Below are 60,948 nucleotides of genomic sequence, written 5' to 3'. Positions count from 1 at the left end.
TACTGAATTCGCACAGAATTCGATACGAAAGCGGTGGCATATCGGGATAACATGGTAAGATGAGCCATTGCGATTGGTGCCGGATTAAATTCTCTGAAAATCGACTACTACACCCTGTGTGCACTGTCCATATGTGTACATATGTATGTATGTACATACATACGTTTTGTTCAATTAATTCTTCGAACCGCATTCATATATGTAATTGGGCCCGTCGGAATCATCCAGTGCAATAAACCAATCACTCTTAGATAATGCCAATCAGAGCGAACGGTTGCATACGTAGGCATGTAAATAACGTATATGTTTATGCACATATATATTTAAGTCAGATTATACAACTACGCTTGTATAAATCATTAGTTAATTAATCCTAACCAAATTATTGATAAACACTCATCACTGATGCAACAAACCTGTATGTAAATCTTATGTTATTAGAAACATGGTGTAGTTAAGCAAATATTGATTTCTCGGTAATAAAATTGCTACCGATTGAGATAAAATTCTGTATCCCCGTCCATGAAAATTTAGGAACGATACGGTAATGATTTAATATCGGGCTATTACCACACGGTACTGCTTATGAGGTACTGCATTTCTAAGAGTGTGGTTAACAAATGACTTGAATATTGAATACATGCGTTTATTTAGTGATTCTGCTGGGAAAACACAATTTACGATTTATGCAACTTATCTATAATTGTGGATTATGCACATAGTTTAGCTGGACATAAAAGCGTGATTGATAACTTCGAATTTAGAAAAAATTACATAATCCGAATACTACGTAAAGGTTGGTTTAATTAATCATGACGTAATCGTTATCTATTTAATTCAACGTCTCAATTTCACTGAATTTGGTCCAATGGAAGGATTAATCTTGATTTCAGTTTAATTCTCAAATCCGCAGTTTGACATTAATTTATTCGACGGATTTGTATTTAAAGTGCATTCCGCACTCTGACCAGTGCTTATACGCCACAAGCTCTGACAACTTAACTACTTATAATAATAATAATAATAATAATAATTTATTCGGGAAATTTATTCGAAATAAACTTAACTACTTTACTACGCATTTATTTAAAATATGCATTTCCACCCAGTAAAAATTTTCCTGGTCGCCTTTTTCACCATAATTTCGATAAACGCCCAAAAAGAGACGGGTAAGCTCGTGCTGTCGAACAGGGCCGAGTTTTTGACCTATTTTGCCACCGATGTTCACTGGGATGTCGTCGACGCCGGGCCAGGCGGCGGAATGCCGGTCCAACCTGGCGCCGAGTATTTTTACCTGACCAGATTTGGCGGTCAAGAGGGCGACGAGGGGGGCGAAGTGGAAGAATTTTCATTCATTTTCCACATCAATGAACAGATCTGCGACTTGGTGTCGTTGAGGATGTCGATTCGGTATTGTAACTTCGATACAAAAACGATCATTTGGCCGACCCCGATTTACGGGAGGAGAAATAGCGATGATTTTCACATGTTGAAGTCACACAACTTTTTCGAATGGGATGAAGAAGAGTTTTTACTGGACCATACGGCTGGGATTGTAAGTCATAATTTTTTCGATTCACAAGGAAGATCATGAACATGCGTAAAGAATTCTTTCATTGAGTAGCGCTGTTCCAGCTGTTTTATGTCATCGTTTTGTCCGTCCGTCTGTCCGTCTCAACGCAATCAAACGTTTTTTTCACTATTTTGTTTCAAATTTTTGACCCTCGGTCGACCTTGAAAATGAGCCAGTGTCAGAACCAAGGTTAACCTCATATGAGGTCAAGGGTCAAATTGGACGGTAATTTTTCTAAGTGGTGTATTTTGAATGGAATCTTCACTAGTATGAAAACAATTTTTTTTACCTTTGGCCTCCCAAATCACAAAATTGTACTCTTGTGTAATTTTACATACTGCTGAATGATGTTACTTTTTATGGTAATTTTGACACATTTAATTTCGACAGATTCGCATCAATGGATCGCTTTATATAGATAGTTCATTGTATATTGATGAGATCGTGCTGTGGCATGATGGTCATTATGACTGCATAACGACGACAACTACTGAACCAACTACACCGACAGAAACAACAACAGATGAAGATACGCCAGTAACTGAGCCAACGATCCCAGCAACTTCCATGGAACCTACAACTACCAAACCAACTATAACAACTGAGGAAACGCCAATAGTTGAGGATACCATTGCAACTGGAGAAATTTCGACGACTGAAGCAACTATCACTACACGACCAACTACAACTACTGAACCAAATACACCTACTGAACCAACTACGACTACTGAAGCAACTATCACTACAGGACCAACTACGACGACTGAGCCAACTACAACTACTGAACCTACCACAACCCCTGAACCAACCACAACTACTGAATCAACTTCAACTACTGAGTCAACTACAAGTACTGAACTAACCGCAACAACTGAACCACCTACAACTACTGAACCTACCGCAACCCCTGAACCAACCATAACTAATGAACCAACTACAACAACAGGACCAACTACAACAACAGGCCCAACTACAACAACAGGACCAACTACAACTACTGAACCAACTACACCTACTGAACCAACTACGACTACTGAAGCAACTATCACTACAGGACCAACTACAACTACTGAACCTACCACAACCCCTGAACCAACCACAACTACTGAACCAACTTCAACTACTGAGTCAACTACAAGTACTGAACTAACCGCAACAACTGAACCACCTACAACTACTGAACCTACCGCAACCCCTGAACCAACCATAACTAATGAACCAACTACAACAACAGGACCAACTACAACAACAGGCCCAACTACAACAACAGGACCAACTACAACTACTGAACCAACTACACCTACTGAACCAACTACGACTACTGAAGCAACTATCACTACAGGACCAACTACAACTACTGAACCTACCACAACCCCTAAACCAACCACAACCACCCGTACAACCACAACTACAATAACAACAACTCGTCCAACCACAACTTTACCAACTACAACCACTCGTCCAGCTACAACAACTACAACTACCCGTCCAACAACAACTACACCAACAACAACTACAACTACCCGTCCAACAACAACTACACCAACAACAACTACCCGTCCAACAACAACTACACCGACTACAACCACTCCTCCAACTACAACAACTACAACTACCCGTGCAACAACAACTACAACTACCCGTCCAACCACCACCACCCGTCCCACTACAACCACCCGTCCAACCACCACCACCCGTCCAACCACCACCACCCGTCCAACTACAACTACCCGTCCAACCACCACCACCCGTCCAACTACAACTACCCGTCCAACCAGCACTCTTCTAACGACAACTACCCGTCCAACCACAACTACCACTACCCGTCCAACTACAACAACACCAGCCTACAGTAAAACTCTTTCATCCATACAAATCTATTTAAAACCTAACATAATTAATTTCTCTCTCACAGACAACAACTGCAATCATTACTCCTACTCAATGACGACCTGTCTTGAAAAGGCCTGCTCATTCTGCACACTCCCAACCTACACCCGCTTCCGCTGCGACACCTACCAAAACCTAGAACTCTACGGATGTTCCGGTGGCGTCTGTGGGTCACCCGCTATCAAAGTCTCCATTGACCCCAATCGACCGCCATCCCCCACCCAAACCATGACCCTTTGTCCCAACGAGAACAAAACATTCGAGGTCACCTTCAAACTAGAATCCCATCCCCTCGACGTCTACGTCCTTCTCGATCTGTCCGGTTCCATGGGTGACGACAGGGAAAACCTGATTCGTCTTAGCAACCACCTCGCCTCAGAGATTGCAAAGATATCGACAGATTTCCACCTCGGGTATGGGGCGCACGTGGACAAACCACGTTACCCATTTGGTACTGCGGGATATGAGTAAGTCAAACTCTGCGACTTATAAATAAGTTATAAAAACCGCCTTAACTGAACATTTTTGTGCATTTTGTCGTTCACAGTTACAGTTTCAGGAACCATTTACCTCTCACTCGGGATTCAAGTCGATTCAGCTCAGCCGTTACAGCAAGTACTTTAAAACATGGCGATGACTTCCCAGAAAGTCAATTAGATGGGATGTATCAAATAGCGGCTTGCACAAGTCAGATTGGTTGGAGGGACAACTCCCGCCACCTACTGCTTCTCTTGACGGATGCCAGTTACCACAAGGCGGGAGATGCAAGGGTTAGTCAGGCTGCTATTTTGATGCATTAGCACAGATGTATTATTCCACGAGATACCGAACCATTGAAAAATATCTCAGCATGGAGTGAATTGTGTATAATTAGGGTATTACTCACATTAGAGGTGAGCCGGGTCAAACATTTGAAAAACCGACTTCTGAGCTCGATCCGCCAGTCACGGGTGGGTCGAGTTTCAACCGGCCCGTGACCCGATTCACCTCTAACGCGTGTGGACTTTGCGTCACTCCACCCCAGGTTTCCAGTTAGTATGAGCAGGAGCAGAATTTAGTTTCACACAATAATTTCGAAAATTGGGGAGATTTGCGAGGATCATCTATGTTAACTATTTATATATCTATGTTATTACCCGTGTCTCATCCTACCTCTTGAAACTATGATTATTTTCACAGCCCGCTCTTCAACCTTTCAACCGTGCCTGCTCCCTCGCAGCCAACGGGCTTTACACCGGCGAAAACACATACGACTACCCGTCAGAACAGGATGTCATCGACATTTTCAAAGCCAAGAAAATTACTCCCATCTTCGCAATTACGCGAGACGAAACTCCTCACTATGAAACTCTTAAGCGGAATATTCCAAACTCTGCGATGGGCATATTAAACACAGATTCTTCCAATGTGGTCAACCTTCTCGTGGATCAATACAATAAAATCGAGCAGACCACGAAGCTCGAGCGGGTCGGCGGGGACGACGGAACTTTGAACATTCGCTACTTTTCTTCCTGCAATGGCGGCACGTTACAGGAAACTAATGTCTGCAACGAGCTACGACCCGATGGTACAGTCACGTTTACGATATCCATCAATTTGAAGGACTGTCGTACCAGTGGGACCAACAATTTGGTTCGGATTGAACCGGAAGGATTGCCAACAGCTTTTCAAGTAGCGTTCAACACGATTTGTGCGGAGAACTGGGGATAAAAATGAATAAAGTTAAACCAAATTATATCGAAAACAAAATATTACAAAAATTCGTTCAAAATAAAATCATAAAACTTCGCATGTTTTTCTGCATCTCAATTTTGTAAAATTTTGATTACCATTTCTGAAAGATGATTGATGTTAAAGTTGTTCATCGTACTGACACCAAATTTCACATATCTCGTAAAATTTAGCACATCAACGGCGAAAGCTACAAAATTTTTTCCAAGAAAACCATAACATTTTAGTTAACAAGCCGATGCTCCGTTTTGTGGAAGGGGAAATTTTTTGACACATTCCTTTGAACTCTAAATGGTTCTGCACTCTAAATAAATTTTATTAAAATTTACTCAATTTTGAGTAAAATTGCCACCAAAGCAACTATTGAGTAAAATTTACCTTGAGAAAGGTAAAATTTACCCAAGGGTGAAAGATCTTTGCTCAACCTTGGGTAAATTTTACCTTTGTCAGGGTAAATTTTACTCAATTTTGGTGGCAATTTTACCCAACTTTATTTACAGTGTGCCAAAAATTTGCATATCGTCTGTGACTAAATTCGCATTTTAATACAACCACGCACAAATTGGAAGAGGAATGAATATAACGACAAAACAAAAATAAATGAGACCCATGCATGCAAATTCGTAAGTGACCTGCCAATGCTCAGGCTTGTATCCGAAGAGGAAAATTGTAAATTTGGGAAGTAAATTTTTCACTCTATAATTTTGATTAAAATAATGAATTTGATAAACATTTCCTTAGATTTTTGCTGCTTAATTTTTTTTAAATAAATCAATTGAAAAAACTGGAAAAGGTTTATTTTTAAGTGTTTATAAAATATGTTTTTGTTTTAAGCATACAAGTTTCAAGGGTAGCAATATTTTTAAGAGTGTACAAAATTTTTACGTAGTACTGTTGACCACTTTGTGCATGAATTCCTCATGGATTTGCAATTGTTCTTTGCTGGCATACGCAGAAGAGCAAATCGAACAAGCAAACGGTTTGTTGATATGCATCACTTGAACGTGGGATTTGAGTCTGTATTTATCAGGAAAGTGCCAATGACATCCTAAACGGACAAAATGAATATATTAGTTCTGATTTCTAAAGTACCAACTTCACAAATTTCTCACCTGGCCATTCACACGTAAACTTGGGGCTTGGAATGTGCTTTTCCAAGTGAAGAACATACTTCCTGCTTTTGTCAAATCCTTTTTGGCACGTTGGACAGGTGAACTTTGACTCCTTGTGAATCGGTGGACGTCCACGTCCAATATTTTTCTGAGATCTTTCTCGCTTGAAAAACGAAAAACAAATACAATTTTACAAATTTTGTAATATGAACAATAATTTCCTGCTTTAACGTGCTGGTCATGCCAATTTTCAACATTTAGCAGTCTTAAGGATACCGCGGTACAATTTATGAGTAGACACTTGGTTTGTAAAATATTTCTCAGTTCAGTTCTGTATTTTAAAATATCGGATACAAAATAAGGAAGTAAACTGGAATAAATTTTCGAACAGATACCGATTTCAATAATCCCTCACTTAATTCCGTAGTAAGTAATTTCACTTTAATCTCACTTTTTGGTTAAATTTGGAAGCTTGGATTATGGAGTCTAAAAGTTCTAAAAGTTGAGATTAAAGAATTAATTTCTAATCCGTTCTAATCTTAATCCATAATCTGGGTCGGTTACCTGAACCCTGTTTGCAAATTGGGCAAATGGAGTAAAACTTATTTGTCCCGGGGTCGATTTTGTAGAGCACGTGGTGGTAGCAGGTGTGGCGCAGTATGGATCCACTCCTTCCAGAGGATCGGGACCAATTTTGTCATCCTCCTCGTCATGCAGATCCTCGTCACAGGTGCTCGTCATGATTTCCAGATTGTCAGGGAGGTCATGCATCAAAGTTGTGGGTTTGGAATCTGAGATTTATTTAAGGAACTATTATATTCGAATCCGTCGTGTTAAATAAGTTAACCTAATTTGTAAATTAAATTTTCTAATTGAATTACATTTCTGTATCAACGGCTTAAAATTTGAATTGATTTTATAATTTTAAACCCCAAAATTCAGCAGGAATTTTTTGGAACAAGGGTTGGTAAAAGTCTTGGTAATGCAATTTTTAATGTCAAAATCTTGATAAATGACGTTTGTTGACTACACAAAATCTCGTGATACGAAGGAGTCATGAATACCCTCAATATCTATGTATTAAGCTAATTTTTGAAAACCTTATACCTGGCCATAAATTAAGAGTGGGAATCGCCGTCCGAATTAACAGTCTCCGCACGTCTCCGTACAATTCGGACGGTTGGAAATGTCTCGAGCAGATTGTGTCCCTCAATTCGACGGGTTCCCAATTTGGATCATTTCTCAGCTCCCGAATAATACTAATCCATTTTTCCCGAATGTTTGCATACAATCTAATTCTGGAAAATCTGAATTGAATAAATATTTTAAATTATTACAATTATATTATTACAATAGATGACTATAAAGATAACGTAGTTTATGGTTAAGTAGATACCAATACGTACAAATGGTAGGTTGTGCCTTTTCCACGTTGACTCGAATCACAGCTGGGGACGCAGCAGGCTTTCACACTATGCAAATTTAGAAATCGATGTTATGCATACACGCTTTCATTGCCATTGCTTAGCAATGATTGTTTTACTACATCGTAAATTTTTAATGCAAACCAGTTAAAACTTGATGACTAATTGGAGGTTGAAAATTACGTGCGAATTTGACCCCCAAACTGCTAATTTTCCGGGATTTTTGACAAATTTTTAGCGAAATTCGCCAATTTGCCGCCAATGCCAATGCCAATTTTCGCCAATTTGTAGTTGAAAAACTAATCTCTATAATTCCTAAAGATTCTTTCACAGATTTCCCGACCTGTGTAGGAAATTGTTTTTACCTGGATCACGGAGAATTTTGAAAAATTAGTTTGTCCCTACAAATTGGCGACTTCCGGAAAAATTCATCAAATATGTCAAAATTCAAGAAGAATTTGTATTTTACGGCCAAATTCGGGAAAATTCGCGAAGAATTTACGACCTCCAATTTTTCATCTGGATTTATGTGTAGATTATTGGAAAGTCTGGCTATCAGGTTATCCACGTTCGACGAATAATATTTAATAAATCTTGATTTTATTAAATACTGTTCCAACCTTGTCATGTTTCTAATTTTGGTCGACACGGTCCATGTAGAAGTTCAGATCAGTATCCAAGGAAAAACTGCGGAATTTATTTAAAAATCTTGTTAGAAAGAATAAAATTTAAGCTTGACACATTAAATTTATTGACAATTTTTCATTGAGGGAGTCTAATCTTCTAAAAATTTGGAATTCAAATATTTAGAAAATTTGGTAATGAATTTGTAGTTTTAATTATACGTAATTCCAACTAAGGAAAGTCTAATTTAAATCATTCATAAATTAATAAATACTCGTTATTTACGATTCGTAGGACAAAGATTAATTTAATTTTTATTAACATGAAATACTTTGTACTTAATGACTTGAGTGGACTCTAAATACTTACGGAAGATAAGTTATTGTTCCCAATATTTATGATAGTTCTTTTGCCATTCTTGCTAAATTTGCATTTTCTTATAATACGTTCCTAATTGTTCCATAATTTGTAATTATTCTTATGTAAATCCTATTGAAATAATATTTAATCTTGACCAAACAAATCTGAACTATATTAAATTCCCTTAAACACTGATAATTCGTGTTTTATGTAACCAAAATTTTTATTTTAAACTTGTAATTGTTTGCATTACAATCGGAATACGCAAAATATTAAGGATGAAGAAGGGTTTTCAGCTTTACATGCTTTTCTTTTCACTTTTGTCTTTTGAGAAGATGTTGAGTAAAATCGTGAATTTATTTCGCTCGCCACTTTGTCTCACATGAGGCATTCAAGTTTCATGTACATACATATTTATGTAATTTTAAGTTTTCTAACAATTCGTATCCATTGTATCCTAAAATAGTTTACGCAGATAAAATAAAGGGTCCGGTTTCGTAAAAATTGTTAGCGTATTTAGTAACGTCATATGCGATGAGAAAATCATACCTGCATACAAAATCTCGTTACTGTCGTAAATTATTTTACGATACGAAGAATACTAAGGATACGAAGAAATAATGAATACCCTCATTATATTGCTAAGATTTGCACACTCTGGGTCATAATTGGCATAATTGGCATATGTACATTAAAGCACCGTATCGTAATGAACACTTATACATATATAGGTATATATATGTACCTAGCAGAAACAAAGTACATAGTCTTACCATAAGAAGTGATAGTAGAGCGTAGTTTTTTAACCGGTCAACATAAAATTAAAAGGTCAATTGCGGTTTGTACATACATTCAGTGCCTATCATTGGTGTTGACCGCTTTTACTTGACATCACTAGGTCAAAAGTAGGAGAAGCTTAGCTACACGCGCGCGCCAATAATTTTTCACTTTTTGCACGAGAAAAATATGCACAATGTTTGATGAAGTGTAGCAACCCAAGTACAACTACGATCTGGTTGTCCAAACTATTAAAGTAATCCCAGAGACAGTGTCTATCTATGACATAAAAGTTCCGGTTGTCTAAGGTCATGGAGGACTTCAGTGATGTCCGAAGTTTTAAACACCAGAATAGCATATAATCTCTGTCCGACGCCGGAGACTTTGTCCACATAAATGACCTTTCAACTTTAGAGACCAGATTAGCACTGAAAAGTGACCTTAAGATGATGGTCTTTTGGATTAGAAAGCGTCACATGCTACAAATTTCCCAGGCCAAAGCAAGGGTACAAAAATCGACCTCCCTCCCCAAACGGTACGGTAAAAAAAAACCAAAAAAACTAACCCGTTTACCGATGATAATTTCTTTACGACCGAAACATATTTCAGCAAAAAAACTAATACGTTTTATGCCAAATATTCTAAGGTTTAGCTTATGACAAAATAGAGGTCAAAATGTCATCTTATCAAACTCCATTCATGGTTTTGGCGGGAATCGGCGGAATTGAGCAAAAACAGCCCAATTTCCTTGATTAAGGAGAGGAGATACACTCTTAGCAACTTGGTAAAGAATTTCTAATAAGCATCTTTACCGAGCTCTTGGTAATTACGCGTTCTACAAAAATTACACGGGGTTATTACCGTATCAATACCAGACGGGTAACTAGCCTTCCACCGCAATATTTTAAGCCATCATTATAATTTTGGTAATAAATCCCTACGAGCCGGTAATTATATCCTTCAAATTTAGAAAACACTCTTTACCATAATTTTAATCACGTGCGCTACAAGTTGTGGTGCTGATGAGATCTACATTTTGGTGTAGTTTATTACCATAGAGGTAAGAATTTTAATACATTTGGTATGAATTGTGAGACGCTACACAGTGGCGCGTTTTTCGGTTTTAGTTTCCGCTCAACTCAAGTCAACATGCCGAAACCAATTCTGCCCAACGGAAAAAACTGACAAAAACTTCTGGAAATTATATAGAATTTTTGGAAACAGGTAAGTATCAAATTATCAAATGTAGGTGCCCAATCAAGATGGTGATCTTGATTGGGCACCTACATTTTGCACTGCACCATCTTAATAGGAACTAGTATGTAAATAACAATCTTAAGTTTATTTTTTCAGTGAAGCGAAAATTTGAGTTGGAAATCGGAACGGAGATTTTTCTGCAAGACGACTAGGGGGAGGAGATCGACGACGAAGGTTTCATCAATAATTTACGGTGAGTAATTTATTAAACTTAAATTATTCTTAGTCTGCAACATATCGTATATTTTTAGTTACACATCCTGATGAGTCGCCGATGTCCAATAATGATTTCAGAAGAACCCAAATTTCCAATGATTTTGATATTTTCACTCAGGTTACAATCAGTTAACGGTATTTTTAGCTATCCGAAAATAAATACATAAAATCAATTTTAAATTTTGAAGATTGTAAACGCTGCAGTGACTGAGAGCGTCAAAAGTTTCCGTTTGGTTGCAGAGTGCAATGAGAAAAACTGCGTCGATAAAACGTCGTCGATAACTTTAGTTATGAATTTGTAGCAAAGTTAATAGAGGTGAAAGGGTGAGTCATTAAAGCATTCTTAATATTTAAATATATATTTAATTTGATCAATTAAATTTCAAACTTTCTCTTACAACCTCCGATCAGAAACACTTAAACATTCAGAAACACGCAGCCGCAATAATTAAACTACTACCTTCATCAAGATATTCAGTGGAGGGTCTGGTGAGTGAAAATTCGCGAATTATTTAAATGTGCTCGTGATTGAGAATTTCTAAAATTGTGAATTTTTAATCTGCAGAACATTTTATTTGGTGACGTCCACCGATGTGGACTCATCCAAAATCGATGATTTATCGGAATTTGAAGGGGGAACAGAAGAATAAATATGTAAATATGTATGTATTTATGTAACTCAATAGTTTTCATTATACTCAAATTTTATAATTATGTATGTTTCAAAATGATTTTATAACAAATATAATTGATTAAAAGATTATTGTAAAGAAAAGCAAAAAATCTATTATTTTCGGTGGAAATCTGCACAACATTTGGTAATAATGGGGTATACATAATAAAAAGCATTAATACCGGTATGAATAGCACACCGTGTACAAAGTGGTATGGTTTATTACCAAGTGGTAGACATTGTACTACATTTTGTAGTACATCTGTCATACATCATGGTATTAATTTTATCCCAAAAAGTGTTCTTTATTACCACTTCGGGTTCAATCAATTTCTTTACCAGCTGGTGGTTATTATTACCGTTTCTGCAGAGTCATATACGTGTGCATTTTGGTAATGATTTGGTAATGATTTTATTTAGAGTGTAGTTAAAAAAAATATTTGATAAACGTCCTGGTGAAGATGGAACACCCCCTCAACTAGTCCATATTGGGTGAAAAGCCACCGACCAGTGTGAAGGGGTCCACAGTAACATTTACATCGAAATTCGTGAAAAACTGGATTAAAATCCATATTTCTGCACTCTTAGCAACTTGGTAACAAAACCCAAAAGTTCGTTAACACCAACCGTCGGTGTCAACGTCAATTCCATTAAATGGTGACAAAATGTTGTGTAAAATTGACACTGACGAAGAATAATGCGTTGACACCCTACCGGAATCAGCGATATCTTGAAATGATGTCGAATTGACACCGTGCGATGTTACCGCAGTAAGCAAAACTTGGACTTTACACCAAATTGTGTCAGTCTCTTCGCAATGGACGGGTCTGCTTGGCGGCCATTTTCCTTCCTCGTGTGTTCAATTGATTTCGAGGGAAAAATTGTTTTTTAATAAGTTTAAGGACTACTAAAGTACTTCCAATTTCTTGACTTAGGTGAGTCAATATATGTAACACATTAATTTGCCCTCATTTAATTAAAATTATTTTACTGTGTGTATTTTTATTTTTCAAAACTTATTGTTTCCAGTACAGCTAAAATTCGACGATGGACCCAACGAGGAAGCCAAAAGTGACGAATAAGGATTTGTCCAACCGGCAACCTATTTAATTATTATTAAATATCTTGTTGCTAAGTTAATTTAACTGAAAGATTTACTCATATTTTAGACCATCACCGTGTTAAAAACATATAAGCTTTTTCTTTAAAAGTGCATTAAGGTATGAAGCACAAAGTAGTATTTAATTTGTGCGAGTGTAATAATTTGTTGCTTGTGAATATGTTTGAAATACTTGATTAATTTTGTAAGTGATTAATATTATTGAATGTAAAATAAAACATGTTACTAAAAGTTGTACTTCAGTTGTCACAATCCGGGAACAATTTGTCATCAGGTGGTGACATTCATATATTAAAATACACATATAATGTTACCTAGCAGTGTCGAATCAACATAACTGAGCACAACCTCTTTTCCATTCGCGGTGTTGGTATTGTCACAACGGCATGTTGGGTTGACACCGCAGCGGTGTGCAACATAATTGACACCGCACCGTGTCAATTTGACACCAAACCGGTAGAGTCATATATAGACACCGGCATGGTGTCAATTCGGTATCAATTTTTCTGTGAGTGTGACTTCATTTGCACTTTAGGTTTGACCCTGGCATTTTCGAACCGCAGACAACTTTACCACCAAATATTGATTAAAGTTGAGGAAAAGGTCTGTTTTGAGCCCAATATAAGTGTCAGGGTCAGAAAAAAATGTATGACCCGGGAATGATACACTTTGTCCATTAATTCCGTGCGTTTTTTTGATGGAGCTTTCTCTTTCGTGACCAATTCCTCATTGTCACAGGAGGAATATATTTTTAAGTTTAATACATGTTTTCTACGTGAAATTTAACTGGCTTTTCAATGGAATAGAAATAATTTTGAAATTCCTTAAAACTAACCTAATACGGTCGTCTACTCTACTATCACTTTTTAAGTTGAGACTATGTATTTTCAATGCGGAAGCAACTTACATTTGCAACGGTGCAGGTTATATGCATTTAGACTGAAACCATTTAGACAACTAAAATAACTGGGTTCATTGATCCCTTCATGGAAGAAAAGGGACAGCATTTAAGAAATTTGACCCTTCTTGGGAAAGAATAAGAAAGGTTTAATCCCATTTCCATGTAATTCTTCCAAACTTGGAAATCCACTGCGTGCATACATATCTACTTAAGTTAATATTTGGTCAGTTAGAAGACCTCGAATTTAGGGTAAGGGGCCGTCCAGAAATTAAGTAACGCAAAAATCGCGATTTTCCAGCCGTCCCCTCCCCCTTTAATATGTGTCACATAGGCACGAGATCATTTGAGCCTTAGGGGTGATCCATAAATTATGTCACGCAAAAAAGCCCTTTTTTGGACCCCCCCACCCCTGTTGTCACGCCTTTGTCACGCTCGTCGTGACCCCTCCCCCCCTCTTGTCACGTCACGCCTGAAAATCTGAATTTTTCCAATTGCAAGAATAACATGCATATGTTATATAAAAGAGGAGCGAGTAGTAAATAGGGTGTAATATCAACAGTAACATGGGAATGGTGTATTGTTGTTGTAGTGTTGTTTGTTGAATGGTTATACTGTGTCACCAGGATTTTGCACAAATTAACTTCATTTGGCCGATAATTCATGAAGCCACGCCTTTGTAATAGAAGATGTAGTACAAATTGAGGTTGAAACGAAATATTTCGAGATAACTGAGTGAAACCCGTGTAATTTTACAGGATAGGGACAATTGTTAGCAATTGTTGATACTAACAATGAGGAGGTGCGAGGTGGTTATCGCCGATATCCACGGGACTAATTTTAAATTGTTCACGCTCAAAAATAAGTGGACCCGTATTTTTTCGTTTTTCTGAATGGGCATGTTTACACCCGTGGAGGAATTTTAAAAAAAAAATTCAGCCAAAATTCGGATTTTTAAAAAAGCTGTAACTTTTCGAATTTTAATCCGATTTCAAAAATTAAACCCAATTTGTGTTCAGAATTACGTCCCTGAAAATATAAAAATTCGTTTTTAAAAATTTCAAAAATTTGATATTTTCATGCTATTTCTGAATTTTTAGAAACCAAAAAAACGATAATTTTTTGAAAATTAAAAGTTTTTTAGAAATGAATTTTTATATTTTTAGGGATGTAATTCTGAACGCAAATTGGGTTTAATTTTTGAAATCAGATTAAAATTCGAAAAATTACAGCGTTTTTAAAAATCCGAATTTTGGCTGAATTTGTATTTGAAAATTCCTCCACGGGTGTAAACATGCCCATTCAGAAAAACGAAAAAATACGGGTCGACTTATTTTTGAGCGTGAACAATTTAAAATTAGGCCGGTGGATATCGGCGATAACCACCTCCCACCATCGCATTGTAAGAGGAGGAGGTACGCCTTCCTCTTTGACCGTTTTATTTTTGTTCCCGTCGCAATGGAAACGACGGGGGTGTGGGGCCAGGAGGGGCTCCTCCTCATCAACCAAATTGGCGAGCGGATAGCCGCAAGAACCGGACAGCCCAATGCTGTCACATTCCTCCGCCAAAGAATCTCGCTGGCTGTTCAGCGGGGAAACGTTGCCTCCATTTTAGGGACACTCCCGGAAGGCAAAGAATTGGAAGAGGTGTATTACTTTTAATTTATTTTTTAACTTATTTTGACTTTTTTTAAATGATTTCTTCGTTTTTTATTCAGGTTAGGGATTTTTAATGTACGACTCCTTTGTAGTCAGCTTTTCTGATGTGTAATTTTTGTAATGCGTATGAAATGATAATAAGTGAAATAAAGAAACTAACATATTACTGTTTTTAAACGATTTATGGAAAAATTGTTAGCTCTATTTATACTCATATCACACGCTTGATGGAGTGAAAAGTCATAGCGTGATAGATTTGTGGATAACAACCTTTTTCAAAATTCCTGCTCCTTTTTAAGTATTTTTAGTTTTTAAAAGTTTCAAATCAGGTAAAAAAAATCCGCTAAATTTTTCATGTTTCTTATCTTATTGCGATACATTTTTTTAATTGTTAACATTTTTGAATCATGCAGTTGTCTTTAATTAGTACACATTTTTGAAACTATAAAAAATAGGGTTCTTTCGGAAGAATTTTTTAAATTATGCAAAGTTCTAGAGATTTAGTAATGTTTTTTAATTGTTGAATGAATTTTTGCAAAATTGTAACGATTTTTTGAAATTATGCAGACTTTATGGCATCATGAATTTTTTTTAATTTAATTTTTTTTAATTTGCAAATAGTTGTATATTGTGCAAATTATTTTAAGGTTTGAACAAAACCTAAATCTTGGTTGCAATTTTGGATGCTTTGGACCAAAGATTTGATATCGGTTGGACATATATTTCGAAATAATTGCGAAACTGTAGTTTGGTCATAGTCGGAGAATTAAAATGTGAGGTAAAGTTTGCACTAAGTTAGGCCTGCAAAACGTGATGTCACGGATCGGCCGAACCCCCCCCCCTCCCCATATGTCACACTTTGTCACGGATCCTTGGGACCCCTCCCCCCCATCCTCACCGTGACATAATTTATGGACCACCTCTTAGATCCCCCCCCTCCCCCCTCTCGCGTGACATAATTTATGGACCGTCCCTTATCCTGGCCAATTTTGTTTTTACCAGGCGAAGCCCTCCACGCGAGGACATGTATTTGTGTATACCCTTCGTTCACTCAAGTCCTCCAAGCCCTTTCCTTCAGTCTGCATCCACTCACCAGTCACACTAAAACCTAGGCAAATTTCTCCACCCTGACACCAATATTATTCATCTAAATAATACATACATATACATATAATTAAAGAAATCTGCTGTGCCAAAAAATGATACCTAATATCAACGAAAAAGCGAAACAATTAAACGATTTGGAACCATGGGTGAGTTTAAGACACTTAAAGTTTTTTTTTTAATTTTCTGCTCGCCGGAACATTACACTCCTAGAAATCGAGTATTAATCTAATACCAAGTAGACCACTTGGCGTACCTATGTACGAATACCACTTGAAGTGTAATTCGTACTTATATAATACTCTAGGAAGTCATACGGTGAATGTAGTAACAACCCGGTACTAATTTTTTGCCATATCGGCCACAAAACCGGTATAATTTTAATACCCCGTGGTAACAACGTTAATACAGAGAAGGAATGCCTGATTTCTAAGAGTGTATTTCTTCTACCATTCATACTACATAAATGCATACATATGTAAATCACCAGTACATTTTCAATTATGCGAACTTCGGTAAAATGTAATTATGTTAATTATGATTGCGGCCCCCTTCAGCAACCCATGGTACAGACGTATCATCCCAACGATGCAAAATTGGCCTTTGATACGACCGGGGTTCAAACTGACAAAATTTTTATTCTACGGAAAAGGACCCCATTTCAAGACTACTGCTTCACCCAAGTGTTCTTTCACAAGGATCGCGTCTACGGAAACTCGCCCGTTCTGGATCGCTTCATTGATTTGGAAAAGGGACATTTGTTCGAACTCGCCAATTTGGACGAGTTGAATGAGCTTCATTTCCGTAGGATGTTGGGGGTAAGACACGGTTTCTAGATTTTTTGCATTGCTTGCGGTGCAAATATGAACAATATTACCGTAAGGTAGAGCAGGCCAGGGAACAAAATTACGGTCCATGGTTTTTATTTCTTGTAAAATGAGACATGCTGGGGTCACTTTACCATGTCTCATCTTACGATAAATAAATAAAATTTTGTTCCCTGGTCTGCCCTGTCTTAGGTGGATACGGTAATACCCACTGATAGGTACATAAGAAATATTTGTATAAAATAATATAAAAAATATATAGGAAAACCATTTCTTGCAAATATTTTTTTTTCAGGACAAAAACTGAATGCGATGCTGTTAAATTAAATTTCTTAAATTCCTTATTGAATTTCTTGGTTTCAGTTCTTTTACGGCTATGACATGAACTATGTTGAGGACACGTGTGAGCTCACTGCGCTGTACAAGATGGCGATTCTCTTCATGGTGAAACCCTTGGAGGATTTTTGCTTGGCAAAATTACTCCGTACAACGACTGGAATACCTGCTTCGTCACATTTTGTTGGTGACAAGGTTAACACAGAAAATGAGCAATTTGATAAGGAAACTTCGAAAACTGCTGTGAACCCTGACGGAATCGAGAAGCAAGTTTCAGACGACCAGGAGACACTCGAATCTCAAAATCCAGGGAAACCTGCATCTCAGGTATTGGAAATTACTTACATATACCGTTTACTGAGGGTATTCATTACGGAAAAGTTCGCACGTTCGCAATGAAACATAACTTTTTCGAAATTACGAATTTGCAACGAACCACTTTGCAAATGACAATGTTCGGAAAATTAGGTTCAAATGTTTAGAATTTTGCATTGGGAATAATTCACAAATTTGAAAGACCGTATTTTGTGTCCGAAAATCACCAAGCCATTAAATTTAAAAGGCGTAAAACTTCAGTAACTAATTGAGATTTATAGACTTTTTATAAGTGTCCATCTTTGTGTAAAACATTTTGTGAATTAAATACTATGTTGCCATGGAGATGTGCAAATACGCAAATCAATTCCAAACCAATTTTTTTGCGAACTTTTTTTTGTAACGTTGATGCGAGTCGGAGTACCCACACTGCACCTTAAGCGTGAGTTTATTAGGGGACGCATTTATTTTACTCAATTCAAAACCTTGTAACGAATGGAGATTTAGAGGGTTTTCCAATTGAAAAATTTTCCACTGTAGCGTGACATTTTTACCACCCTGTATATATTACACGACGCGTTTATCTCTATGGTCAGATTTTTGCGTCGATTTTTGTGTCGAGATTTTTTACAAAATTCATCGTTTGTGTCAGTCTGATAATGCACAGGTTGTTTGTTTTTTTTTATCGAGGATATTGCCATGTTGTTAACAAATTTTGCAATAGAATTTTAAAGATTTCGAAAAATTCCTGCATTTACATACATAATTAATTAAATTTTTAATTTTAGAACGAGAAAATCTCTACCCTCAAGGACGACATTATTTCTGAAATGGTCACCACGCTTAAATCCGAGATTCAGCAGGAACTCGCCGCCAGCGTGAAGGACGACCTCAAAAAACTCATTTTGGATGACTTGCGCCCCAATATTGAGCAACGTTTCCTTACCGATGAGGACTTTAAGGATCACATCACCCAAGGAATTATAGCCGTTGCGCGGGAAGAACTAAAAAATGGGGCAAGGAATGACCCCTTTTGCAAGATTGGAGTACAAGCCTTCCTCCAAAATGAGTTTCTGGCAGATATTGATTTCAAACACAAGTTATGCGTCGAATTAAGACCAAAATTTATTTCGGACTTAAAGGACGAGATTTTACCCGAATTAGGGAAAGATATTAAAGACAGGATTTTGGCGGATGAGCAAACCAAGACCGAGCTTGTGGGTCAAATGCGGTCCAAATTTTTGGTAAATGACGACTTCCAAGAGGAGTTGGTTCAACTTTTGACGGATTCTATTCGGTCGGAATTTTCATAAAAATTACGCAAAAAACATAATATTTGTGTGAATTCGAAAATAAGGGTTTTGCATTGAAATTTATTTTCCGTATCAATTGTTTTCTAAATATGTTTCCCAAGTTCACTTTTTGAATGTTGTCCAACTTCAATAAATTCTTGACTGGTTTCCAATTATGTTGGGAATATATGTATGTACATACATTTTAAAATTTTATAGAGAATGCTACACACAATTTCCATACGAGAAAACAAACTTATGAAGTATGTATATAAATTAATTGGGGAAATTTAATAAAACATAATAATTCATCGCACACAAATTTGCATACACACATTTATTTATTTTCCTAGCAAATACCTGTATAAATACATATTTTCATCTACTACATATTCACTTTTTCTTAGATTTCATGCTTTTCTGCTTAAAAGTTCCGCGATAAATGACAGAGTGCAGTGTCCCTTTTCCAAGGCGTATTTAAATTCTGAAATTTAAAAATTGAATATCTAAATTTTTAGTGAAATAATTATCGTTGTTGAACAAGGAAAAGGAGACCATTGATTTTTAATCTGATAGGAATTATCTCGGAGCATGGCGTACGTTACACGTTTGTATCTTTACTCATTACAGCATCTTTAGCAAGAATGCCATTTTCGCAAATATACAAATATGTATTTAGTTTTTAGAGTTGATTTGCTTGCACGTGTCTCCAAGATAACACATGATGATTACCGAAATTACGTCTTCTATGTTAAAAACCACTTGTTTCAATTTAGCGGGTCAACGAGGACATTTATGCACATACATACTCGTAGAAATCAGTATAAAAATAATACCAAGCAACATTCATATTTTTACACCTCTACCAAAATGAAGTGCATATGTACATACATGACTTCGTCATGTTGTTAACATCACATTTTAACCTCACATTTTTAACACTGCAGGGCAGGGTTATGCAGAATGAATGGATTTGAGTCGACCAAAATAACTGGGTTCATTGTTCCCTGAATGGAAGAAAAGGGCAGAATTTAAGAAATGTGACTCTTCAGAACTATGTATGAAGGTGAGCATTATGTATTGGATTATGCAGATAGGTTTAGTCTCAGTTTAAATAATTCTTTCAACTGGGAAATCAACCGCATACCTAAATACAGTATTTGGCCGGGTTAAAGACCTCAGATTCGGAAAAAGGTTTAAATATATTTTAATTGTACACGTTTTTAACCTCTCCTCAAAATATGTACATACAAAATATGTTTTTATATATGTACATGGGGAGCCATGCAGAAGCTATATCCTCTCATCAACCCAACAATGGAAGTTCAATTTGATGCTAATGTGGTCAATAAATACTTTGCTGATGTGTGCACCCGCGACATGTCAATTCCCCAGCCAATTTTACCCTGCAAGCCAGCCCTCCTTGGTGAAAATGTAACGAAGTTCAAGTTTCAAACCATCACATGTGAAACACTAAAAAACGCATGGAAGCAAATTAAGAACAAGAAATCATCATCAACTGACTACTTGGGTATATGTAATAGTATGATTAACTTTTGTATGAAATCACCCTTTTTTGTATCTGAAATGGCAAAGTTGTTTAATGTTTATGTCGAAAGTGGGTCATTACCAGATAGGTTAAAGTTATCAAAAGTGATTCCAATTCCTAAAAAATCGAATCCTACTACATGTAACGATTTACGTCCCATTTCCATTCAACCTGTTTTATCAAAATTATTCGCAAAATGTATTTATGAGCAGCTCTATAATTATTTTGAATCTAACAATATGTTTTTAATCTATCAGTTTGGAGGAAGAAAATGTCATTCAACCACGCATGCGCTAATTGCTTTGACTGATTATGTGTACAAATCATTAGATAATAATATGTTTTGTATCCTAATTGCCTTGGACATTAAGAAGGCCTATGACCGCTGTGACAAAGAGGTCCTACTGCATAAGTTAAGATGGTATGGTATTGACGAAAACATTATTAACTCATTTTTAAGTGATAGAAAGCAATTTGTTTGTTTACGGTGTAAAAATGGTTGTCATACGTCTGATACTTTACCCACTAATGTAGGAGTCGCCCAAGGGTTATGCTTGAGCTGTTTTCTGTTCTTAGTCATGATGAATGACCTACCATTATGTATAAAAAATTCTCTATGTATTAAATTTGTTGATGACACGGGAATTATAATATCAGGTGAATTATGTAACATTGCACGAATAGTTGATATGATTGAGAATGATTTGGTGAATATATGTACATGGATGAAAAGCAAAAGATTGGAATTAAATAATGATAAATGTGAAATGATGATGATATGTAATAAGAAATCTGTAAAGTATGTCGAAGATGTTGTTGTAAATTTGGAGGGTAAGCTCATGAAAAAGGTTAAACATATAAAAATGCTGGGTGTGTGCATTGATTATGAGTTAAAATTTAAGCTACATTGTGAGAAAGTAACTGAAAAATGTAATTATGCTTTATGGTCCCTAAATCCATTGAAATGTATCCTTGATATTAAACACAAGATTATTGTTGTACAAGCGTTAGTTATGTCAATTATAAAATACGCGTGTCCTGTTTGGTTGGTGGGGAGTAATAATTTGAAATGTGTTGACAATATTATTAGAAAATGTGCCAGATTTATTTATAATAAGAGTAAGTTTGACAATATTTCTGATGAAATCAATGTCGATTTGGAATGGTTGAATGCCACAAATTGTTGTAAATTTGAAATAATTAAACTTGCGGTTAATATGAATAATAATGTATGCCCGAAATATTTCTACCAGTACTTGTGTCATGATGAGAGAGAGATTCGGTCAACACGAAGGTCGGATTACGTAGAGCCAAATATATTGTATCATAATGGTATCATGAAAAAGTCGTTCTTATTTAGGGCATCAAAATTATGGTTAAATCTACCTGTGGTTATATCTGAGAAATCCAATAATATGAGCATGATTGAATTTAAAAAACAAGTGAAAGATATGCTTTTAAATGTACAGCGAACTGATAGAATAATTGAACTATTTGAAATTATTGATAACCATGAAATGACTTAAAGTATAACTGAATGCTTGTTGGTATATATCGTATGTATTATTTGTTATATGTGTATGTATGGTATGACATTGTTTGCCTTGAGGTGTAAGGTCCCAGTAATGGGGTGCCTCATTGAAATATAATAAATAAATAAATAAAAATACATATGTATACGTACATACATGAATGTAACTAACTATCCAGTCCTCAAATCCCTTCAGTCTTCATTCACTTACCACTCATATCACAACCTTGAAGAATTTCGAAATATTATTTCTCTACATAACTAACTCAATAAATTTGCTGATTAAAATGGTAACAAATGTGAACATGGGAGCGGAAAAATTAGACGATTCGTCTGAAACCTGGGTGAGTTCTATTAATATTAAAAACAACAATAATTTAATTTTCCATCCACTCTTATAAAAATTATGTTACAATTTTGAAAAGTAAAGGGTGTGGTACCATTTGATTTCATAGCGTCATTGCAATTGCAAAAAAATGGAATTAAGTCATTTTTTGTATTTTTTTTATTTTTTTGCACTTCACGATAATAAACTTCTTTAACACAAGTTATGTATGCCCCCTTTTCAGCCCCCTATCCCACAAATGTTGCATCCCCACGATGCAAAATTGGCCTTTGACACGACTGTTGATAAAAGTGACGCGTGCTACTTCACTCTGCGCGGCACGACGCCCTTCGGCGCGGACTGCTTCACGAATCTGTACTTTCATAAGAGTTGCGTCTATGGAAAATCCCCCATTTTAGACCCCTTCATCGACGCGCAGAATGGAAATTTGTTTGAGGATGTCCATTTGAAAGATTTGAACGAGCTCCATTTCCGCAGAATGCTGGGGGTAAGGCGAGACCTATGTTTGACTTTTTGACTTTCCATATTGAATTTGATCATGAGAAATTCGCACTCTTTGGAAACTTTTTAAAATCCTTAAATTTTGTAAAATAATTTTACGAATATTAAACAAAAACACGCCTTTCATCTGAGTAAACAATTTGTAAGGTAATTTGCCTGAGAAATATGTAGATATTTGTTAACGCTGATACATAAATTTACGGATTTTACAAAGTTACCAAAGAATACATTTGTGAATTGCTCGAATTTACATAAATTTCTTTAATTCCTTATTAAATTTCTTGGTTCTAGTTCTTTTACGACTATGATATGAACTACATTGAGGACAAATATGAACTTGCGGCCCTGTACAAGATGGCGATCCTCTTTATGGTCAAATCCGTGGAGGATTTCTGCTTAACAAAATTACTCCGTCCAACGACTTCCTTGCAATCGTCATCTGATCAGGTCAACCAAGAGGATGAGGAAATTGACAAGGAAATTTCAAATGTGATTTCTCCAAAAAACTTCTGTGGCGAAATCGAGAAGCAAATTTCAAATCACGTGGAGACCCAAGAATCCCCAAATTGTGAAAAACCTGCATCGTTGGTACGATTATTTGTATTTTTATATATATTCGGTTAGATTTTTGTACCAATTCTTGTACCGAAATCTTTTCAAAATCAGTTGTTAGTGTCAATCAGATAATGCGCAGGTTCTTATCGTGGATATTTCCATCTTCGAAATATGTAATTTTGTAGAAAATACATGTTTGCGCTAGAATGCAACACATCGCAAAATATTTCTCTGCACTTAATTAATTCAATTTTTAATTTTAGAAGGAGAAAACCATCGTGATCTCGAACCTAAAGGATGACATTATTTCTGAAATGGTTACCACCCTTAAATTCGAGATCCAACAGGAACTCGCTGCAAGCGTGAAGGACGACCTCAAAAAACTCATTTCGGATGACTTACTCCCCAATATTGAACAACGTTTCCGTGCTGATGCAGACTTTAAGGATCACATCACCCAAGGAATTATCGCCGTTGTGCGGGAAGAATTAAATAATGAAATGAGGAATGACACCTTTAGCAAGGTTCGGCTGCAAGCAATCCTTCAAACTGAGCTTTATGACGATGATGATTTCCAACACAAGTTATGCGTCGAATTAAGGAAACAATTAGTTTCGGACATGAAGGATGAGATTTTGCCGGAAATGGGGAAAAATATCAAAGCCAGGATTTTGACGGACGAGCGAACCAAGACCCAGCTCTTGGGGCTAATGCGGTCCAAATTTTTGGTAAATGAGGATTTTCAAGAGGAGTTGATGCAACATTTGAAGGTTTCTATTAGGAAAGAATTTTCATAAAAATTATGCAAAAAATATATAAAATTTTTGAAGGGAGTCGAAACAAAGGGTTTTTTAACTAACTTTTATATCGAAATTTATGTGCTACCCGTATCATTTTTTTTCATAAATACGCATCCCAACTTTACTTTTTTGAATGCTGTCTCACTTCAGCAAATTGTTCTTTGGTTTCCAATTATGTTGCGAATATGTTTGTATCTAAACATATTTTATACAGAATGATACACACAATTTTCATACGGGAACGCAAATTTATTGTGAAAATTAATTGGAAAAATTAAATAAAAATTAATTACTTGTATAATTATGTACATACATTCATGCATTTATTTATTTATTTTCCTACCAAATACCAATGTATGTATGCATAAACACATATTTGCATCTACTATTTAGAGACTCACTTCTTCTTAGATTTCTTATTTTTCTTCTTCATCTTCCTGATCTGGATTAAACTAAAGATTAGAAGTTCTACGATAAAGGCCAAGAAGCTGACGAGCAGTCCAGCCCCTAAGAAATAAAAGATCCCTAGCAAAGATTCAAATTCCAGGGATTTTATCGCATTCGGATCTCTCGCCTTGGCCAAATATTTCTTATTTTGTTTCAACGCTATGACATCGGGCGAGTAGAGCCTCGCAGCTTTAAAGATGAAGCCATTGGATCGAAAAATCATGAAAAGATGGTCCACATAGTCCTTCAGGACTTTATCGACGTCCTTCCTTATCACCCAGCCAGACGGACCGATAAGAAATGACGCCTTTGAAAACCGCAACAAGGGTTTTAACTTCCCACCGGAAAAAATTGTAAAGTTGCTGTTAATCACGAATTTTGCGCGAGAAAACTCGGACAGAGTGCAGTGACCGGTATCCAAGGCGTATTTAAATTCTGGAAGAGGAAAATACAAAATTATTTAGAAATATGTATTTATCATTTATCAGTATTGCATAATTGTAAGGACAATTGATTTTTAATCGGAAATAAGTTAAAACAATCTGGATTTCAGCCATTTCGCTACAAAGCTGCTAATTAATTAAATTTTCGGGAACAATAGCCATTCTCACAGGGCAATTGTCTGGATTTACATAAGGTACAAAATGAGCCAAAAGTACAATCTCTTTTCGCGTCGATTTCACCGAATTTCCCAGAAAAAATCCAAAATTTATTTTTGGGTAGAAACATCAATATACCATAGGTATTTTCGAATTATATGCAACCACCCCCCCTTCAAAAATTGTTAAAGAAAATTGTTAAAAATGAGAAAGTCAATGTACACTCGGCACAAAAAGAATAAGACCCCAACTTGCATTTGCAATTTGACTTCCCCCTGGAATACGAACATTTTGATGCATCAAGAGTTTCAAAATTCGAAAATTGGCGGTTTTGTTACCTACACATAAAGCCTTAAAAAAGTCATGGTCCCAGCCATTTTCCGACTGACAACCTGATGCCAGAATTTTCTCCTTCGGATGGGGTGCATTTTCAGCTTTTGTTGTCCGAAGAGAAATGCCTTGGACCATGAGATTTTTGGGGTCAAAGTTTCTGTGGGAGTGACTTATACGGCAAGTGCCGTAACAAACGAGGGCTAACGATATACCAACATTTAAGTTTTTTGTATTTTAATAAGACAACATTTAAGTAACCCAGTATAGTTAAGTAAATTAGACGCATGATTGAGTGAGCGCGACAAAGCGAGACGGATACGGCACTGACGCGCGATAGTGGCGGATACCCACCAGAATCTCACTCTGTCTCACGCAAAATATGGAAAAGAGCTTTGTAGTACACTTGGTCTGGTTTGTATCATAACACTCAATCTGACCTTTTTGATCCTGGACTCCCGCCAGCCCACCGGAAGTTCCAAGAATGTCAAAGTTTCCGCTCAGTAACTTCTGCTCCGTTAGGTACGTAGAGCTTTCCAGTGTCTAAAATATCAGGAGTATAATTAACCCGAAATCCAATCAGGTTGGCATTATGCCTCATTTGCATAATCTCACTATGCCCATTTTCGGTGAGACCGGCTTCCCACCCATGTTTAACACATAAACTTATTCGACTTGGCTAGCTTACATACTCTCCATTCGCACTGAATTGAACTTTTACAGAAATTGATAATTCTGAGAAACTACGCCACTGCCAGTCTCAAGGTACCCCATCATCATAATTCGAGGGAATTTGAGACTGAGAGTGCCGTACATAGTTTCTCATAATTCTAAATTTCTATAAAAGCTTAACTCTGTGCGAATGGAGAGTATGTCTCTTACCAATCGTCAAAATATGCAAATGTGGAGACTAGCACAAATAATTTGACTATACCTGCTTCACTAGGCCCGACATTGTCCAATCCTTTTCCCGCTTGAGGAGATCCTTAAAACTGTCGATGGGGCGTTCCTTCGCAGGATAGGACAACTTCCCGATAAGAAGTGAGCTGTAAAACGAACTCAAGAGAAAGCCGAACATAAGCCAAAATCCGATGAAACATTGATACCCGATTCTCGGTGAGGATAGTCTTATCGGGATAGACTTTTGGAAAATGGGGCCCAAACAATCGATCCATGTGAGCCAAATTTTTCTAATTTTTACAACCTTCCTCGGAAACCATCCTTCACCCCAGCGTTTCCGCGGTTTGAAGAAAAAGCGGACAATCAGCAGTAAAACGTGGTTCAGTATTAGCCCGGAGGATAAAGCGATTATTGAGCTAATCCACACATAGATTTTGAAAGGGGCCAATAACACCATCCATTTAGGGAGAAGGGCGGGAACTGGGCAGACAATTTTGCCGGAAAAGAGTGCCATAGCTGGGCTAAATTGCAGGCCCTAAATGGACAAAAATGTAGTTACATATGTAGATCTGCAGTGGGTCGTCTGTACATACATATTTAGGTGTTCATCTTCATTCAGAAAATAAAATATTCATAAAATCAGGGCACTGCCTAATTGAAGAAATTCACCATCACTGGGAAAGGATCAGGACTTCTTGTATTAGAAAAAACCCGAATAAAAATAGTGTATGTACATAAACCGTCTTACACGTTTAATGACACCAACAAAAAAATGGGAAAGTGCACGAAAATGTATAAAAATCAGTCAAGTGGAAATATTGCTATTTGTCTGAATAGGTATTTGATCAATCAACAAATCGCTGTGTCGTATTTCCCTCATCATAAATATGAAAAATGAATACAAATTTTAAAAGATTCGTAAAATCGACTCACCGACTCGTGTCTCGCATGAGTAAATATCATCTTTCCCATGCCAAGATCCGCGCCTCTTTTAAGAACTTCTCCCACCACTCCGGACCAATGACCACTCTTGAGTTTTTTACCAAACTCGGAGTCTTCTACTTCAAAGTAGGAAGCGTCGACTTGGAATTTATCCAGCAGCATCTAAATAAATATAAATATTTGCATATTCAAATAGACAAGCTAATTATAAATACATAACAGGGCTTTCTAATTAATTAGTGAATCTAATGAAATACCATGTTTAAACTAATTATTAATTACTAATGAACCTTAACTAGCACTACCGAAGCTAATTTTAATTACTAATTAATTAGAAAATCACCAATTAATTGGTCAATATTCTAATTAATTAGCTAATTAATTGGCTTAATTAGCAATCTAAGTTTAATTACTAATTACCAATTAATTAGACAAAATATTTTCCTTCTAATTATCAATTACTAATTAAATAGAAACGTGGCTAATCAATAAGCTCTGTGTACATATGCGCTCGACTTATTTCTAAAATTGTGTCTAATTAGGTTTTGACTACATACATCAAGGAGGAAAGCATCAATCCCGGTGGCCGTATCGTTCTCGATTCGGATCATCGGTAACAAATTAGAACTTGCAAGTGCGACTCGAATTATTCCACCGGGACGAATATGTCCTAATTTTATCTCCAGCTGGCTATTTCTCCAAAAACCGAAATTCTGCGACCAAACCTCGTGTAAAATCGGAGTTCCGCCAGGTAACCAATTTGGCGTAAATGTCAGGAGCTATAAATATATCAAACCTTAGCTTTGTCAGTAACAAGTTCTACATTAAAGGGTAGCATTATTTTTAAGAGTGTATGTATGTACCTGATACGTTGGTGACCCGTCCCTCAGTGTAGACCCGTTAAACATCCGAATTATCGTGATATGACTTTTCATCCCTTTCATAATCAATTTTGCCTCATTCATCACGGGAATTGTAAAGTTTTCTCCGTTGTCACCCTCATAAAAAGAGTCCGGTTTCAAGGTGTTCGTCATTTCTGCATGTTCAAAAAATTGTAATTGAAATTTTTGAAATTGAAGCAAAAATTGATGTGGGGTACAAAATCTACCACACATAAATTCACATGTCCACAAATTTATATTTTTCCATGTACCGTCTTCTATATACACGAAACTTCTCCGGTTAAACCGAATAATTCCATGGGTCAGTAAATTCTTAAATAACGGTCTCGAATTTCCCGTCCTGCACGTCGACTTTGTCTGACAACAGACAATTATTGTCGTGCAGGTGGCAAACGAAGATGAATCCGCGTCCCCAAACACGCCACGTGTCATGTTATACGCTGGTGACTCTAAATTAATCGTGTGATAAGGTTGCAACACCATATTTTGCATCCAAACACTCATCGAATCCTGGAAATAGTTGTCACTCACGAAGACAACGCCACAATTGGGAACGTATTTTGTAGTAATTTGCGCGAGAAGTTCGCCCATTTCGGGATGTGCTAGAATAAAAATATTTATGAAAGAAGTAATGAACAGAAATGTTATGATGAAGGTGTATTATGTGCTATTCTATTTTTTCAGTGTTTTCTGAAAAAAAAACACATTCATTTTTGAAAAAAAAACTTATTGAATTCGTACTTTCAAAGCCATCCTGCCACCCAGCAACACTAGTAATTCTGCAAGTAGTAATTATAATTTCCCAGAAAATTGGAACCCGTAGGAGAAAATACTTTTGGTTCATTTTTAGTTTTGGTTTGATATAATTTTTTGAACAGAAATATGTAGGTTATCAATGAGTAATTTAAACGTGTCGATGTGAAGTTTTCAAAATAGAATTTAAATAAATTTAAATATGTCCCGAGGAGTTTCTCTTTTTCGATTTTTAAGAATATGTACATATATGAACATGAATACATTTAAATATGACTAATCCTAAGCGCGGCAATGTATGTATGTAACGCAATAAATCGATTACTGAGGCAATTCACGCAGTCATTGGCGACTTTGTAAAATCCGTCAAGATTTTACCATCATATAACAAACTTAACATGACGCCCTTGATCTGAGTATAGTCAGTACATAAACTTATAAAACTTTGTTTTCTAATTTTGTTTGAAAAATATTTGTATAGTTATGTAGGTTTGGAAGTTTACAGATTGTACCAAGTTAGGGGCCGTTCATAAACTACGTAACGCTTGGAGGTGGGTGGGTGGGTGCGGGGTAGCGTCACGCATAGTCACGTAGGAGGGAGGGTGGTATGAGACCATCGTCACGTCACACTCGCAAAAATTATAAAAATGGTCATGAAACCACGCGATTTGATTTACTGCAATTTTTTGGCTATATTACTCTCCAAGATAACTTTCTGATTTAAATTTGCTGAGTTTCATTTCGAAATATCAACTAAACGATATTCACTCTACGACGATGACTCTAGTTAAATGACGATCAATGCTTCTATTTTACACTATTTAGTCTGAAATTTCATGGAAAAATTAAAAATATAACTCGATTAAGTTAATTTTAATTCAATTCAAGGTACTTGAACTAGTGGGAAATTTGAGATTTTCGGTGGCGTTATGAGGGAGGGGGGGTGGGTGGCTTAAAGCGTCACGCAAGCGTCACAAGGGAGGGAGGGAGGGGTAAAAATATTCGATTTTAGCGTTACATAGTTTATGAACGGCCCCTTACAAAGGACTGCGTGAATTGTATCCCTAACAATGTATTTAAATATATATGAGTAAATATATACATGAGTAAGTATACATAGTCAGACAACCGTCGCACCAGAACGAACTAAGTGAATTTGTAAACCATGCATACGCCTTTGTAGTTCTCGGTTTCAACACGGAGTGACAAGAATTGGGAAATGTGACGTGTGAATGAATTAAGCAATGCAAATTCGGTCCTGATGTAGTTTATTAAGGGGTGAAAGCCCTTTATAAGATCGTTATGTCCGTCCGTCTGTCTGTCTGTCTGTCTGTCTGTCCGTCCGTAGCTCCGATAACTTTTGAACGGAAAGACATAGAGACTTGAAATTTTGAACGTTAACTCCTAACGTCAAGGGACAGGACAAGTTCGAAGATGGGCACTTTGACATCGTCACCTGTGACGATGACATCGTCACAGTGACGAAAAGTGACGAAAAAGTGTCACTTGTCAGTTTTGACATGTGACACATCATTTTTAACTATTTTTCAATGAGGAATTCGAAAATTCATGTCATTTTGTGTTTGGACGTCACCTGTGACGATGACATCGTCACGGTGACGAAAAGTGACGAAAAAGTGTCACTTGTCAGTTTTGACATGTGACACGTCATTTTTAACTATTTTTCAATATCAAATTCAATGGTGACCTCCATTCTGACCTCAGAGGTCATGTAAAGGTCATAGGACATATCTATTTCAATTTCAACTGAAATTTAACCCCGAATTCAATGGTGACCTCCATTTTGACCTCAGAGGTCATATAAAGGTCACATAAGGGTTATCAACTGTTAAATTTGACACAAATAAGACACAAAAGTCAAAAACACGTCAGAAGTGTCAATCTTAACAAATTTTCGAACAATTTGATATTCACATTGACGTATGACACTCCTTTCACCCCTTGGTTACATGCGTTGTAACGGTTTATTTGGTGGTCAGACTACTCATAAATACAGACGGCCACATCATTGACGGTACCACATTAATTACATGTATGTATGAACCTCCAAATAACTTTCATACCCATGCATACATACATGCATACATACATTCTTTCATGTGTTCACTCTTAAAAACCCGATGTGAATATCGTCACCGAACGGTGTGCATACGTATATGTGATTTCATTGCATGGTGATGATTTCTCGGTAATAAATTTGGTAATTATATTTTACCAGGTAGTAAAAATTCGTCACAATGCCTTGGTGGTAAAACTTTATTACCAAGCCATTACCACACAGCACAACTTATCATTACCACTTTTGTAGAGTCATATACATACTTTTGCTTTTCCGTAATGTTTATTACCAGATTATTTACAGTCGACATTGTACATACACACATTTAAATTGTGAATTGTTCAATTAAATTGTTCATTTAAATTAATTGCAGTTTATGCGTGTCATTCAATTACTTACATATTTATATCAATAATAGCGCAAGAAGGACAATCATGCTACTGATGCATAATCTCCTTATTTTAGTGTACACGCATGCATACATATGTGCGTGCATACGTCAGTCGTTTCAATTCAACACAAAGTGAAGATAAAATGCTGATCGATTTCAGCAGAATTTATCATGAGTTGAATGAATATATAAAGAGTATGGCGATACAATTCTTTGAAAAGTGATCAATTCAGGGACCCAACATACATATTTTATTTTGTAGCCTACGCACATACGTATGTATGTACGTACGTATGTATGTATGTACAGGGTGGTTTAAACGTCAGGTTACAATGGAAAATTTTTCAACTGGAAAAATTCGCAAATCTCCATTAGTTACCGAAATTTTGCCTCTGAAATTCAATATTTTAATAATTTTGTCAGTTTTCCATAAGTTTTGATAAAAATTAATAAAAATCACAATCCCAAATCCGTAGCTAATGGAAATTTACGAATTTTTCCCATCGAAAAATTTTCCATTGTAACCTGACATTTAAACCACCCTGTATAATATGTACGTATATATGAAAGTCTTCGGCTCTGAATTAATGAAACTTTTCCAACTCTCAGAACTAAATATGTACATACATATTCCACGGATGTGGTTTTAGCTGCTTGTATAACTCATATATGCGTATTACACCCATGACTTTTTTGTGGTTCTCAAAACGCGGGGAAACTATGCAGATAAGATAATGGAATTCGTAAAATAAATTAACTCGGTTTTGAATTTTAGCCCTGTCTAGAAAGAGAGGTTTTACGGCATGTCTTTCATTGTCTTTCAAGTAAATAGGTATATACCAACTCGTGCTGGGATAGTTGGATGTAAACAAATCCATAAAAACTGGTGAAATGTGGGAATCCAATCCTACTTACGAATTCCACGTGGAGAGAAATTTACTTTCGATTTACTCACCTGTATACTAATTTAAATTCATGCCACATCTACACGTGTAATGACATCCGGTCACTTGTTTCATGGCTATCAGTAATTAAATAAATCAGATCAGGGGCATTTAATTTTGTAGCAGAGATGAATAATTATCTTACAAAATAGGTATATGTATGTACATACCTTGAAATCTAAATATTCGCTTTTCAGTTTGCCGTGAACCTCACAAATTTAAGCATTTTTTTGTGTTAACTTTGTGCCCTCTTTTCTCAATGTTGTCCAAAGGTGAAGCCTACTTTAAATGGTGGTTGGCTGGCTTGTACCTCTCAAATTTGTCCTTTTCAATCCCATATAAATGGGACGCACGTTCCGAATCCGTCGTCCTCATCGGTTCAAGATCTCGACGCATTTACAACGTCACCGTATTCCTCCATGCGACCTATTTCGTCGTAATGTCGACCAATTTGGCCATTAATTACGGGTCAATGGAATTACCCGAGTTGCTCAAGGGGCTCGTCACCCTGTTCGCGTGGGCTTTCATGGGTACTTGTCGGACAACTCTTTTTTTCTGGGAGAAGGAATTTCGACTCTTGTTTAATGGGTTTCTGGGTTTCGAAAAGTCCTTTTTGAAACGTATGTATGTATTTTTTTAGTTTAATCATGCACTCTACTTTTCTAGAAATGTTTTCCTTTTGTTAAATCCAACTATTTACATTGATTTATCTTAAATGACGGAATTCTTCGGTCGTTTTCATTCAAATGAGAAGAATTTCACTTTCATTCGCCATCATAATCAGTCAAATGAATTAAAGTGAACAGGTGTGAACAGGTGGTGAACACAAATCGTCGTACTATCTAAAGACCTAAGTGTATATACAGAAAAAAAATAACGAAGACCTATGCATGTGCAAGTATCATAATTGAAGTATGTATTTAATTATGGCTATATCTTCCAAAAACGAGTCTTCATATATCGCGCGATTTAGCTATTAGTAAATACATACTTGCACATAGGTATTTTTTACTTTTTTTTCTGTACACTTAGGTCTTTTATGAATCAGATAGTACGACGATATGTGTTTACCACCTGTTCACACCTGTGCACTTAGGTGTTTAATGAATTAGTAAGACGATATGGGAATTTACTATTAATTATAGGAAGCTTATAGAAATCCATGATTCACTTCAAATATTCAATTCAATTTATTAGCATTTGATATGGCCATGAGCCCTCATCAATACAATATTGTTTCATAAGACAAAACGAGAACAAATATCCCGTGGGCACAGGGAAACCCGTGGGATAAAACCTGGCCTGCCTCGAGAAGCGTGGCACCATTTGGCACGGGTAGAATTGGAAGATTTACTTCTTAATAAAATATTATCGTCAGATTGCATAGTCATACATTAATAATTACATATTGCGAATTTTTATATGCTTTGTGGTAGTTGAGGACTTTGTTTTGGGAGTTTGCTGATTCACTTCAAATATTGTCCTGTATATTTTTACCAGGTTTCACTAACATCGATCCCTCCATCCGGAAGCGTTCCCTTTTCAGATGTGCCGTTTTCTTCTTCGGGACATTCACATGCCAGATATTTGGGCTGGTTGTGGCCTTCCTGCTGTGGGTGCGACCCTGCACCCCACCCTATTTGGGGTCCATGACATCGATGTGCCTTTCTGGAAAGGAGCCAGTGCCAAGAACTTGGCCGGAATATGGGATAAAAATCGCGACGGTGTCATTCGAGGGAATGATGTGGCTTCACATGGGCCCCCCGTGCTGCTTCGTGATAGGAAACACCTTTCAATCCCTTTCTCTTTGAAAAAATACTTGATAATCCTCTCAAAGTAAGGACGAAATTATGTCCATTCCTAGAAATTTATTTACAATGCGATGATGCAAGCGTCTCGCTACGATTTCGACGAAACCGCGAGAATTATGTAGCCTAGTTAAATAATTAAACACGTGTTGTAGGATTTTCAAAAATGATCTGTGTATGTATTTACACAAAGCATTTCGTTGAACGAAATTATGTCGCGATCTATGAGCGAGGATGTACACTTTCACCATGAAATTTTCCTCGTGAGGGAGAAAAATACAAATTCTCGCACATAGATTCCATCACAATTTCGCTTAAATTTAACAATATTCGTGAAACACGTTTAATTATTTATCTTAGGCTACACAATTCTTTTAATTTCGTCAAAATTGGAGCGAGACGGCTGATATCTTCGCATTCTTAGTACACAAATAATACCACGAAGTATTCAACGGATCTCTATCACGGTAGAAAACCAACAAGTTAAGGCAGTATCCCACATCCAGGTTTATTACAATCAATGCGTTATGGTCGGAAGGCATGATTAATCTAGGTTACATGTTAGAAAGTTTATTAGCTTGTGAAACAACGACCCGTTAACTATTCCATGAGCTCAGCGCTTACTCAGCAATTCTCCGGGCCGTTTTCACACTTCTGAAGGATCTGACACTGGTCAGTTAAAAGCCTGTAAAACCTTCCGTTATGTCACCGCCTTGTGTTCAATCGGAATTAGGTTAAGAATATGTTTAATGCATATTATTAGAATTATATTCTGTATGATGTATGTGCATCATACACCTTGTTCGGATCAATAAATTATCAGTATTCTGCACTTTCGTCAGCTTCCTACTCAAGTTTATTCTCAACTTGCACTGAGTCTCGTTATCTAACAGTTATGAATGTATTATGAATGCGTTGTAAATGCGTTATGCGTTATCAACGTAATTATAATCAATGCCTAAGACTCTCGCCGTTCGGTTGTCAACAACCAATCAGAAATAAACCTGGATTGTGGGTTATAGCCAAATCTTGTTGGTTTTCTACCGTGACCTCGTTGCCCTTGGATATGTTATAGTGTCCCATGAATAAACAGGAACCCCTTAGGTGTTTGGTGCTATGGCCACATTTGCGCCCGCGACACCCACTAAAAGGTGCCTTAATAATTTCAAATTGATTGTCTAGTGAAGTGAAAAAGATTCCCAACAAAGCCACCAACCTAGAAGACCAAGTGCTCTCCATTTTCGCACATTATTCACAAATTCAGCTCTTAGTGAAGCAAATGAATGTCACGTTTCAAGACATTTTCACCCCGGTGGGAATATCCGTGGCCTCGAACGCCCTCATCTTCGCCCTCTACGTCTGCATCAAGCTGCACGATGTCATTCCGATGCCAGGATTGGCATTCTTTCCAATGGTACTGGTCGACGCTGCGTTAATAATTGGAGTCGATTTTGCTACGGGTGGACAGGTCTATCTGGCTTCAAAGGTTGTACACTCTAAATCAACTTGATTGTAATTTTCTTAAGGTTGCGCAAAATTAGCGATGGCACGTCTCGTTGAATAAAATTAGTGATGATACAACTCTTTGTGCAAAATTTCGATGGCACAACTCGTTGTGCAAAATTTATTCTATATAATCAAGTCACAATTTTTTCAACGATGTAAACATAATTTCTGCTCAACCTGAATTTAAATTTTAAATTTTATATAATACGTACCTTGGTCGGCTAAATTTTACTCAACTTTATTTAGGTTGTCATGTCAGGATGGAAGATGTAGGCGGGGAAATCGCAAGCGAAACGGAAAGCCAGATCTTTCACCCCACTTAAATTCAGATTTGGAATGAATTTCATTGATGAACTGACCTCTTTAACGATCCTGGATTTCTCCGTGGGTCAAACTGTGTCTCTGCTGGTGATGAGCAAAAAGTCGCGACATTGAGATATTTACAGAAATACCATATTTCAGAGCTTCACGCCGCGGATTTTACGCCGGCGCGCCGCCGCCGCCGAGGAAATCCATCGGCGCGCCGCGGCGCCGCCGCCGCAAGAGTGCCGGCGCGCCGCCGAGAAAAAAGAAATTTCAAGCAATTAAAAAAAGTTTAAACGATCAAAAATGTCGTGATTTTGGTTTTTCTAAGTATGCATTTACCCCACCCCAAAAAAGTGACCATCTGCGATATCTCAGCCATTTCTCAACCGATTTTGATGAAATTTTGCACAGATCATTGTTACGGTATTTAGAAACGACCTGCGAACCGGTTTAGCAAATTTTGAATTTTTACGCAAGTTATAAGCAAAAATGTGCTCTTGGAAACACCTTTTGATTGTCAGTTAATTTTCGGAGCATAATATGTCAGATATTAGTTGCAAACATTTTAGAGCTGCTTATTGTGCAAATTTTGATATAAATATGATAAAAATCGGTTAATAAATGACATAGATAATCAAGTTTGAAAACTGATAAATGGATAAAAATTATGCAGTTGTAAAAACTTAAATGTCAGTGGCAACAACATCTAAAGATAACTCAATTACAAGTATTAAATAAACAAGCCCCCAAAAATGGAGATCTTAGTGAGGCTTGATGCAGTTATCAATATTAAATACATTTTCCGGAACAGCATTTGCATCGCCGCTCTCAACATTATCTTCAGTTTTATAAAATAATATTGAGAGCGGTAGTTGCAAATTCTGTTCCGGAAAATTTATTTAATATTGATAACTGCATCGCCTCACTAAGATTTCCCTTTTTGGGGGCTTGTTTATAACGGTTTCATTTGTTATTGAAAATGAATAATTTTTTCCCGATACGCATTCTTAAGCCTGCGTGATATTTTATCTCCTCGCTCTATTGAGCGAGAAGAGCTCTCGCTCTGCATTTCCTCTCTATACTACGCATGAGTCCAGAGATCTGACCGTATTTTTCACTTCATTTTAACTACAATCCTTTATTTTATTAATATACAATATTATTTTCAGTCTAAGGCTCCTTGGTTCCATTCATGTAGAAGTCCCATTAAAAGAATTAAGATGAAGAATGTTAATAGAGTTAGAGTGTGGGCTCAATTTATTGATGTAAGAATAACTGGCAGGGGGATAACTAGAGTAATTTCTACATCAAAAATTAAAAATACCACTGCGATTAAATAGAACCGAAGAGAAAAAGGAAGTCGTGAGGATCTTTTGGGGTCGAATCCGCATTCGAATGCTGAAGGTTTTTCTCGTTCTTGTATATTTTTTTTTGCAATAAAAGAGTTTAGTAAAATTAAAATTGAGGGTAGCCCGAATGAGATAATAAATATTATTAAAATTATATTTATCTAACAAATTGAACCTTCTAATTGGAAGTTAGGTGTACTTTTTATACTATAAATATACTTTAACCTCCTCATCAGTAGATACTTATGTAAAGAAAAAGTCACACCACATCAACAAAATGTCAGTATCAAGCAGCTGCTTCAAAACCAAAATGGTGATTTCTTGAGAAGTGACTTTTTATATGTCGTGAGAGACACACAATAAGAAATGTTGTGCCAATAATTACGTTTCCTGAGTTTCAAAGTGCACGCAAAAATCTGAAATTTTCACAATATAATTATTAATAGTTTTGCAACAAATTACCATTCATCGATAAGCAATTGTGATTGTAGATTTATTTATATTAATCAATACCGATAATCTCAATATTATCGAAATTTGCACAAATATTGATTAATATAAATAAAACTACAATCACAATTGCTTATCGATGAATGGTAATTTGTTGCAAAACTATTGACAGCTATATTCTGAAAATTTAAAACTTAAGCGTGTACATTGAAACCTGCAAAGTGAAAAATGATGTCAAAATTGTACTACTTTTTGAGATTAGTCTCAACTCGTCATAGAGTATGTGTGGTGGGAAGCTGCCACCACACACTGGAAACCACTAAAAACATAAACAACTCCAGATGAGTTTTGCAGTTTTTTGCAAATTTCCCACCGAAACTCGTGAACTTTTTACCCCACCGAGTTCATCAGTTTCGCCACTATGTGATGGATAAGGATTTGTTTAACATGAAATATAGCCAACTCTTAACTAGAGATCTTTTCGAACAGTTTAAATTTTGACTCCATTTAAAGGATCGATAACGGACATTTTAAAATACATTTTGGGTACATACAAATCGAGTACATAAATACTTGACTTTTCGAAATTAGTGTTGCTGTTTTTTGAGAATTTTATAATTTGCTAAGTCCTGCGGTTTTTTTAAACTATCGATTAGAAAATTTTTTAAAACTTAGGTTACTATCATTTTATGAAAAATTAGCCAATGGCTTTAGTCGAGAAATATTTTTGAAATTCTAGAAAACTTGAATTAACATTGCGAATTAACATGAAATCAAAAAATATGGGTCGGCTAATTTGTTCGCTCAACCGATTAAAATTAGTACGCGAAATACATGACTCTGTCAGAGAAAGCTGAATAAAGAGGTCAGATACGATCATTGACTGATAAACAGAGGCAGAAATATCGGCGCGCCACCGCCGCCGCCGATTTTGCAACAGCGTGGAGCTCTACCATATTTCTGGCCTGGTTACCATCGATATTTGTTAAGTATTTGCTTATTTCCCCACTTTAATAAAAAAAATTCCATGACCGTGGTTGCAATATTCTTGTTCATTTTCATGATTTTTATGAAATATTAATACCTTGTTCATCTACACAATCCTAGGTTTACGTCATCGTGGATATTTGAGTTATACCGTTATTCACTTACATATGTACGCATTTCCCATTTAGCATTATGTTTGGCTACATGGTTGCAATCTTCTAAATTTTAATAAAGGGATTTGAGAAAAAGGTGCAAATACACAACCTTCTGCATGAAATACTATATTTACGAACTGCATATATAGAAGTAGAACAACCAAATCTTGCAATAGTTGTTTCATCATTTAAAACATTTGCCTGTTCAGAAATGCCAAAGGTATGCATGCATGTGCAGACAAATGTTTTGCATTAAACATCAAATCCCGCGGGGAAAGACGAATGCCAATAAATAAAAACCGGCAGAATGTCCTGGTGAACAGAAATTAACCGTCATATCACATTCTGTATGTATGGCTAGTAGCCATTGGCTACTAGGCAATTATAAGTTAATGTAAGTTCATGCGAGATAATCGCCATAATCTGACGGAACATGTATGTACCTGTGCACAAACTTTCTAATACCTGTATAACGAATAGCTTGTGCTAAATTTGAACATAATTTATATTTTTTTTGTTATCACTGAAGGACGGTTATGATTTAAGACCGCTTTTTTTCTAAGAGTGCAGATAAGTACATATGTAAAGGCCTTCACTGTACTGAATAATTTACTGTTCTAATATGTAGCTTCGGATCCATCCTCGGTTGCCTCGAGCACTTATGAAATATGTACATATGTACGTATGAGGTATTGCTATCTGATAGAACAATCCATTAACCTTACCTCTTAAATATATATATTGGATATAAGCAAGAATATAAACAAACGTATGTATCCACACACATAAAAAATTATACCCATTCTATCTCTTCTCGATCTTCCGTCCACTTCACAACTTAAAAAAATATTAATTCAAATACATATTTCGATATACCTAGTCAGGTACGAAGTTCTTTGATAAACGTTTTTTCCTGCAGAAAAATAACGGGAAAGAATTTTTAATTAAAATTTCCCATATGGATGCATAATACACCTGTGTATAATATAAAAATACTAAGTTTCCAAATTTCCTCTCTTGGAGTACACACGCTTGAGAAATCTGATGGACGGCCGGTCGCTTGGAGCACGCGCGGTTTCTACCTGAAAATGGTCACAATCGTTGAGAATGAAAAATTTGAGAACTTCTGCACCAGTGGAAGTTTAAGAGCAGGCCATGGTCTCAATTTTAAGCCGCAAGTCATAATTTGGATGATTAAGGTCTGCTATTACCAATGGAATTTTTGTGACCTAATTAAATCGATGAAATGAGCTCATAGTCAATTTTGGGCAATATTTACACCATATGGCTGAGCCGTGACCTTTTAAGAAATTCAGTTTCTAATTTTCAATAGGCCGGACTTCAAAGGTTTTACACTAAGTTTGGCAACTTTGGTAATGCAATTCTTGGCTTGCACTGTAATCCTTTCTAGAGAAAAACAGGGTTTCGCTTTCTCCAGCAGATTAATTCAAATCCAAACCATCACCAACTTAGGGGGATGAGATCTTCGACGTTTTCTATTTGCCAGGGGTATGTACATATGATTTTTTCTTAGTGCAAATTCTTTAATTTTCCTTGTTAAATTTACGCAAGGCTTGAGATAAGTTTCCACAGAGAAGTGTGCGTAATCCGAGCGATCAGTTTACCATCAGATTTTGTAAGTGCGTGTACTCTAGGAGAGGAAATTTGGAAACTTAGTATTTTTAAATTATACACAGGTGTATTATGCATACATATGGAAAATTTTAATTACAAATTCTTACCCGTTATCTTTCTGCAGTAAAAAACGTTTATCAAAGAACTCCGTACCTGACTAGATATGCAAGTATACAATAGAATAAAGGGACATTAGTGATCAACTTTGAAGCTCCTGCACTTTATAGTAACGTCCTGTATTAGAAACGAGCTTAAAATATGTATGTTTGTAGGTGGATGGATTGATGGATGGATGGATGGATGGATGGATGGATGGATGGATGGTCTGAATAATTCCGATAAAATTGCTGACCTTTCACTTGTATGGAGAAATTTATCTATTTATTAAGTTCTTTATGGCTACCCGATTGTACATATGCTAATTTAAATTCATGCCAGGCGAATTCAAATGTATGTCACGTATAATCTGGAGGAACCGTCCATTCTAATAAATTTTCTAGTGACATCGGGCCCATATTAACTATAGTGACTAATTAAATAAATCATCTCTGGCTCTCAATTTTTAGGCAGTGGTGAATAAATACCGTACAAAATATGGACATATTTTCAAATCTGTTCTCATTTTTAATAAAGCCCTCGGTTTGCCGTTAACTTACAACTTAAAAGCTAAATCTAAAAATTATTCGTTTTTATGGGGGGCTAGACAAATTCTTCTGTACCTTTTTTTTGCAATGTTGTCCAAAGGTGAAGCCTACTTTAATTGGTGGTTAGCTTGCTTGTACCTTTCGAATTTTTCGTTTTCCATCCCATACAAGTGGGACGCACGTTCCGAATCGGTCGTCCTCATCGGTCCAAGATCTCGACGGATTTACAACGTTACGCTGTTCCTCCATTCGACCTACTTCGTCATAATGGCGACCCATCTGGCCATGAATTACGGATCCATGGAATTACCAGAGCTGCTCAAAGGGCTCGTCACCCTGCTCGCGTCGGGCTTCATGGGAATTTCTCGGACAACATTTTTCTTCTGGGAGAAAGATTTTCTGCTCTTGTTTAATGGATTTCTCAATTTTGAAAAGGTCTTTCTGAAACGTATGAATTTCTTTTATCTTAGAATGGATGTCTCTGAAAGTATGATTTTGGCCAAGCTGGTGTCAATCGATGACAAACTTAATTAGTATAGTAGGAAATTTGCAAATGGCACTATCGGCTAATATACGTATGTCTGATGTTTGCATAAAAAGGGGAGAAAATGCGCAGTAAATTTGAAAAAATTCCAACTTTTACCCCTTACGCCACATAACTTTTAACAAAAAAATGACGGGGTCTAAATAGACGAACTATAATTATTTTCATCGGTACAAAATCGGTGACATATACGTTATTTCATATTAAAACTGGTACACGGCTGATTAGAATCTCGTCCTATATCTTTATTTACCAGGTTTCACTAACATCGATCCCTCCGTCCGTAAACGGTCCCTTTTCAGATGCGTCGTCTTCTTCTTTGGGACCTTCACCTGTGCCACTTTTGGTCTGGTTGTGGCCTTCCTGTTGTGGGTGCGACCCTGCACACCGCCCTATTTGGGGTCAATGACGTCGATTTGTCTGTCTGGAAAGGAGCCCGTGGCAAAAACTTGGTTTGAATACGGAATAAAAATCGCGACTGTGTCGTTCGAGGGAATGATGTGGTTCCACATGGGCCCCCCGTGCTGTTTCGCGATAGGAAATGCATTTCAATCCTTTTCGCTCTGTTTGAAGAAATATTTGATGATCCTGTCAAAGTAAGGATTAAAGATAATTTTACACTTTTAATCTTTTCCTGATTAGTCGATACCATAGAATTGGATACTTTAATAGACGGAGTTACTGCGAGAAAACAAGGCCAGATTTGCAAGAATAAATATGTATGAACAATTATGGATAATCGATAAAGCATTAAAAAATTGCTGATGGTTAAAATGGTTAAAATTTCGAGCTTTACAGTTAATAAAAATTAGTAAATTGCTTTTAAGAAATACAGAAAATAAAAAAAAATAAAATAGAAAGAATTCACCACGTGGTGTGAACGCTCATGACTTTCCAATTCTTCTTTTTGAAGGCTTGGATAATCGCAGTTAAATTATGCCTCAATGTACCTAAAATGTGCGAGGCTTTACTTTAACCTAATGTGTACTGTACACAGTGTACAAGTAAATTCCTCTTCTTAAATATTCAACTCTGTGTTGACGAATACCTATACATCTCAGGGATGACTATCTCATTGGAGTGACTTGGAAAATATTTTTTTTCGATGTAAATTAAAATTTCATAATACTTAATTTTTATTTAGTGAAGTAAGAAAAACTCCCAGCAACAAGGACGACCAACTGCTCTCCATTTTCGCACAATATTCGCAACTCCAACTCCTAGTAAAGCAAATGAATATCACGTTTCAAGATTTTTTCACCCCGGTGGGACTCTCCGTCTGCTCGAACGCCCTCATCTTTGCTCTCTACGTGTGCATCAGGCTGCATGATGTCATTCCGATGCCGGGATTCGTATTTTTTCCAATGATCCTGGGCGACGCGATGTTAATAATTGGAGTCGATTTCGCTTCTGCTGGCCCCGTCTACCTGACTTCAAAGGAAGTTTCGTCACAATGGAAGATGTTGGCGGGGAAATCGCAAGCGAAACGGAAAGCCAGATCTTTCTGCCCACTTAAAGTCAGGTTTGGAATGAATTTCATTGATGAATTGACTTCTTTAACGATCCTGGATTTCTCCGTGGGTCAAACTGTCTCGCTGCTGGTGATGAGTTAAATAAAGTTGTTTCGCAATTTTTGTGGAGAGGATGATTCAGGGGGATCGGTGAATTCCAGAGGGTTTTGAACTCCAGCGGGGTAAAATATTTACATATACACTCTAAGAAACCTGGTGATAACGCTACCGCGTGGTGACATGACTCTACCGGAATAGTGATAGCGGTGGTGGCTACCTCACCACATAGTGGTAGCCTACCACTATGTGGTGAGGTAGCCACCACCAACCTGTGGCATCCTGCGCGATCACCATTCCGGTAGAGTCATGGCACCACGCGGTGAGCGTTATCACCAGGTTTCTTAGAGTGTAGGTAAATTTCCTTACCAACATAAATTTCTAAAGTTAGTTAATTTAACATGCCAAACACTATAATCCGAATATCAATTTGGAATTGCAGGACAGATTTATGACTTGTTTGGCAAATAACATTTACATAATTTCATCAACCAAGCACAAAATCTTGCACGTCGACTCCTTTTTAAAATTGCTGCGAACGGTTTGCGCTGCGATGAAATTTCGTATTCGTCTTCAATGTAAAACAGGATTATGGGACCCATGCAAACCTTTTTCATTGAGGAAGACATGGGTAACAAAATCTGGAAGAATATACCTCTAACAGAAGAAATTAGTGGTTGTGCACAGTGTGCACGACACACAATATTATTGAAGATAAAATCTTCAAACCAATATCCAAACCTTACCGCTTTGCGCTAAGATTGCGAAGAAAGCAGCCCCATTACGTGATTTTGGGTGATGCGAGCGTAGCGAGAGATTGGAAGGAGAAAACTGAACAAAGAGAATTGTTTACGTATATGCTTGGGCAAACTGTAGTAGATGTAAATTCATTCAGTCCTGTGAAGTATAAATATATATCGATCTAATAAAGTATGAAAGCTCACTGATCTTCACAACAGAGTGTATTACTTAATTAATTCATTGTAGTATATGTAAGTTGTAGCCTCAGAGTATGCACAACATATTATAATTTATATAACAACGTATGCATATACATACATATGTATGTATGCATATATGTACATGTACATAAATTAAGTAATTTTATTGATATGTAAGCATGTTCTTCTATTTTATGTATGGGTGTATGACATGTAAATAAATACTACATACTTCAATAGCAATTGGACGTGGAAAATAGGGGTCATTCGTTATTTAACCATATTACATGAATCGTATTTTATATGGTTATGATTATCAGAGGATAAAATACGGGCGTGTTTACATGAGTTCGAATTTCATGTATTGCAAATTCGAGGAAAAAGATTTTCATGGAATCGTCAATTTCTAATTTCATGAGATTTAACTGAACAATATGTTCAGTTACCTAACTGAAATCATATTACATATGGATATGTATACATAATGTAGATAATTGTGTGGCGCAGTGTAAAAACAAATAACCTTTCCAATTTGCATTTCTAAATAAAAACGAAAAGTATAAGTACGTATGTAAGTTCGAATGTTGTAATACAATTTATTGAAAATTTCCATATTAACTTTCCTCATTTGTATACCCATGCTCTTGACAAACGTTTGAAATTTGTACATAGTACATAAATACTTTGAAATTTTAAAAATTTCGACTTATGTACCTTTACCTATCTACATACATACATACATGGCTTTAATGATTCGTTAAATATTTAGTGTAAAGTCATCCATACTTTCCGGTAAGCCAGACATATCTGTTCACACTAAAACTGTGAACTTGACAGTTATTCATTCCCTTTCATATATACAACTTCCCCGCGAGGGGCATTGCATAAAGGGGGTCATCAATTTCAGCGATAAGGATTATAGATCCGTCCCCATAACCAGATGCATAGTTATAATACAAGATATGCCAACTGGAGACAAATTCTCAATAATTTTATCACGTTCCTTGTGTCACGTCCGTTACGAAACCTTGGCTTACTTTTAACACCAACACGATTGCTTCGTGTTGTGGACTCAGAATTTGACTTCATTCATATCACTCATGCATATATACATAGGCATTTAAGGAGTTAAATTGTACATAAATAAATAAATACGTTTATACGTGTGTATGCTGTTTATTCATAGCATTTTAATTGGACAGTTTAAGAATCAATTGACTCACGACCAGTGGTCGAGGAATCCGTGGGGCATACGGGGTCGCATAATATTGTAGAATAGGGAAGGGTGAGGGGTTTATATAACATGGACAGATGATGTGGAGTCGGATAATCGTGGGGATACCCTCTGTCCCCACGCATCCGCGGCCATTGCTCTCGACAAATTAAAAACAACATGTTTATGTAATACCCATCTTCCACTCGCATTTCCAATCATTCATTTCGCTTTGATTTATATTCGTCGAGTAGACCTTGCCCCTGCCACTCATTCGAATTTATGTATGCTTTTGCCAGATGTAAATTTTCCATGGGGGGCTGTGCTGGCAGGATGTGCCGCACATTTAGCTGATTAACATACATACTTCTAGAAAGGTGGGATACTCAGGCAGGTACTGATTTCTCGGGGGATAAAGTTGCTACCGCTTAATATAAAAATTACAGAGCTCCAGGAAGTTGCTACCGATCTGGTAAATCTTTTCCACAGAGCTATTTATTACTAAACGGTACCACTTTGGTAGAGTTGTATATAAATACCAGTGGTATTATACCACATGGCATTATCTTAATACTGGAGTTATCTTATATGTAAGTGTATCAATCTTGCCGTTAAGTTTACGCCCCGGTGAGATTAATATGCACGAAATACACATCTTTCCTGCACAACCCATCATTCATTTAACTCAATTAATTTTTATAACCTCACACGAATCTCAAGTCCAGTAGCGAACTGGTCCAGACCAGAAGAAGTGACAGAGTAATATTTGTTGTTAAGGAAATCCTTGCAAAATGAAATTGTGGATGAGAATCGTCTTCATTTTTATCGGCTTTTTCGAATCTCTGACCATAACGGGCATCATATTTGGATGGCCCGCCTTACTCCACGTATTTCAAATTGAGGGGATTTACTCACATTTGTGCCTAGAAGAAGATGCACAAAATGGGAATGGAACGGCACAAATTGCGGCCAACACATCCGTCACGACTGTTATTGTAAGAATTACGAGAATTAATATTGATGTAAAAATGCAAATACACGTGCACACTATTAGAAAACTTGTGTTAAATCATTACTGCCGGGAGAACATATTTGTCTACCGGCACTGGTAAAATAATATTGTGGTAATGAAAACTAACGAATCAGAAAAAAAAATCCGGTAGGAAGCGATAACCAAATCAATCCCAGTCCGTAGTATATACGACAATGTACGTACTTAGCTTTACCAGATTTTAACCGTGCATAAATATGAAAATTATGAATTTGGAAAAATGTGACAACATTTTGCTTACCACAGGGAATGCATATTTATATTAAGTAAATATTGAAATGATTAGGTGATTAAACAAAGATAATTTTTCCTTGCAAAATTTTAGCGATGTGCAAAACAAGACAATATGTACGGCCTATTGTACACAGTGATGATTGGCCTGTACGGAATACCCTCAGCACTCATCGGCTTCTCACTGGACTCTCTGGGGCTCAGATTCACGCGAATTTGTGGCAGGTAATTAATGTTTACATACCTTATGTCAAATTTATAATTTAGTAAAACTAATTAATGTTTTATTTATTTAGCACAATGATGATGGCTGGCTATGCATTCGTCGCTTATGCCACGCAAGGTGCAAACATTTGGTTATCCTCATGTCTTAAAATTAGTTGTCCAATTTGGTATTTAGACAATTAGTTCCAATTTTCTGAAGCCAAGTAAGCACTTACTATTATTTTTCAGACACACCTTGGACGGTTTGGCCGGGAATGTTGGCCATATCTCTTGGATCCAACGCACTCCGATTGTGCAGTCTTCAGTGCGGTAATGCCTGGCCGGAGAAGCGGGCGACCATCATGTTTTGCTATACATCCGCCCACGCTGCGTCTACCCTTGTCTTTCTAATGTTCCAGGTAACCAACAACAAACCTTATTCGTAAGGCAACAAAATAATACAATTAAAAAATATGTATCATAATTATTTTCCCATGGATTTGTTTACCATTTTAATGTTTACTTTAAAATGAAAACTTTGATATCAGTACGCCAACGCTGCAGGAGTTTCGTTATACTACACGGGTATCTTTATGACTGCCTTCTCCGGCCTCTCCTTCTTCGCATCATTCATCCTGCCGAAAATAAAAGTGGAAGAGAATAAGGCTTCTCCACCAAAGGATGACCCCGTGAAGGATATCGATCTCCAAATCTTACCTGTATCCGATACGGACAAGCAGGTTAATTCCGAACCCGAGAAGCCGAAGGTTATCCCGTTGTCCGAATCTGTGAAAACGATGTCATTCGCATTTCATAACATTTGGCTACTCAACATTTACATGACTCGGTTCTACATTACCAGCTTCAACACGTGGGCTTGGAAAACTACCAGCGATCCGAATCAAAGTATGGTGATATTTTTTTTATTTGACACATTTTCTACAGGAATGGAAACCTTGATGCACGTTATAGTAGGCATATTTTTTACATTATGCAAGCATGTTTCAGAAAGTTTCCGTATTTATCATACTGCAGAGCCTTATAGATTTGTTTGCATAATTTTTTATTTGATGCCGCTTTGATGTGTTAAATTCTTGTACATATACACATAAAAATATTGTAATTTTCTTTCTGGAATTTCTTTTCTAGTCGCCTTTTACAACTCGTTTACTGGACTTTGCCTACTAATCTCACCTTTCATCTCGCCGGTCGGAGGAATTATTACGGATTACTTGTTAAACAAGGCGAGTAAAAGTAAGTTGCTCAATGAACATATGTACATATGTATTTATGTACATAAGCTTCGACTTGTACAAAACAAGACACTAATCCCAATTTGTCAATTAACTTTCCTTGCAGAGAGTGATCCCGTGGAAAGATTAGCTAGTACTTTTCAAGCGCCCATATTTATTCTGACAACGACCACGTTTCTTATGTTTGCTGTCTACGTGTGCAAGGTGTCATACTCTTCGAACGCTGTTTACGCCTCGATTGTCCTCATTTCCATCGTGCGACCGGTTTCTGTCGCAAGTTTGTATTCATATGTTCGGATAAGGTATGTAGGCTTCCTGTATAATGCAATTAATAATCTTCACATTTATGTAGTTATAGCGCGATATTAAGTATCCTCTTAAAAATAATATTTCCATTTTGAAAAGTAAAATCACCCTCAATTTCATATTACGCAAGCTATAATAAACCCAGAATAAGACAACTATGATAGATCAAGAGTAAAGGCTACTCTGGATTTTATATAGTTTACTTAACATTGAACGAGTGTAATTCTTTTTGTAAATTTACTCACAATGAAATGGTGTGAAATGTGTTACCCTCCGATTTTGGTGAAATCGTAAAATTGTGTGGTCCAAGTCAAACAACCAACGTTTCTGCGATGACGCAGGTTCTGCAATGGTTCAAATATGTCAAAAATGGACAATTGTTTCCTTTTCTAGAACTATGAGGTGAAATATGCTTTTCCGTTTGGTAAAAATCTCCCATTTTGCAACCTTGAAATTTGAATTCAAGTTTTAACAGATTCCAAACATCGCACAAAATGTCTTAAGGGACTTTGTATTAACTTGGACGACACAATTTTAAAACTTCAACCAAATCGGAGGGTTACACTTGACACCATCGCACTGTCAGATGTTGAAAATTGCTTTGTCCATTTATAGATTTTACCCGGAGCATTTTAATCGTCTAACAGGGATTGCATTTACCATCATATCCATAGTCAGTCTCCTCCTGTATCCGCAGTACTTGTGGCTATTTTACGCGGACGAGTCATACGCATGGGTAATAAATAGACACATATTTTCATTAGCATGAATCCATGAAGTACATGGTTTTTTAATATTTCAGGCCAGCTACACATTCTGCTTCCTCATTCTCCTCACATTCAGCAGTCCGGGCCATTTATTAATTTCACGATTTCCAAGACGATTTGCGGCTCAAGAAATTAAAAACAGAAAATAAAATATATATGTGTCATTTCTTGCAAGCACCAATCTAAATTCGCCAATCATAAATAAAATGCTGAACAATAGCTCTATAAATCGTAAACTTACTATTTTCTTTATTATCCTCTGACTGATAAACATCCTTAATTTTATGCAAATTAACATATATGTACCTGCAGACCGTCCGATGATATGATCAAATACTATTTAAAATTGTTATTTTCTAATCATTATAATTAGTATAAGTGTTATTCAAACGAACAACATGTGTGTCAAGCTTGGTCCATCTTGTCATCACGCCCTACTCCCAGTCCGACTATTTGATTTGTCGGAACGTTATATTTTCATACATACGTAAAGCTTCGACAAGGCATTAAACCAATCTTTTTTTGGAGCAGAATACGATGGAGACGCAAAGTATGGAAATCACTTAAACCATGAGACTGGATGAAATCAATCATTTGTGCTTCCAAGGGTATCGTAGAAAGCCTAATCGTAGATCGCTACAAGAATGAAATAATAGGTCTACATAGTCGGATTTGTATTGCGGTATATTACTCAACTGTAAGTCACTACATCATTGTCAATAAAATCCTGACAATTCCCCTGGATAGTCCTCTAATGAAGAATAAGATGGACAGCTTGTTAATCTTAAATCGAGATTGGTCCCCAATTTGTAAAGGTTTGCAAGATTTTAGGAACCTTGACATATACTTTTTATCTTCCTTCTTCCATCCCAGTTGCTTCCACGATTTTAAGGTTTTAACGTTCTGAGCAAAATAGTACCCTCCAAACCCAAGAATAGTTCCCCACCATAAAAAGAACTCAATGATGTATAAAGAAATTAACAATATCGTTTTTCCATGCATATGTGATGAATGTTGTATAAGAATAGCTGATGGAAACATGATCAGCACATAAACCAACATGTGCAAGGGCAAGATCAGTTTTCCATAATAATCCATTTCGAAATAATGCAGAAGTTCAAAACACCTGTACTGGTGTGGCAAGTTGTCTCTTGACCGCAAGTTATATTTAGTTCGATTTTGTTTATATCCGCTCTTAGATCTTTGGACATTATAGGTGTACCGTAGAGTACATGAGTAAATATTGCTTGAAGATGTGTACTAAACAGGATAGATGATTGTGTAACCATTGTCCAGTATCCCAGTGATATTAGGGCCAGGATCACGTGTTGATTTTCTGGGACCAAAGATGAAAGATACATAGGAGAATGTGGAGCCGTGGCTACGTGTAATGCAAGTGCGATGGGAATGAGCATCATGAACAAATTAATCATCACCAGTATTATATCAAGCATTAATGCCGAAGTCCTTGTAAACGATTTTGGTATATTCCACTTCTCTATTAGGGTTAATCAGACAATACATGAAACATTCATAGTTATAAGAATCTCTAATGCTCAGTTAGAAATTTAAGGAGCGAGATTCTGTATTCCGTAATATAAAAGTATTCGTAGGCACAACTATGCTTACCGTAGTATCCCCTTAAATAGCTGAGTAACATGTTTAAAAGATCAGATGACTCCTGGGCTTGCAAGATGTTTAACATCATAGCCAGAGATGTAAAGCTTATATAACTGAAGAACACGACAACGTTGCTTACTTCTTCCATGGTACACGAACTTTTGCACCTGAGGCTTTGTATCGCTAAAAATACTGCGTGCAAGAAGTAAATTGTCAATGTGGAGCGGCTCTTCCAATGAAGAAATCTCGACCCGCTAACTTTGGTTGCTTGATTACCTGCGTCCCAGGTCAAGACAGTTATACCGAAGAACTTTCCAAGCCGAAAGTTGAGGCTAAGTAATTGAAAATATAGATTGGAAAACGGCTTCATATTGGTCGAATGTTTAGTACAAAGTAGAGATTTAACATATGACTTATATTTCCACAAATTCATTTTGACTATTATTCAAATGTATCGACCTTTGAACAGCTCCGTAGATATTAAATACGAGAAGTAAACCAGTACACTGAGTTTGAAACAATACCTTACAACGAGAGATTGCCTTACAAGATTGAAGTCAATGATCACAGTAGAGATATAATAATTAGCATAGCTTTGAATTGACACAGTCGCAACAAACAGCTTAACGCCCATGCCCACTCAGGAGTTCAAGCTGAAAGATGTAACAATCATTCATTATAAAACTGAATTATGTAGTAGCAAAATCAATGAATGAGTCTACATGAACACAACACTGAACCACGACATTTGAGTTTAAACTATTGAATATTACTGAATTCAATCTGGGCATCTAGAAATATATGCATGGGCAATAATTCCTTTTATATTGAAAATTCTCTACAGAAGCTTTTATAAACTTAACATGTCTTTTTCACTAGTTATTTAGTTTGCATTTTGATTTTTATTTTAATATTGGGAGTTATATAACGAAGTCAGCAGCCCGACGTGGAAACCTTGGCACAATAAAGGCTTTGTAATATTATCATCTAAAGTACCCGTTTAAAACTTATTACATATATGTACATGCATTAAATGTTGCTATGTCTGTCTTACATTTCATATTTTTATTAATGTTTATTGATTATTAGTATTCTTCTTAAAGTTAAATGTGTATATTCTTCGTTAAAAGTAAAATTTTGTTGCAAGAGTATTACTTCTTGATTAGCCTAATTAGATTACAAGAGCAAGGCAATGTCTGTCGTCTTTTAAGTTAACTTGAAGCCATTTGGCAAAAATGTATATGTAAGAAGTCGATTTATGTATGTACTAAGAATACGAACAATTGTGCATTTCGATATGTATTGACTGTTCATGTGTTATGAAGATACACATGTAAACATTACAGACTACAGATTACATGTGTATACTGTATATGTACATTTGTAGGTATGACTAGGAAACGACAGGCCAGGTAAATTAGTTATGTGGTATACATTAGGGTGTCCCAATATTGTAAAAAAAATCGCTTTTTCCGTTCACGATTTTTTCGCTCTTTTTGTAAACCGCACTGCGCATGCGATTCCGATCTTTTTTCCGCTTTTTCTGCTCAAAAATAAAATCTACTTTAAGATGATTTTTTCGCTCTTTTTACTACTTTGAGTGAAAAATCAGTCTCTCAGAGACATGTTTAAGGGGACATCATCCGATTTTGATGCCCTATGGAATAATTTCAATAAAATGTGAGTGTATGGAAAGTGAAGGAGGATTTTACTCCATGGCCCCACCTGCGCCCGCCACACCCCCTGAAAAGCATTGCAACCACTAAAACCACCGCATTCAAACCTTTGCCAAAAATCCTATTTTCATCCCATTTTGGTAATTTTTGGATTTACATGATCTTAGATAGTTGTTTTATCATATCCAACATGAAGCAAATTTTAAATTTTAAAAGAAACTCCAAAGTTTCCTACCACCCAAAATAGGGACAAAGACTTATTACCTAGTCTAAACACCTAAAATAGGGATGCATCATAAAATTATGCAAGAAATGTGACAACCAACTGCGTGAAATGAAAAAGCCGTGATCTTTGACAGTTTTAACATTCATCTCAAATGGTCAAAATTTGACCGTCAAATATAACGTGTTCAATTTTTCTCTTAAACTTGTCTAAAGTGCACGAAGAAACAGGTAATGAAAAGATACATTTTCCAAGAAATATTGCAAATTTTAGATTATTAGCAATCTTAATTTAACGTGTTTCAGATCCTTCCTATTTAGCGTATATACGTTTAGTAATTTATGTAGGCGCCGCCGAAGATAGTTGATAACCGCGCCGCGGCGCGCCGCCGCTGCCGACCAATATACATTTTCACGCCGCCGCCGCCGCGTAAACTGTCGGCGTTGACCTCTGATATGGTAGCATTTTAATTGGACAGTTCATTTATTTTTAATTAGACAGTCTAAGAATCAACTCACCACGGATTGAATAAACACACTGTTGGTATTATCCATATTTTCTCGTATTTCCTGTCATTCATTTGATTCAGGTGTTTTTGATTTATATCAGGGTTAGGAAAACCCCGGGGTTTTTCTAGAAAAACCCAACCCGGGGGTTTTCCCACGGTTTTTGGGGTTTTTGTGGGATTTTGTAGATTGTGGGGCCTGGGTCTGGTTGAACCAGAATTCCTAAAATTATATATCAGAGGAAAACTAATTTAATCTACAACAATGCAATTTTAAGCGTTATCATTGACTTGGACTATTTGAACTGTTAAATCTAAAATTCATATTTATGCATATCATTATGTAACATGTAAACCTTGAAATATGCAATTAAACTTTGAAATTCAAGTCGCACATGAAAATTCTCAAAATTTCATGATGAATCATAAAATTTAATTAGCATTTATGATCATTGATCGAAGTTGTTGTTTGAGGGATTTTATTTCAATTTGCCCCAAAATCCTACAAAAACCCTGAAAAAACCCGCAAAAACCCGGGGTGGCGAACCCTTATTTATGTTTGTAAGCTAGACAGTGTCGTTACCACTTATTCGAATTTATCCATTTTTTACAACATATACATTTTCTTCAGGTGGCAGTGCTGCTGGCAGGATGTGTTAACTTTCGGCGACTACAACGAACCTTCAGAATTCTTATTTTCTAACATGTAACGGTCATTCTTCAATTTCTAAGGTGATTTGCTCTAAGGAAGTTAGAAATTGTCAATGAAATTTTAACTATTCGATCATGCCTAGATATTTTGCAAAATAAGGTACCCCAGAACATGTAAATAAAATACTTAAAATTTACTGCATAAATCATCAACTTAATGACACAAATCAAACAATAAATTTACTAAACTGTTTTTGCATTTGATTACACTCACTTTATTTGTTTCGAATGCGGATATTTGACAAACAATATTTGTTAAAAGTTGCCAACTGAGCAGTGTATTTACATATTCAGGTAAATATTTATGTATCTCAAAACATCACTAACCACATACTTTTCATACAGTTTTTGGGTCAACGGGTAACAGATAAAGATAACAGGATAAAAATGAAGTTCAAATAAAAATATGCTTTCAATATGAGCAGCTTTCTAACTCTTGTCGCATTTACATAGGTACAGCCCGTGCCATTTTTTAACTTCCCGATTTTGAATACGATTTGCGGGTCAGGAAATTAAAAATAGAAAATACACTTTAAAGTGGTTTATGCTATCTTCCAAACACCAAATAATGAAATAATTTATTCTAAAATTACATTTATGTGAGTATGTCAAATCAAATTAATTTTACGATATTTATTGTACTCCAATACATAATTGATCCGTTTGCATATTAAATCCAAATAAAATTTATACACCCTATATTGTTTTTTTTATAAAAATTTGAAAAAACACATACTTACTTACATATTTACTTTTCAATTTACATAATGCAACAACTTTTCTGCCGAGTTTCTGGAAAATTTTGCAAATATTTTTCAGCCGCATCTACCAGCGCCTCACCGGAGAGGGCCATTTCTTTGAAAAACATTACCTTTACGTTTTCAGTTTTGTTCTCCAGGATGAGCAGCTTCAGCTCCTGAATTTTATCGGGTTTAGCATTTTGATTTTTTAAGGCGTGGAGAAACTCGTTTGCAAATCTTTTCTCTTCAATTTGAAATTTTGCTTTCTGAAGCTCAAGTTCTTTACGAAAAGTTTTCAATTCCTTCTTATACTTCTCAATCAGTTTGTCACTTTCACTGATTGTGTGCGAAAGTTTTACATTTTCGGCGAGAAGTTGTTTGATTTTTTCTTCCTGTTTTGCTATTACTGCATCTTTTTCTTTGAGTTGGGACTCGTAGTTGCTTACGAGTAGCTCTACTTCATCGGAAGTAATAGATTACTGGCTTTGTTGTCGAGCTTTTACACTGCAAAAAGTCTGGTGTAAATCCTGCCCATAAATTTACACCGAAAACTTGGTGAGAATAATTCTCACCAAATCCGGTGGCATTTCACCCCCACGCACGACATCTCGCGGCACACACAGCATTTGTTTTTTTTCCTCACCAGCAAGCGGGGTCGATATTTACACTTTTGGAGTAATTTCATCCCTGTTCCGGTGAGAATTGGCCACGTTTTTTCTCGTCTGTTCTTCACCACTCCGCCATTTTGTCAGGCATGTCCAGCTCTACCATGTCCAGTCCCACCGTGGCGAAGGTAGTTAGAATTTCTAACGTGTCGAGAGGTAAAAAATTTGTGGTGGGGTTTGATAAAATAAAATACGAAGACTTCATCAATTTAGGTAAGTCAAAATTATTGTCCACTTTTATATATTTTGTAATTTCTGTCTAAATCTTTCCGACTTCTCATTTTTATTTTTTAGTGAGAACAAAATTCAACTTGCCAGAGGGGACTGAAATATCACTTCTAGACGAAGAAGGAGCAGAAGTAGACGAGGAGGTGCTGCCATTCCTTCTCGATAAGGCCGATATCCCCAATCTTATCTTTGTTGTGAAGGGCGAAGAATATTGCGCTGCATCCCACAACGTCGTGACTCCTCAATCTTCGTCACAAATATTTCCAGGTAATTATTGGTCGCAATTAATTCTAATAAATTGTAAGTTACTAATCTTCCTCGTCAAGATGTGGCGTTACCCCCACGTACATTCCCAACCAGAGGACAGGTCAGCGATTCATTTAAACAGGTAGTAAACGCTACATATTTAAGTGTATTTAATACTTTATTTAACAAAGTATTTTTGTCAGGTCCTGGAAAACTTGCTAGAGTCAAACCAACACCTTGCGGGCGTCGTCGCAGACTGCAACAAACACGGTTTCGTCGACGCAGCCTCATCCTCTTTCATCATTAAGGAATTTGTCACCAAACTGACACAGCTTAAAGGGTAAATATTTTTATTTATTTTTGATGGACGGTGACGTCACCCAATTAGTCTAAATTATTATTTTTTTATTCCAGGGATTCACCTTCCACGAGGGACCAGAAACTTCTTGCCCTAGCAATTGTGGAAATATTGCCATGTTGGAGATTCCCCACAACTACCGACGGAATTGTAACTTATTTATTTCATTATATCTTATAGTAGATCATAATATCATTAATAATAATATCAACGAGTTGAAAATTTTAAATTGATGAACTTTATTTCTTACAGGATTTACTTTTCGACGACGTTAATCGTTCGGGACTGATCCAGGCACGACTCCGCTGGATGCATCGTAATTTGAAGGAAAAAAATAATGTGGTCAAGTCAAGAGGAAAACGACCTTCAACGGCAATGATAGGAGGCCCACGGTCTACAAAACTCGTGTCGCTCGACCAGGATCAACAAAGCTATGAAGAACTTGTAGGGAAATTTAACGGTATCTCCACTAAGGCAGCGGTTGAAGAGATCAAGGCCTTAATGACTGCCACTCTTCCTCATAGGAATTTACTGCGCTCTACGAACGAATTGTCCATTCTCAAAATCTATAACAAATTCAAGGAGTGCAATTTTTTGGTATCGTTGAATATTTAAATGTTACCCATATCCATGCTTGTCTAATTTACATGAATTACCTATTTTTAATGTCAATTTAATTTATGAATTTAGGTGAACTATGAGTTTTATCTTCTACACCCTGAAGCTGAAACAAATTTTCTTGACACATGGCCTGCGCTCTCTGCATGCATAGTTGAGAAGGCGCCGAGTTTGACCAAGTCACCCTCATTACATAAATTTATCAATGAAGAGGCTGGTAAATTTGCAAAATTTATAAGGTTGTAGTTTCAAAACAATCACCTAATTTTTCCATCATTTAGAAAATTGGGACTTAACTTTGAAAGCACTATTTATCCTGCTTCATCTCATCCCACCAACTGCTCACGGGAAAGGAAAAGCAAACCGGTGCAATATTTCTCAGGCTGTGGAAAGGATTGTGACATTTCATAAGGTGAGTAAGCCATTAAATCGATTGACATACTCTTTAGTTATTTTATTCCATTATTATCCATTTATTTAACTTATTTTTCTGCATTTTGGTAGACACCAACGCCAGTCCAATCTATTCTGGATACCTGGAGTGCAGAAAAGACGCAGCCTAACTTGATTTGCCTTGGCGAAAACAGTGCCAATATTTCGTCTTTCTTTTTGACTCTCGACAGGACCCTAGTTCCACTCGACGCCACCACCTCCTTGGCAGCAGTTGACTCCCTCTTCAAGTCACATTTTGTCTTCGCCACGGAATACGATAAGAGCCTGATCGGGCTATGGAAATTTCTTCAGGTGTACGTTTATAAGGTTGATGTAGAGTCAACGACTATTCCTCCAAAAGCCAAAGAAGTCTACGTCCAGTTGTGCAGCTCATTTAATTTTTAGTGTTATTAGCTAATTAACTATGAGATAACTAACTTATTAGATAATTTGTAGATAGTTAATTAATTAGTTAAACCCTAAAATGTTCACCTGCCCGGTTTGTTCAAAGTGCTGCCTAAATAGTAAGGATATTCAATTACACTTAAAATTTAAACATAACTATGGCCGCTCTAATTTTCCAGGCCATGTTTGTCCAGAAATAAGCTGCACTAGAAAATTTTCTACTTGGTGTGGTTTACTGAAACATTTAAAGTTTCACAATAATAATGTACAGCGTGAGGAAGAAATTTACGAAGAAGAAAGCAATAACGAGCTACACTGATGTCAGGAATTATCCATCATTGGACAAGCTTATCGTTCAAATGTATATTTCTTAAAAAGTACAGTAGATATTCAAATACTTTTTTTTGTCACTAGTAGACCAACCAATTGGTAGTACAATGTCACGTAATCAGGTCTCAAAAAAATTTCAATATGGGGAAATAATGTCTTCTACCGCGAGCTTTCAAAATTCGGATGTCAGAAATTATCCATCATTTTTATTTAACTTCGTATTTTTAACAATCTTGTAATAAATGATCGGTAAAAGTAATTTTTAGTAACGTGTTGGCCCACCCTGAGCAGATATTACTGCTTGACAGCGGCGACCCATCGATTCGACGAGAGTCTTTGTCACTTCCGGGGTCACAGTTTCGAATGCATCCGAAATTGCATTTTTTAGGTCCTGTTTGTTTGAAATATAATAGTTTCTGATCCGTCTTTCGATATGGTCCCACAAATGCTCAATTGGATTCAGATCCGGACTTTGGGGGGCCATTCCAACACTTTTATCTTGTTTTTCTTGAAGAATTCCCATGTAGTCTTCGCAGTGTGTTTGGGATCACGATCTTGTTGGAACGTGTAGCGGCGCCCAAGACCAAGTTTTGCTACAGATTGCTTTATATTACGGGACAATATACCCTGGTACACGTGTTGGTCCATAGTCCCGTTTAAGAATTCGTGACCTCCAGTCCCTGCGTAGCTAAAGCAGCCTCAAACCATAACGCTTCCACCGCCGTGTTTTACGGTGGGGTTGAGGTTCTTCAATTTTAGAGCCTCGTCTGATTTTCTCCAAACTCTGGCACGTCCATCCGACCCAAATAAGTTGTATTTGCTTTCATCAGACCACAAGATCGAATTCCAAAAACTTATTCACATGCTCCTTTGCAAACGAAATCCGTTTCTTCTGGTTGACCTTTGAAATGAGTGGCTTCTTCCTGGCTCTGCAACTCTTAAATCCTTCAGACTTGATTACTTTAATGATTGTGTTACGACAGGTTAGTTTTCCAGTTTCATTTGCAACTTGATCTCTGATCTTAGAAATTGTCAATTTTGGGTTGACCTTCACTTTCTTGATAATGGCACTTTTTTCTCTCTTAGAGAATATTGGCTTTCGACCTCTTCCTTGCTTGTTTACAATTAGTCCACATAATTTGTGCTTCCGAATTATATATTGAACTGTTGAACGAGGTATTTTAAGCAAATTTGCAATTTCTTGTTGGGTTTTCTTCCCATTGGCATCGCCCTGATGGTGCTTGATTACCAGTTCGCGAATTGCAAATGGCGTCTCCTTGACCTTCTTCCCCATAGCCTATTTTGTACAAGTTTTCTTCGTTAATCGTAAGAAAATGATCTAAGAACAAAAATAAATTAAAGAAAGAACTTACCAAAACAAATTATTCTTTTTTTCAGCTGAGGAGCAAAAAAGATGGATATTTTATAACACGTTGATTTTGAATGCCCGCGAGATAATTTATTTTTACCCCATATTGAAATTTTTTTGAGACCTGATTACGTGACATTGTACTACCAATTGGTTGGTCTACTAGTGACAAAAAAAAGTATTTGAATATCTACTGTACTTTTTAAGAAATATACATTTGGACGATAAGCTTGTCCAATGATGGATAATTCCTGACATCAGTGTAGGTTTAGGGCCAGACGACATATCAGATATTGTCGAAGACTCGAATGTTTGTTACGACCCAGACAAGCTAATTATTTATTTACTAACAAATTTCTGTTCCTCTTTAATGTCTCGAGGTGTAAGTAATTCAGTAGTTGATTATGTAGTTAAAGAATTAGACTATTGTTTCTCCCAAGTTTCCAAAATAATAATTAAATTAGCTAGTAAATATATTGTTAATAATTTAGCAGATTTTTCTCTGGAACTAGAATCACTGTTGTCTGCATTGGACAAGTTAAAAACAGGTTATAGTCGCCAGAAACTTTACGAAACTACAAACAAAATTGTTAACCCAGTAGAAATAACTTTAGGTACTAGAGTAGATTTAAAACTTAAAGATACAAAAAGAGAGCAAGTGTTAGTTCCCGAAACGTTTATGTACGTTCCTATTCTAGAGACATTAGAAAGAATATTTTCCGAAAATCAATACTCTAAATATCTATTAAATCCACCAAAAATTGTGTCTTTCTATGAGAAATTTAGTGATTCTCAAAGTTTCAAGTCCAATATTTTATTTAAAAATTTTCCAAATGCAATTCAAATTCAGCTTTTCTATGACGATTTTGAACCTGCTAACCCAATTGGGCCAGTTCGTAGTGTACATAAAATTGGGGGTATTTATTTTATTATTAGAAATTTTCCTGATTATATCAATTCGCAACTTAACCAAATCCATTTATTGGCACTCTTCCATACAGAAGATGCAAAAAAATATGGAATAAGTTCAATTTTAAAATATATAATTCCAGACATAAAAATTTTAGAAACTGTTGGATTATTAGTTCGTAATGAACGAGTACTTGGTACAGTTTGTTGTCTTGTTCACGACAATTTAGGAGGAAA

General features: G+C 36.4%; 5 protein-coding genes and 1 long non-coding RNA gene across 6 annotated transcripts; 4 read left to right on the top strand and 2 right to left on the bottom strand.

The window, feature by feature from the left end:
* The first annotated feature begins 919 nt into the window (after positions 1-919).
* On the top strand, positions 920-5,272 carry LOC110854533 (mucin-2). Its single transcript, XM_022102972.2, has 5 exons — positions 920-1,555; positions 1,964-3,425; positions 3,489-3,930; positions 4,011-4,233; positions 4,643-5,272. The coding sequence occupies exons 1-5, from the start codon at positions 1,094-1,096 to the stop codon at positions 5,171-5,173; spliced, it is 3,120 nt and encodes a 1,039-aa protein (XP_021958664.2). The 5' UTR covers positions 920-1,093; the 3' UTR covers positions 5,174-5,272.
* A 678-nt stretch (positions 5,273-5,950) lies between these two features.
* LOC110854654 (Krueppel-like factor 17) lies at positions 5,951-9,056 on the bottom strand. The gene is made up of 7 exons (XM_022103119.2): positions 8,724-9,056; positions 8,351-8,417; positions 7,713-7,778; positions 7,414-7,613; positions 6,871-7,097; positions 6,307-6,469; positions 5,951-6,242 (listed from the first exon to the last, which is right to left on the bottom strand). Exons 2-7 carry the CDS (start codon positions 8,356-8,358, stop codon positions 6,076-6,078), a joined length of 831 nt encoding a protein of 276 aa, XP_021958811.1. The 5' UTR covers positions 8,359-8,417; positions 8,724-9,056; the 3' UTR covers positions 5,951-6,075.
* A 7,328-nt stretch (positions 9,057-16,384) lies between these two features.
* On the top strand, positions 16,385-19,496 carry LOC110854509. Its single transcript, XM_022102941.2, has 4 exons — positions 16,385-16,567; positions 16,976-17,236; positions 17,609-17,908; positions 18,685-19,496. Exons 1-4 carry the CDS (start codon positions 16,514-16,516, stop codon positions 19,207-19,209), a joined length of 1,140 nt encoding a protein of 379 aa, XP_021958633.1. The 5' UTR covers positions 16,385-16,513; the 3' UTR covers positions 19,210-19,496.
* A 2,980-nt stretch (positions 19,497-22,476) lies between these two features.
* LOC110854508 lies at positions 22,477-24,736 on the top strand. The gene is made up of 4 exons (XM_022102940.2): positions 22,477-22,612; positions 22,838-23,101; positions 23,407-23,703; positions 23,934-24,736. The coding sequence occupies exons 1-4, from the start codon at positions 22,556-22,558 to the stop codon at positions 24,465-24,467; spliced, it is 1,152 nt and encodes a 383-aa protein (XP_021958632.2). The 5' UTR covers positions 22,477-22,555; the 3' UTR covers positions 24,468-24,736.
* A 21,856-nt stretch (positions 24,737-46,592) lies between these two features.
* Positions 46,593-49,912, top strand: LOC110854561 (solute carrier family 43 member 3). Its single transcript, XM_022103003.2, has 9 exons — positions 46,593-46,859; positions 47,241-47,371; positions 47,443-47,489; positions 47,600-47,769; positions 47,899-48,256; positions 48,500-48,604; positions 48,710-48,905; positions 49,525-49,645; positions 49,712-49,912. The coding sequence occupies exons 1-9, from the start codon at positions 46,656-46,658 to the stop codon at positions 49,823-49,825; spliced, it is 1,446 nt and encodes a 481-aa protein (XP_021958695.1). The 5' UTR covers positions 46,593-46,655; the 3' UTR covers positions 49,826-49,912.
* A 9,067-nt stretch (positions 49,913-58,979) lies between these two features.
* LOC110854507 lies at positions 58,980-59,983 on the bottom strand. The gene is made up of 2 exons (XR_004835687.1): positions 59,807-59,983; positions 58,980-59,730 (listed from the first exon to the last, which is right to left on the bottom strand). It is a non-coding gene; the product is annotated as an uncharacterized LOC110854507 (long non-coding RNA).
* Positions 59,984-60,948: the final 965 nt, after the last annotated feature.

Source organism: Folsomia candida, unplaced genomic scaffold (genome assembly GCF_002217175.1).
Source record: "Folsomia candida strain VU population unplaced genomic scaffold, ASM221717v1 Fcan01_Sc010, whole genome shotgun sequence".
Lineage (NCBI taxonomy): Eukaryota > Metazoa > Arthropoda > Collembola > Entomobryomorpha > Isotomidae > Folsomia > Folsomia candida.
This window is presented reverse-complemented; position numbering and strand designations above follow the sequence as displayed.

Bases quoted from the DNA above. Each gene is read 5' to 3' on its own strand.
- LOC110854533 (XM_022102972.2), top strand. From the start codon at position 1,094: ATGCATTTCCACCCAGTAAAAATTTTCCTGGTCGCCTTTTTCACCATA. The intron at 3,931-4,010 runs GTAAGTCAAACT...TGTCGTTCACAG, and splicing joins TTTGGTACTGCGGGATATGA to TTACAGTTTCAGGAACCATT. The intron at 4,234-4,642 runs GTTAGTCAGGCT...TTATTTTCACAG, and splicing joins ACAAGGCGGGAGATGCAAGG to CCCGCTCTTCAACCTTTCAA.
- LOC110854654 (XM_022103119.2), bottom strand. The intron at 7,614-7,712 runs GTACGTATTGGT...TATTCAATTCAG, and splicing joins AAAGGCACAACCTACCATTT to ATTTTCCAGAATTAGATTGT. The intron at 6,243-6,306 runs GTGAGAAATTTG...TTGTCCGTTTAG, and splicing joins GTTTACGTGTGAATGGCCAG to GATGTCATTGGCACTTTCCT.
- LOC110854509 (XM_022102941.2), top strand. From the start codon at position 16,514: ATGATACCTAATATCAACGAAAAAGCGAAACAATTAAACGATTTGGAA. The intron at 16,568-16,975 runs GTGAGTTTAAGA...GGCCCCCTTCAG, and splicing joins TAAACGATTTGGAACCATGG to CAACCCATGGTACAGACGTA. The intron at 17,909-18,684 runs GTATTGGAAATT...TTTTAATTTTAG, and splicing joins CAGGGAAACCTGCATCTCAG to AACGAGAAAATCTCTACCCT.
- LOC110854508 (XM_022102940.2), top strand. From the start codon at position 22,556: ATGGTAACAAATGTGAACATGGGAGCGGAAAAATTAGACGATTCGTCT. The intron at 22,613-22,837 runs GTGAGTTCTATT...CCCCCTTTTCAG, and splicing joins ACGATTCGTCTGAAACCTGG to CCCCCTATCCCACAAATGTT. The intron at 23,102-23,406 runs GTAAGGCGAGAC...TCTTGGTTCTAG, and splicing joins ATTTCCGCAGAATGCTGGGG to TTCTTTTACGACTATGATAT.
- LOC110854561 (XM_022103003.2), top strand. From the start codon at position 46,656: ATGAAATTGTGGATGAGAATCGTCTTCATTTTTATCGGCTTTTTCGAA. The intron at 47,490-47,599 runs GTGCAAACATTT...ATTATTTTTCAG, and splicing joins CGTCGCTTATGCCACGCAAG to ACACACCTTGGACGGTTTGG. The intron at 48,257-48,499 runs GTATGGTGATAT...TTTCTTTTCTAG, and splicing joins TACCAGCGATCCGAATCAAA to TCGCCTTTTACAACTCGTTT.